Source organism: Symphalangus syndactylus, chromosome 14, assembly GCF_028878055.3.
Source record: "Symphalangus syndactylus isolate Jambi chromosome 14, NHGRI_mSymSyn1-v2.1_pri, whole genome shotgun sequence".
Taxonomy (NCBI): domain Eukaryota; kingdom Metazoa; phylum Chordata; class Mammalia; order Primates; family Hylobatidae; genus Symphalangus; species Symphalangus syndactylus.
This window is the reverse complement of record NC_072436.2, coordinates 5,708,995-5,781,083: the sequence shown is the minus strand read 5'-3', so window position 1 is coordinate 5,781,083 and position 72,089 is coordinate 5,708,995.

The window sequence follows — 72,089 nt, the reverse complement described above, 5'->3', positions numbered from 1 at the left end:
GTAAATTCAGTTAACAGAGACAAAACATATTTTTGATTGAGCAGTTATGAAACACTCTTTTTGTAGAAAATGCAAGTGGAGATTCGGAGCGCTAAGAGGGTAATAGTGGAAAAAGGAATGTCTTCAAATATAAACTACACAGAAGCATTCTGTGAAACTTCTTTCTGATCTGAGCATTCAGCTAACAGAGTTAAACCATACTTTTGATTGAGCAGTTTTGAAACACTCTGTCTGTAGAAAATGCAACTGGACATTCGTAGCGCTAAGTGGGTAATAGTGGAAAAAAGAATATGTTCAAATATAAACTACACAGAAGCATAGTATGAAACTTCTTTCTGTTCTGTGCATTCAACTAACAGAGTTGAACCTTACTTTTGATTGAGCCGTTCTGAAACACTCTTTCTGTAGAAACTGCAATTGGAAATTCTGAGCGCTAGGAGGCCTATATTGGGAAAAAGAATGTCTACAAATAAAAACTACAAAGAAGAATTGTGTGAAACTTCTTTCTGTTCTGTTTGTTCAACTAAAAGAGTTGAACCTTAGTTTTGATTGAGCCGTTCTGAAACACTCTTTCTGTAGAAAATGCAAGTGGAGATTCGGAGCGCTAAGAGGGTAATAGTGGAAAAAGGAATGTCTCCAAATATAAACTACACAGAATCATTCTGTGAAACTTCTTTCTGATCTGTGCATTCAGCTAACAGAGTTAAACCATACTTTTGATTGAGCAGATCTGAACACTCTTTCTGTAGAAAATGCAACTGGACATTTGGAGCGCTAAGAGAGTAGTAGTGGAAAAAGGAATATATTCAAATATAAACTACACAGAAGCATTCTGTGAAACTTCTTTCTGATCTGAGCATTCAGCTAACAGAGTTAAACCATACTTTTGATTGAGCAGTTTTGAAACACTCTGTCTGTAGAAAATGCAACTGGACATTCGTAGCGCTAAGTGGGTAATAGTGGAAAAACGAATATGTTCAAATATAAACTACACAGAAGCATTGTATGAAACTTCTTTCTGTTCTGTGCATTCAACTAACAGAGTTGAAACTTACTTTTGATTGAGCCTTTCTGAAACACTCTTTCTGTAGAAACTGCAATTGGACATTCTGAGCGCTAAGAGGCCTCTATTGGGAAAAATAATATCTTCAAATAATAACTACACAGAAGCATTGTGTGAAACTTATTTCTGATATGTTCATTAAGCTAACAGAGTTAAACCATACTTTTGATTGCGCAGTTCTGAACACTCTTTCTGTAGAAAATGCAAGTGGAGATTCGGAGCGCTAAGAGGGTAATAGTGGAAAAAGGAATATATTCAAATATAAACTACACAGTAGCATTCTGTGAAAATACTTTCTGTTCTGTGCATTCAACTAACAGAGTTGAACCTTACTTTTGATTGAGCCGTTCTGAAACACTCTTTCTGTAGAAACTGCAATTGGACATGCTAAGCGCTAAGAGGCCTACATTGGGAAAAAGAATATCTTCAAATAAAAACTACACAGATGCACTCTGTGAAACTTATTTCTGATCTGTAAATTCAGTTAACAGAGATAAAACATATTTTTGATTGAGCAGTTTTGAAACACTCTTTTTGTTGAAAATGCAAGTGGAGATTCGGAGCGCTAAGAGGGTAATAGTGGAAAAAGGAATGTCTTCAAATATAAACTACACAGAATCATTCGGTGAAACTTCTTTCTGATCTGTGCATTCAGCTAACAGAGTTAAACCATACTTTTGATTGAGCAGATCTGAACACTCTTTCTGTAGAAAATGCAACTGGACATTTGGAGCGCTAAGAGCGTAGTAGTGGAAAAAGGAATATATTCAAATATAAACTACACAGAAGCATTCTGTGAAACTTCTTTCTGATCTGAGCATTCAGCTAACAGAGTTAAACCATACTTTTGATTGAGCAGTTTTGAAACACTCTGTCTGTAGAAAATGCAACTGGACATTCGTAGCGCTAAGTGGGTAATAGTGGAAAAAAGAATATGTTCAAATATAAACTACACAGAAGCATTGTATGAAACTTCTTTCTGTTCTGTGCATTCAACTAACAGAGTTGAAACTTACTTTTGATTGAGCCTTTCTGAAACACTCTTTCTGTAGAAACTGCAATTGGACATTCTGAGCGCTAAGAGGCCTCTATTGGGAAAAATAATATCTTCAAATGAAAACTACACAGAAGCATTGTGTGAAACTTATTTCTGATATGTTCATTAAGCTAACAGAGTTAAACCATACTTTTGATTGCGCAGTTCTGAACACTCTTTCTGTAGAAAATGCAAGTGGACATTCGGAGCGCTAAGAGGGTAATAGTGGAAAAAGGAATATATTCAAATATAAACTACACAGTAGCATTCTGTGAAAATTCTTTCTGTTCTGTGCATTCAAATAACAGAGTTGAACCTTACTTTTGATGGAGCCGTTCTGAAACACTCTTTCTGTAGAAACTGCAATTGGACATGCTAAGCGCTAAGAGTCCTACATTGGGAAAAAGAATATCTTCAAATAAAAACTACACAGATGCATTCTGTGAAACTTATTTCTGATCTGTAAATTCAGTTAACAGAGATAAAACATATTTTTGATTGAGCAGTTATGAAACACTCTTTTTGTAGAAAATGCAAGTGGAGATTCGGAGCGCTAAGAGGGTAATAGTGGAAAAAGGAATGTCTTCAAATATAAACTACACAGAATCATTCGGTGAAAATTCTTTCTGATCTGTGCATTCAGCTAACAGAGTTAAACCATACTTTTGATTGAGCAGATCTGAACACTCTTTCTGTAGAAAATTCAACTGGACATTTGGAGCGCTAAGAGCGTAGTAGTGGAAAAAGGAATATATTCAAATATAAACTACACAGAAGCATTCTGTGAAACTTCTTTCTGATCTGAGCATTCAGCTAACAGAGTTAAACCATACTTTTGATTGAGCAGTTTTGAAACACTCTGTCTGTAGAAAATGCAACTGGACATTCGTAGCGCTAAGTGGGTAATAGTGGACAAAAGAATATGTTCAAATATAAACTACACAGAAGCATTGTATGAAACTTCTTTCTGTTCTGTGCATTCAACTAACAGAGTTGAACCTTACTTTTGATTGAGCCGTTCTGAAACACTCTTTCTGTAGAAACTGCAATAGGAAATTCTGAGCCCTAGGAGGCCCATATTGGGAAAAAGAATGTCTACAAATAAAAACTACAAAGAAGAATTGTGTGAAACTTCTTTCTGTTCTGTTTGTTCAACTAAAAGAGTTGAACCTTAGTTTTGATTGAGCCGTTCTGAGACACTCTTTCTGTAGAAAATGCAAGTGGAGATTCGGAGCGCTAAGAGGGTAATAGTGGAAAAAGGAATGTCTCCAAATATAAACTACACAGAATCATTCTGTGAAACTTCTTTCTGATCTGTGCATTCAGCTAACAGAGTTAAACCATACTTTTGATTGAGCAGATCTGAACACTCTTTCTGTAGAAAATGCAACTGGACATTTGGAGCGCTAAGAGAGTAGTAGTGGAAAAAGGAATATATTCAAATATAAACTACACAGAAGCATTCTGTGAAACTTCTTTCTGATCTGAGCATTCAGCTAACAGAGTTAAACCATACTTTTGATTGAGCAGTTTTGAAACACTCTGTCTGTAGAAAATGCAACTGGACATTTGTAGCGCTAAGTGGGTAATAGTGGAAAAAAGAATATGTTCAAATATAAACTACACAGAAGCATTGTATGAAACTTCTTTCTGTTCTGTGCATTCAACTAACAGAGTTGAACCTTACTTTTGATTGAGCCTTTCTGAAACACTCTTTCTGTAGAAACTGCAATTGGACATTCTGAGCGCTAAGAGGCCTCTATTGGGAAAAATAATATCTTCAAATAAAAACTACACAGAAGCATTGTGTGAAACTTATTTCTGATATGTTCATTAAGCTAACAGAGTTAAACCATACTTTTGATTGCGCAGTTCTGAACACTCCTTCTGTAGAAAATGCAAGTGGACATTCTGAGCGCTAAGAGGGTAATAGTGGAAAAAGGAATATATTCAAATATAAACTACACAGTAGAATTCTGTGAAAATTCTTTCTGTTCTGTGCATTCAACTAACAGAGTTGAACCTTACTTTTGATGGAGCCGTTCTGAAACACTCTTTCTGTAGAAACTGCAATTGGACATGCTAAGCGCTAAGAGGCCTACATTGGGAAAAAGAATATCTTCAAATAAAAACTACACAGATGCATTCTGTGAAACTTATTTCTGATCTGTAAATTCAGTTAACAGAGATAAAACATATTTTTGATTGAGCAGTTATGAAACACTCTTTTTGTAGAAAATGCAAGTGGAGATTCGGAGCGCTAAGAGGGTAATAGTGGAAAAAGGAATGTCTTCAAATATAAACTACACAGAATCATTCGGTGAAACTTCTTTCTGATCTGTGCATTCAGCTAACAGAGTTAAACCATACTTTTGATTGAGCAGATCTGAACACTCTTTCTGTAGAAAATGCAACTGGACATTTGGAGCGCTAAGAGCGTAGTAGTGGAAAAAGGAATATATTCAAATATAAACTACACAGAAGCATTCTGTGAAACTTCTTTCTGATCTGAGCATTCAGCTAACAGAGTTAAACCATACTTTTGATTGAGCAGTTTTGAAACACTCTGTCTGTAGAAAATGCAACTGGACATTCGTAGCGCTAAGTGGGTAATAGTGGAAAAAAGAATATGTTCAAATATAAACTACACAGAAGCATTGTATGAAACTTCTTTCTGTTCTGTGCATTCAACTAACAGAGTTGAACCTTACTTTTGATTGAGCCGTGCTGAAACACTCTTTCTGTAGAAACTGCAATTGGAAATTCTGAGCGCTAGGAGGCCTATATTGGGAAAAAGAATGTCTACAAATAAAAACTACAAAGAAGAATTGTGTGAAACTTCTTTCTGTTCTGTTTGTTCAACTAAAAGAGTTGAACCTTAGTTTTGATTGAGCCGTTCTGAAACACTCTTTCTGTAGAAAATGCAAGTGGAGATTCGGAGCGCTAAGAGGGTAATAGTGGAAAAAGGAATGTCTCCAAATATAAACTACACAGAATCATTCTGTGAAACTTCTTTCTGATCTGTGCATTCAGCTAACAGAGTTAAACCATACTTTTGATTGAGCAGATCTGAACACTCTTTCTGTAGAAAATGCAACTGGACATTTGGAGCGCTAAGAGAGTAGTAGTGGAAAAAGGAATATATTCAAATATAAACTACACAGAAGCATTCTGTGAAACTTCTTTCTGATCTGAGCATTCAGCTAACAGAGTTAAACCATACTTTTGATTGAGCAGTTTTGAAACACTCTGTCTGTAGAAAATGCAACTGGACATTCGTAGCGCTAAGTGGGTAATAGTGGAAAAAAGAATATGTTCAAATATAAACTACACAGAAGCATTGTATGAAACTTCTTTCTGTTCTGTGCATTCAACTAACAGAGTTGAAACTTATTTTGATTGAGCCTTTCTGAAACACTCTTTCTGTAGAAACTGCAATTGGACATTCTGAGCGCTAAGAGGCCTATAATGGGAAAAATAATATCTTCAAATAAAAACTACACAGAAGCATTGTGTGAAACTTATTCCTGATATGTTCATTAAGCTAACAGAGTTAAACCATACTTTTGATTGCGCAGTTCTGAACACTCTTTCTGTAGAAAATGCAAGTGGACATTCGGAGCGCTAAGAGGGTAATAGTGGAAAAAGGAATATATTCAAATATAAACTACACAGTAGCATTCTGTGAAAATTCTTTCTGTTCTGTGCGTTCAACTAACAGAGTTGAACCTTACTTTTGATTGAGCCGTTCTGAAACACTCTTTCTGTAGAAATTGCAATTGGACATGCTAAGCGCTAAGAGGCCTACATTGGGAAAAAGAATATCTTCAAATAAAAACTACACAGATGCATTCTGTGAAAATTATTTCTGATCTGTAAATTCAGTTAACAGAGATAAAACATATTTTTTATTGAGCAGTTATGAAACACTCTTTTTGTAGAAAATGAAAGTGGAGATTCGGAGCGCTAAGAGGGTAATAGTAGAAAAGTCATGTCTTCAAATATAAACTACACAGAATCATTCGGTGAAACTTCTTTCTGATCTGTGCATTCAGCTAACAGAGTTAAACCATATTTTTGATTGAGCAGATCTTAACACTCTTTCTATAGAAAATGCAACTCGACATTTGGAGCGCTAAGAGCGTAGTAATGGAAAAAGGAATATATTCAAATATAAACTACACAGAAGCATTCTGTGAAACTTCTTTCTGATCTGAGCATTCAGCTAACAGAGTTAAACCATACTTTTGATTGAGCAGTTTTGAAACACTCTGTCTGTAGAAAATGCAACTGGACATTCGTAGCGCTAAGTGGGTAATAGTGGAAAAAAGAATATGTTCAAATATAAACTACACAGAAGCATTGTATGAAACTTCTTTCTGTTCTGTACATTCAACTAACAGAGTTGAACCTTACTTTTGATTGAGCCGTTCTGAAACACTCTTTCTGTAGAAACTGCAATTGGACATTCTGAGCGCTAAGAGGCCTATATTGGGAAAAAGAATGTCTACAAATAAAAACTACACAGAAGAATTGTGTGAAACTTCTTTCTGTTCTGTTTGTTCAACTAAAAGAGTTGAACCTTAGTTTTGATTGAGCCGTTCTGAAACACTTTTTCTGTAGAAAATGCAAGTGGAGATTCGGAGCGCTAAGAGGGTAATAGTGGAAAAACGAATGTCTCCAAATATAAACTAAACAGAATCATTCTGTGAAACATCTTTCTGATCTGTGCATTCAGCTAACAGAGTTAAACCATACTTTTGATTGAGCAGATCTGAACACTCTTTCTGTAGAAAATGCAACTGGACATTTGGAGCGCTAAGAGAGTAGTAGTGGAAAAAGGAATATATTCAAATATAAACTACACAGAAGCATTCTGTGAAACTTCTTTCTGATCTGAGCATTCAGCTAACAGAGTTAAACCATACTTTTGATTGAGCAGTTTTGAAACACTCTGTCTGTAGAAAATGCAACTGGACATTCGTAGCGCTAAGTGGGTAATAGTGGAAAAAAGAATATGTTCAAATATAAACTACACAGAAGCATTGTATGAAACTACTTTCTGTTCTGTGCATTCAACTAACAGAGTTGAACCTTACTTATGATTGAGCCTTTCTGAAACACTCTTTCTGTAGAAACTGCAATTGGACATTCTGAGCACTAAGAGGCCTCTATTGGGAAAAATAATATCTTCAAATAAAAACTACAGAGAAGCATTGTGTGAAACTTATTTCTGATATGTTCATTAAGCTAACAGAGTTAAACCATACTTTTGAATGCGCAGTTCTGAACACTCTTTCTGTAGAAAATGCAAGTGGACATTCGGAGCGCTAAGAGGGTAATAGTGGAAAAAGGAATATATTAAAATATAAACTACACAGTAGCATTCTGTGAAAATTCTTTCTGTTCTGTTTGTTCAACTAAAAGAGTTGAACCTTAGTTTTGATTGAGCCGTTCTGAAACACTCTTTCTGTAGAAAATGCAAGTGGAGATTCGGAGCGCTAAGAGGCCTACATTGGGAAAAAGAATATCTTCAAATAAAAACTACACAGATGCATTCTTTGAAACTTATTTCTGATCTGTAAATTCAGTTAACAGAGATAAAACATATTTTTGATTGAGCAGTTATGAAACACTCTTTTTGTAGAAAATGCAAGTGGAGATTCGGAGCGCTAAGAGTGTAATAGTGGAAAAAGGAATGTCTTCAAATATAAACTACACAGAATCATTCGGTGAAACTTCTTTCTGATCTGTGCATTCAGCTAACAGAGTTAAACCATACTTTTGATTGAGCAGATCTGAACACTCTTTCTGTAGAAAATGCAACTGGACATTTGGAGCGCTAAGAGCGTAGTAGTGGAAAAAGGAATATATTCAAATATAAACTACACAGAAGCATTCTGTGAAACTTCTTTTTGATCTGAGCATTCAGCTAACAGAGTTAAACCATACTTTTGATTGAGCAGTTTTGAAACACTCTGTCTGTAGAAAATGCAACTGCACATTCGTAGCGCTAAGTGGGTAATAGTGGAAAAAAGAATATGTTCAAATATAAACTACACAGAAGCATTGTATGAAACTTCTTTCTGTTCTGTGCATTCAACTAACAGAGTTGAACCTTACTTTTGATTGAGCCGTTCTGAAACACTCTTTCTGTAGAAACTGCAATTGGACATTCTGAGCGCTAGGATGCCTATATTGGGAAAAAGAATGTCTACAAATAAAAACTACACAGAAGAATTGTGTGAAACTTCTTTCTGTTCTGTTTGTTCAACTAAAAGAGTTGAACCTTAGTTTTGATTGAGCCGTTCTGAAACACTCTTTCTGTAGAAACTGCAATTGGACATTCTGAGCGATAAGAGGCCTCTATTGGGAAAAATAATATCTTCAAATAAAAACTACACAGAAGCATTGTGTGAAACTTATTTTTGATATGTTCATTAAGCTAACAGAGTTAAACCATACTTTTGATTGCGCAGTTCTGAACACTCTTTCTGTAGAAAATGCAAGTGGACATTCGGAGCGCTAAGAGGGTAATAGTGGAAAAAGGAATATATTCAAATATAAACTACACAGTAGCATTCTGTGAAAATTCTTTCTGTTCTGTGCATTCAACTAACAGAGTTGAACCTTATTTTTGATTGAGCCGTTCTGAAACACTCTTTCTGTAGAAACTGCAATTGGACATGCTAAGCGCTAAGAGGCCTACATTGGGAAAAAAAATATCTTCAAATAAAAACTACACAGACGCATTCTGTGAAACTTATTTCTGATCTGCAAATTCAGTTAACAGAGATAAAACATATTTTTGATTGAGCAGTTATGAAACACTCTTTTTGTAGAAAATGCAAGTGGAGATTCGGAGCGCTAAGAGGATAATAGTGGAAAAAGGAATGTCTTCAAATATAAACTACACAGAATCATTCGGTGAAACTTCTTTCTGATCTGTGCATTCAGCTAACAGAGTTAAACCATACTTTTCATTGAGCAGATCTGAACACTCTTTCTGTAGAAAATGCAACTGGACATTTGGAGCGCTAAGAGCGTAGTAGTGGAAAAAGGAATATATTCAAATATAAACTACACAGAAGCATTCTGGGAAACTTCTTTCTGATCTGAGCATTCAGCTAACAGAGTTAAACCATAATTTTGATTGAGCAGTTTTGAAACACTCTGTCTGTAGAAAATGCAACTGGACATTCGTAGCGCTAAGTGGGTAATAGTGGAAAAAATAATATGTTCAAATATAAACTACACAGAAGCATTGTATGAAACTTCTTTCTGTTCTGTGCATTCAACTAACAGAGTTGAACCTTACTTTTGATTGAGCCGTTCTGAAACACTCTTTCTGTAGAAACTGCAATTGGACATTCTGAGCGCTAGGAGGCCTATATTGGGAAAAAGAATGTATACAAATAAAAACTACACAGAAGAATTGTGTGAAACTTCTTTCTGTTCTGTTTGTTCAACTAAAAGAGTTGAACCTTAGTTTTGATTGAGCCGTTCTGAAACACTCTTTCTGTAGAAAATGCAAGTGGAGATTCGGAGCGCTAAGAGGGTAATAGTGGAAAAAGGAATGTCTCCAAATATAAACTACACAGAATCATTCTGTGAAACTTCTTTCTGATCTGTGCATTCAGCTAACAGAGTTAAAACATACTTTTGATTGAGCAGATCTGAACACTCTTTCTGTAGAAAATGCAACTGGACATTTGGAGCGCTAAGAGAGTAGTAGTGGAAAAAGGAATATATTCAAATATAAACTACACAGAAGAATTCTGTGAAACTTCTTTCTGATCTGAGCATTCAGCTAACAGAGTTAAACCATACTTTTGATTGAGCAGATTTGAAACACTCTGTCTGTAGAAAATGCAACTGGACATTCGTAGCGCTAAGTGGGGAATAGTGGAAAAAAGATTATGTTCAAATATAAACTACACAGAAGCATTGTATGAAACTTATTTCTGTTCTGTGCATTCAACTAACAGAGTTGAACCTTACTTTTGATTGAGCCGTTCTGAAACACTGTTTCTGTAGATACTGCAATTGGACATTCTGAGCGCTAAGAGGCCTCTATTGGGAAAAATAATATCTTCAAATAAAAACTACACAGAAGCATTGTGTGAAACTTATTTCTGATATGTTCATTAAGCTAACAGAGTTAAACCATACTTTTGATTGCGCAGTTCTGAACACTCTTTCTGTAGAAAATGCAAGTGGACATTCGGAGCGCTAAGAGGTAATAGTGGAAAAAGGAATATATTCAAATATAAACTACACAGTAGCATTCTGTGAAAATTCTTTCTGTTCTGTGCATTCAAATAACAGAGTTGAACGTTACTTTTGATTGAGCCGTTCTGAAACACTCTTTCTGTAGAAACTGCAATTGGACATGCTAAGCGCTAAGAGGCCTACATTGGGAAAAAGAATATCTTCAAATAAAAACTACACAGATGCATTCTTTGAAACTTATTTCTGATCTGTAAATTCAGTTAACAGAGATAAAACATATTTTTGATTGAGCAGTTATGAAACACTCTTTTTGTAGAAAATGCAAGTGGAGATTCGGAGCGCTAAGAGTGTAATAGTGGAAAAAGGAATGTCTTCAAATATAAACTACACAGAATCATTCGGTGAAACTTCTTTCTGATCTGTGCATTCAGCTAACAGAGTTAAACCATACTTTTGATTGAGCAGATCTGAACACTCTTTCTGTAGAAAATGCAACTGGACATTTGGAGCGCTAAGAGCGTAGTAGTGGAAAAAGGAATATATTCAAATATAAACTACACAGAAGCATTCTGTGAAACTTCTTTTTGATCTGAGCATTCAGCTAACAGAGTTAAACCATACTTTTGATTGAGCAGTTTTGAAACACTCTGTCTGTAGAAAATGCAACTGCACATTCGTAGCGCTAAGTGGGTAATAGTGGAAAAAAGAATATGTTCAAATATAAACTACACAGAAGCATTGTATGAAACTTCTTTCTGTTCTGTGCATTCAACTAACAGAGTTGAACCTTACTTTTGATTGAGCCGTTCTGAAACACTCTTTCTGTAGAAACTGCAATTGGACATTCTGAGCGCTAGGATGCCTATATTGGGAAAAAGAATGTCTACAAATAAAAACTACACAGAAGAATTGTGTGAAACTTCTTTCTGTTCTGTTTGTTCAACTAAAAGAGTTGAACCTTAGTTTTGATTGAGCCGTTCTGAAACACTCTTTCTGTAGAAACTGCAATTGGACATTCTGAGCGCTAAGAGGCCTCTATTGGGAAAAATAATATCTTCAAATAAAAACTACACAGAAGCATTGTGTGAAACTTATTTTTGATATGTTCATTAAGCTAACAGAGTTAAACCATACTTTTGATTGCGCAGTTCTGAACACTCTTTCTGTAGAAAATGCAAGTGGACATTCGGAGCGCTAAGAGGGTAATAGTGGAAAAAGGAATATATTCAAATATAAACTACACAGTAGCATTCTGTGAAAATTCTTTCTGTTCTGTGCATTCAACTAACAGAGTTGAACCTTACTATTGATTGAGCCGTTCTGAAACACTCTTTCTGTAGAAACTGCAATTGGACATGCTAAGCGCTAAGAGGCCTACATTGGGAAAAAAAATATCTTCAAATAAAAACTACACAGACGCATTCTGTGAAACTTATTTCTGATCTGCAAATTCAGTTAACAGAGATAAAACATATTTTTGATTGAGCAGTTATGAAACACTCTTTTTGTAGAAAATGCAAGTGGAGATTCGGAGCGCTAAGAGGATAATAGTGGAAAAAGGAATGTCTTCAAATATAAACTACACAGAATCATTCGGTGAAACTTCTTTCTGATCTGTGCATTCAGCTAACAGAGTTAAACCATACTTTTGATTGAGCAGATCTGAACACTCTTTCTGTAGAAAATGCAACTGGACATTTGGAGCGCTAAGAGCGTAGTAGTGGAAAAAGGAATATATTCAAATATACACTACACAGAAGCATTCTGGGAAACTTCTTTCTGATCTGAGCATTCAGCTAACAGAGTTAAACCATAATTTTGATTGAGCAGTTTTGAAACACTCTGTCTGTAGAAAATGCAACTGGACATTCGTAGCGCTAAGTGGGTAATAGTGGAAAAAATAATATGTTCAAATATAAACTACACAGAAGCATTGTATGAAACTTCTTTCTGTTCTGTGCATTCAACTAACAGAGTTGAACCTTACTTTTGATTGAGCCGTTCTGAAACACTCTTTCTGTAGAAACTGCAATTGGACATTCTGAGCGCTAGGAGGCCTATATTGGGAAAAAGAATGTATACAAATAAAAACTACACAGAAGAATTGTGTGAAACTTCTTTCTGTTCTGTTTGTTCAACTAAAAGAGTTGAACCTTAGTTTTGATTGAGCCGTTCTGAAACACTCTTTCTGTAGAAAATGCAAGTGGAGATTCGGAGCGCTAAGAGGGTAATAGTGGAAAAAGGAATGTCTCCAAATATAAACTACACAGAATCATTCTGTGAAACTTCTTTCTGATCTGTGCATTCAGCTAACAGAGTTAAAACATACTTTTGATTGAGCAGATCTGAACACTCTTTCTGTAGAAAATGCAACTGGACATTTGGAGCGCTAAGAGAGTAGTAGTTGAAAAAGGAATATATTCAAATATAAACTACACAGAAGAATTCTGTGAAACTTCTTTCTGATCTGAGCATTCAGCTAACAGAGTTAAACCATACTTTTGATTGAGCAGATTTGAAACACTCTGTCTGTAGAAAATGCAACTGGACATTCGTAGCGCTAAGTGGGTAATAGTGGAAAAAAGAATATGTTCAAATATAAACTACACAGAAGCATTGTATGAAACTTATTTCTGTTCTGTGCATTCAACTAACAGAGTTGAACCTTACTTTTGATTGAGCCGTTCTGAAACACTGTTTCTGTAGATACTGCAATTGGACATTCTGAGCGCTAAGAGGCCTCTATTGGGAAAAATAATATCTTCAAATAAAAACTACACAGAAGCATTGTGTGAAACTTATTTCTGATATGTTCATTAAGCTAACAGAGTTAAACCATACTTTTGATTGCGCAGTTCTGAACACTCTTTCTGTAGAAAATGCAAGTGGACATTCGGAGCGCTAAGAGGTAATAGTGGAAAAAGGAATATATTCAAATATAAACTACACAGTAGCATTCTGTGAAAATTCTTTCTGTTCTGTGCATTCAAATAACAGAGTTGAACCTTACTTTTGATTGAGCCGTTCTGAAACACTCTTTCTGTAGAAACTGCAATTGGACATGCTAAGCGCTAAGAGGCCTACATTGGGAAAAAGAATATCTTCAAATAAAAACTACACAGATGCATTCTGTGAAACTTATTTCTGATCTGTAAATTCAGTTAACAGAGATAAAACATATTTTTGATAGAGCAGTTATGAAACACTCTTTTTGTAGAAAATGCAAATGGAGATTCGGAGCGCTAAGAGGGTAATAGTGGAAAAAGGAATGTCTTCAAATATAAACTACACAGAATCATTCGGTGAAACTTCTTTCTGATCTGTGCATTCAGCTAACAGAGTTAAACCATACTTTTGATTGAGCAGATCTGAACACTCTTTCTGTAGAAAATGCAACTGGACATTTGGAGCGCTAAGAGCGTAGTAGTGGAAAAAGGAATATATTCAAATATAAACTACACAGAAGCATTCTGTGAAACTTCTTTTTGATCTGAGCATTCAGCTAACAGAGTTAAACCATACTTTTGATTGAGCAGTTTTGAAACACTCTGTCTGTAGAAAATGCAACTGCACATTCGTAGCGCTAAGTGGGTAATAGTGGAAAAAAGAATATGTTCAAATATAAACTACACAGAAGCATTGTATGAAACTTCTTTCTGTTCTGTGCATTCAACTAACAGAGTTGAACCTTACTTTTGATTGAGCCGTTCTGAAACACTCTTTCTGTAGAAACTGCAATTGGACATTCTGAGCGCTAGGATGCCTATATTGGGAAAAAGAATGTCTACAAATAAAAACTACACAGAAGAATTGTGTGAAACTTCTTTCTGTTCTGTTTGTTCAACTAAAAGAGTTGAACCTTAGTTTTGATTGAGCCGTTCTGAAACACTCTTTCTGTAGAAACTGCAATTGGACATTCTGAGCGCTAAGAGGCCTCTATTGGGAAAAATAATATCTTCAAATAAAAACTACACAGAAGCATTGTGTGAAACTTATTTTTGATATGTTCATTAAGCTAACAGAGTTAAACCATACTTTTGATTGCGCAGTTCTGAACACTCTTTCTGTAGAAAATGCAAGTGGACATTCGGAGCGCTAAGAGGGTAATAGTGGAAAAAGGAATATATTCAAATATAAACTACACAGTAGCATTCTGTGAAAATTCTTTCTGTTCTGTGCATTCAACTAACAGAGTTGAACCTTACTATTGATTGAGCCGTTCTGAAACACTCTTTCTGTAGAAACTGCAATTGGACATGCTAAGCGCTAAGAGGCCTACATTGGGAAAAAAAATATCTTCAAATAAAAACTACACAGACGCATTCTGTGAAACTTATTTCTGATCTGCAAATTCAGTTAACAGAGATAAAACATATTTTTGATTGAGCAGTTATGAAACACTCTTTTTGTAGAAAATGCAAGTGGAGATTCGGAGCGCTAAGAGGATAATAGTGGAAAAAGGAATGTCTTCAAATATAAACTACACAGAATCATTCGGTGAAACTTCTTTCTGATCTGTGCATTCAGCTAACAGAGTTAAACCATACTTTTGATTGAGCAGATCTGAACACTCTTTCTGTAGAAAATGCAACTGGACATTTGGAGCGCTAAGAGCGTAGTAGTGGAAAAAGGAATATATTCAAATATACACTACACAGAAGCATTCTGGGAAACTTCTTTCTGATCTGAGCATTCAGCTAACAGAGTTAAACCATAATTTTGATTGAGCAGTTTTGAAACACTCTGTCTGTAGAAAATGCAACTGGACATTCGTAGCGCTAAGTGGGTAATAGTGGAAAAAATAATATGTTCAAATATAAACTACACAGAAGCATTGTATGAAACTTCTTTCTGTTCTGTGCATTCAACTAACAGAGTTGAACCTTACTTTTGATTGAGCCGTTCTGAAACACTCTTTCTGTAGAAACTGCAATTGGACATTCTGAGCGCTAGGAGGCCTATATTGGGAAAAAGAATGTATACAAATAAAAACTACACAGAAGAATTGTGTGAAACTTCTTTCTGTTCTGTTTGTTCAACTAAAAGAGTTGAACCTTAGTTTTGATTGAGCCGTTCTGAAACACTCTTTCTGTAGAAAATGCAAGTGGAGATTCGGAGCGCTAAGAGGGTAATAGTGGAAAAAGGAATGTCTCCAAATATAAACTACACAGAATCATTCTGTGAAACTTCTTTCTGATCTGTGCATTCAGCTAACAGAGTTAAAACATACTTTTGATTGAGCAGATCTGAACACTCTTTCTGTAGAAAATGCAACTGGACATTTGGAGCGCTAAGAGAGTAGTAGTTGAAAAAGGAATATATTCAAATATAAACTACACAGAAGAATTCTGTGAAACTTCTTTCTGATCTGAGCATTCAGCTAACAGAGTTAAACCATACTTTTGATTGAGCAGATTTGAAACACTCTGTCTGTAGAAAATGCAACTGGACATTCGTAGCGCTAAGTGGGTAATAGTGGAAAAAAGAATATGTTCAAATATAAACTACACAGAAGCATTGTATGAAACTTATTTCTGTTCTGTGCATTCAACTAACAGAGTTGAACCTTACTTTTGATTGAGCCGTTCTGAAACACTGTTTCTGTAGATACTGCAATTGGACATTCTGAGCGCTAAGAGGCCTCTATTGGGAAAAATAATATCTTCAAATAAAAACTACACAGAAGCATTGTGTGAAACTTATTTCTGATATGTTCATTAAGCTAACAGAGTTAAACCATACTTTTGATTGCGCAGTTCTGAACACTCTTTCTGTAGAAAATGCAAGTGGACATTCGGAGCGCTAAGAGGTAATAGTGGAAAAAGGAATATATTCAAATATAAACTACACAGTAGCATTCTGTGAAAATTCTTTCTGTTCTGTGCATTCAAATAACAGAGTTGAACCTTACTTTTGATTGAGCCGTTCTGAAACACTCTTTCTGTAGAAACTGCAATTGGACATGCTAAGCGCTAAGAGGCCTACATTGGGAAAAAGAATATCTTCAAATAAAAACTACACAGATGCATTCTGTGAAACTTATTTCTGATCTGTAAATTCAGTTAACAGAGATAAAACATATTTTTGATAGAGCAGTTATGAAACACTCTTTTTGTAGAAAATGCAAATGGAGATTCGGAGCGCTAAGAGGGTAATAGTGGAAAAAGGAATGTCTTCAAATATAAACTACACAGAATCATTCGGTGAAACTTCTTTCTGATCTGTGCATTCAGCTAACAGAGTTAAACCATACTTTTGATTGAGCAGATCTGAACACTCTTTCTGTAGAAAATGCAACTGGACATTTGGAGCGCTAAGAGCGTAGTAGTGGAAAAAGGAATATATTCAAATATAAACTACACAGAAGCATTCTGTGAAACTTCTTTTTGATCTGAGCATTCAGCTAACAGAGTTAAACCATACTTTTGATTGAGCAGTTTTGAAACACTCTGTCTGTAGAAAATGCAACTGCACATTCGTAGCGCTAAGTGGGTAATAGTGGAAAAAAGAATATGTTCAAATATAAACTACACAGAAGCATTGTATGAAACTTCTTTCTGTTCTGTGCATTCAACTAACAGAGTTGAACCTTACTTTTGATTGAGCCGTTCTGAAACACTCTTTCTGTAGAAACTGCAATTGGACATTCTGAGCGCTAGGATGCCTATATTGGGAAAAAGAATGTCTACAAATAAAAACTACACAGAAGAATTGTGTGAAACTTCTTTCTGTTCTGTTTGTTCAACTAAAAGAGTTGAACCTTAGTTTTGATTGAGCCGTTCTGAAACACTCTTTCTGTAGAAACTGCAATTGGACATTCTGAGCGCTAAGAGGCCTCTATTGGGAAAAATAATATCTTCAAATAAAAACTACACAGAAGCATTGTGTGAAACTTATTTTTGATATGTTCATTAAGCTAACAGAGTTAAACCATACTTTTGATTGCGCAGTTCTGAACACTCTTTCTGTAGAAAATGCAAGTGGACATTCGGAGCGCTAAGAGGGTAATAGTGGAAAAAGGAATATATTCAAATATAAACTACACAGTAGCATTCTGTGAAAATACTTTCTGTTCTGTGCATTCAACTAACAGAGTTGAACCTTACTTTTGATTGAGCCGTTCTGAAACACTCTTTCTGTAGAAACTGCAATTGGACATGCTAAGCGCTAAGAGGCCTACATTGGGAAAAAGAATATCTTCAAATAAAAACTACACAGACGCATTCTGTGAAACTTATTTCTGATCTGCAAATTCAGTTAACAGAGATAAAACATATTTTTGATTGAGCAGTTATGAAACACTCTTTTTGTAGAAAATGCAAGTGGAGATTCGGAGCGCTAAGAGGATAATAGTGGAAAAAGGAATGTCTTCAAATATAAACTACACAGAATCATTCGGTGAAACTTCTTTCTGATCTGTGCATTCAGCTAACAGAGTTAAACCATACTTTTGATTGAGCAGATCTGAACACTCTTTCTGTAGAAAATGCAACTGGACATTTAGAGCGCTAAGAGCGTAGTAGTGGAAAAAGGAATATATTCAAATATACACTACACAGAAGCATTCTGGGAAACTTCTTTCTGATCTGAGCATTCAGCTAACAGAGTTAAACCATAATTTTGATTGAGCAGTTTTGAAACACTCTGTCTGTAGAAAATGCAACTGGACATTCGTAGCGCTAAGTGGGTAATAGTGGAAATAATAATATGTTCAAATATAAACTACACAGAAGCATTGTATGAAACTTCTTTCTGTTCTGTGCATTCAACTAACAGAGTTGAACCTTACTTTTGATTGAGCCGTTCTGAAACACTCTTTCTGTAGAAACTGCAATTGGACATTCTGAGCGCTAGGAGGCCTATATTGGGAAAAAGAATGTATACAAATAAAAACTACACAGAAGAATTGTGTGAAACTTCTTTCTGTTCTGTTTGTTCAACTAAAAGAGTTGAACCTTAGTTTTGATTGAGCCGTTCTGAAACACTCTTTCTGTAGAAAATGCAAGTGGAGATTCGGAGCGCTAAGAGGGTAATAGTGGAAAAAGGAATGTCTCCAAATATAAACTACACAGAATCATTCTGTGAAACTTCTTTCTGATCTGTGCATTCAGCTAACAGAGTTAAAACATACTTTTGATTGAGCAGATCTGAACACTCTTTCTGTAGAAAATGCAACTGGACATTTGGAGCGCTAAGAGAGTAGTAGTGGAAAAAGGAATATATTCAAATATAAACTACACAGAAGAATTCTGTGAAACTTCTTTCTGATCTGAGCATTCAGCTAATAGAGTTAAACCATACTTTTGATTGAGCAGATTTGAAACACTCTGTCTGTAGAAAATGCAACTGGACATTCGTAGCGCTAAGTGGGTAATAGTGGAAAAAAGAATATGTTCAAATATAAACTACACAGAAGCATTGTATGAAACTTATTTCTGTTCTGTGCATTCAACTAACAGAGTTGAACCTTACTTTTGATTGAGCCGTTCTGAAACACTGTTTCTGTAGATACTGCAATTGGACATTCTGAGCGCTAAGAGGCCTCTATTGGGAAAAATAATATCTTCAAATAAAAACTACACAGAAGCATTGTGTGAAACTTATTTCTGATATGTTCATTAAGCTAACAGAGTTAAACCATACTTTTGATTGCGCAGTTCTGAACACTCTTTCTGTAGAAAATGCAAGTGGACATTCGGAGCGCTAAGAGGTAATAGTGGAAAAAGGAATATATTCAAATATAAACTACACAGTAGCATTCTGTGAAAATTCTTTCTGTTCTGTGCATTCAAATAACAGAGTTGAACCTTACTTTTGATTGAGCCGTTCTGAAACACTCTTTCTGTAGAAACTGCAATTGGACATGCTAAGCGCTAAGAGGCCTACATTGGGAAAAAGAATATCTTCAAATAAAAACTACACAGATGCATTCTGTGAAACTTATTTCTGATCTGTAAATTCAGTTAACAGAGATAAAACATATTTTTGATTGAGCAGTTATGAAACACTCTTTTTGTAGAAAATGCAAATGGAGATTCGGAGCGCTAAGAGGGTAATAGTGGAAAAAGGAATGTCTTCAAATATAAACTACACAGAATCATTCGGTGAAACTTCTTTCTGATCTGTGCATTCAGCTAACAGAGTTAAACCATACTTTTGATTGAGCAGATCTGAACACTCTTTCTGTAGAAAATGCAACTGGACATTTGGAGCTCTAAGAGCGTAGTAGTGGAAAAAGGAATATATTCAAATATAAACTACACAGAAGCATTCTGTGAAACTTCTTTCTGATCTGAGCATTCAGCTAACAGAGTTAAACCATACTTTTGATTGAGCAGTTTTGAAACACTCTGTCTGTAGAAAATGCAACTGGACATTCGTAGCGCTAAGTGGGTAATAGTGGAAAAAAGAATATGTTCAAATATAAACTACACAGAAGCATTGTATGAAACTTCTTTCTGTTCTGTGCATTCAACTAACAGAGTTGAACCTTACTTTTGATTGAGCCTTTCTGAAACACTCTTTCTGTAGAAACTGCAATTGGACATTCTGAGCGCTAAGAGGCCTCTATTGGGAAAAATAATATCTTCAAATAAAAACTACACAGTAGCATTGTGTGAAACTTATTTCTGATATGTTCATTAAGCTAACAGAGTTAAACCATACTTTTGATTGCGCAGTTCTGAACACTCTTTCTGTAGAAAATGCAAGTGGACATTCGGAGCGCTAAGAGGGTAATAGTGGAAAAAGGAATATATTCAAATATAAACTACACAGTAGCATTCTGTGAAAATTCTTTCCGTTCTGTGCTTTCAACTAACAGAGTTGAACCTTACTTTTGATTGAGCCGTTCTGAAACACTCTTTCTGTAGAAACTGCAATTGGACATGCTAAGCGCTAAGAGGCCTACATTGGGAAAAAGAATATCTTCAAATAAAAACTACACAGATGCATTCTGTGAAACTTATTTCTGATCTGTAAATTCAGTTAACAGAGATAAAACATATTTTTGATTGAGCAGATAGGAAACACTCTTTCTGTAGAAAATGCAAGTGGAGATTCGGAGCGCTAAGAGGGTAATAGTGGAAAAAGGAATGTCTTCAAATATAAACTACACAGAATCATTCGGTGAAACTTCTTTCTGATCTGTGCATTCAGCTAACAGAGTTAAACCATATTTTTGATTGACCAGATCTGAACACTCTTTCTGTAGAAAATGCAACTGGACATTTGGAGCGCTAAGAGCGTAGTAGTGGAAAAAGGATTATATTCAAATATAAACTACACAGAAGCATTCTGTGAAACTTCTTTCTGATCTGAGCATTCAGCTGACAGAGTTAAACCATACTTTTGATTGAGCAGTTTTGAAACACTCTGTCTGTAGAAAATGCAAATGGACATTCGTAGCGCTAAGTGGGTAATAGTGGAAAAAAGAATATGTTCAAATATAAACTACACAGAAGCATTGTATGAAACTTCTTTCTGTTCTGTGCATTCAAGTAACAGAGTTGAACCTTACTTTTGATTGAGCCTTTCTGAAACACTCTTTCTGTAGAAACTGCAATTGGACATTCTGAGCGCTAAGAGGCCTATATTGGGAAAAAGAATGTCTACAAATAAAAACTACACAGAAGAATTGTGTGAAACTTCTTTCTGTTCTGTTTGTTCAACTAAAAGAGTTGAACCTGAGTTTTGATTGAGCCGTTCTGAAACACTCTTTCTGTAGAAAATGCAAGTGGAGATTCGGAGCGCTAAGAGGGTAATAGTGGAAAAAGGAATGTCTCCAAATATAAACTACACAGAATCATTCTGTGAAACTTCTTTCTGATCTGTGCATTCAGCTAACAGAGTTAAAACATACTTTTGATTGAGCAGATCTGAACACTCTTTCTGTAGAAAATGCAACTGGACATTTGGAGCGCTAAGAGAGTAGTAGTGGAAAAAGGAATATATTCAAATATAAACTACACAGAAGCATTCTGTGAAACTTCTTTCTGATCTGAGCATTCAGCTAACCGAGTTAAACCATACTTTTGATTGAGCAGTTTTGAAACACTCTGTCTGTAGAAAATGCAACTGGACATTCGTAGCGCTAAGTGGGTAATAGTGGAAAAAAGAATATGTTCAAATATAAACTACACAGAAGCATTGTATGAAACTACTTTCTGTTCTGTGCATTCAACTAACAGAGTTGAACCTTACTTATGATTGAGCCTTTCTGAAACACTCTTTCTGTAGAAACTGCAATTGGACATTCTGAGCGCTGAGAGGCCTCTATTGGGAAAAATAATATCTTCAAAGAAAAACTACACAGAAGCATTGTGTGAAACTTATTTCTGATATGTTCATTAAGCTAACAGAGTTAAACCATACATTTGATTGCGCAGTTCTGAACACTCTTTCTGTAGAAAATGCAAGTGGACATTCGGAGCGCTAAGAGGGTAATAGTGGAAAAAGGAATATATTCAAATATAAACTACACAGTAGCATTCTGTGAAAATACTTTCTGTTCTGTTTGTTCAACTAAAAGTGTTGAACCTTAGTTTTGATTGAGCCGTTCTGAAACACTCTTTCTGTAGAAAATGCAAGTGGAGATTCGGAGCGCTAAGAGGCCTACATTGGGAAAAAGAATATCTTCAAATAAAAACTACACAGATGCATTCTTTGAAACTTATTTCTGATCTGTAAATTCAGTTAACAGAGATAAAACATATTTTTGATTGAGCAGTTATGAAACACTCTTTTTGTATAAAATGCAAGTGGAGATTCGGAGCGCTAAGAGGGTAATAGTGGAAAAAGGAATGTCTTCAAATATAAACTACACAGAATCATTCGGTGAAACTTCTTTCTGATCTGTGCATTCAGCTAACAAAGTTAAACCATACTTTTGATTGAGCAGATCTGAACACTCTTTCTGTAGAAAATGCAACTGGACATTTGGAGCGCTAAGAGCGTAGTAGTGGAAAAAGGAATATATTCAAATATAAACTACACAGAAGCATTCTGTGAAACTTCTTTCTGATCTGAGCATTCAGCTAACAGAGTTAAACCATACATTTGATTGAGCAGTTTTGAAACACTCTGTCTGTAGAAAATGCAACTGGACATTCGTAGCGCTAAGTGGGTAATAGTGGAAAAAAGAATATGTTCAAATTTAAACTACACAGAAGCATTGTATGAAACTTCTTTCTGTTCTGTGCATTCAACTAACAGAGTTGAACCTTACTTTTGATTGAGCCGTTCTGAAACACTCTTTCTGTAGAAACTGCAATTGGACATTCTGAGCGCTAGGAGGCCTATATTGGGAAAAAGAATGTCTACAAATAAAAACTACACAGAAGAATTTTGTGAAACTTCTTTCTGTTCTGTTTGTTCAACTAAAAGAGTTGAACCTTAGTTTTGATTGAGCCGTTCTGAAACACTCTTTCTGTAGAAAATGCAAGTGGAGATTCGGAGCGCTAAGAGGGTAATAGTGGAAAAAGGAATGTCTCCAAATATAAACTACACAGAATCATTCTGTGAAACTTCTTTCTGATCTGTGCATTCAGCTAACAGAGTTAAACCATACTTTTGATTGAGCAGATCTGAACACTCTTTCTGTAGAAAATGCAACTGGACATTTGGAGCGCTAAGAGAGTAGTAGTGGAAAAAGGAATATATTCAAATATAAACTACACAGAAGCATTCTGTGAAACTTCTTTCTGATCTGAGCATTCAGCTAACAGAGTTAAACCATACTTTTGATTGAGTAGTTTTGAAACACTCTGTCTGTAGAAAATGCAACTGGACATTCGTAGCGCTAAGTGGGTAATAGTGGAAAAAAGAATATGTTCAAATATAAACTACACAGAAGCATTGTATGAAACTTCTTTCTGTTCTGTGCATTCAACTAACAGAGTTGAACCTTACTTATGATTGAGCCTTTCTGAAACACTCTTTCTGTAGAAACTGCAATTGGACATTCTGAGCGCTAAGAGGCCTCTATTGGGAAAAATAATATCTTCAAATAAAAACTACACAGAAGCATTGTGTGAAACTTATTTCTGATATGTTCATTAAGCTAACAGAGTTAAACCATACATTTGATTGCGCAGTTCTGAACACTCTTTCTGTAGAAAATGCAAGTGGACATTCGGAGCGCTAAGAGGGTAATAGTGGAAAAAGGAATATATTCAAATATAAACTACACAGTAGCATTCTGTGAAAATTCTTTCTGTTCTGTGCATTCAACTAACAGAGTTGAACCTTACTTTTGATTGAGCCGTTCTGAAACACTCTTTCTGTAATAACTGCAATTGGACATGCTAAGCGCTAAGAGGCCTACATTGGGAAAAAGAATATCTTCAAATAAAAACTACACAGATGCATTCTGTGAAACTTATTTCTGATCTGTAAATTCAGTTAACAGAGATAAAACATATTTTTGATTGAGCAGTTATGAAACACTCTTTTTGTAGAAAATGCAAGTGGAGATTCGGAGCGCTAAGAGGGTAATAGTGGAAAAAGGAATGTTTCCAAATATAAACTACACAGAATCATTCGGTGAAACTTCTTTCTGATCTGTGCATTCAGCTAACAGAGTTAAACCATACTTTTGATTGAGCAGATCTGAACACTCTTTCTGTAGAAAATGCAACTGGACATTTGGAGCGCTAAGAGCGTAGTAGTGGAAAAAGGAATATATTCAAATATAAACTACACAGAAGCATTCTGTGAAACTTCTTTCTGATCTGAGCATTCAGCTAACAGAGTTAAACCATACTTTTGATTGAGCAGTTTTGAAACACTCTGTCTGTAGAAAATGCAACTGGACATTCGTAGCGCTAAGTGGGTAATAGTGGAAAAAATAATATGTTCAAATATAAACTACACAGAAGCATTGTATGAAACTTCTTTCTGTTCTGTGCATTCAACTAACAGAATTGAACCTTACTTTTGATTGAGCCGTTCTGAAACACTCTTTCTGTAGAAACTGCAATTGGACATTCTGAACGCTAGGAGGCCTATATTGGGAAAAAGAAAGTCTACAAATAAAAACTACACAGAAGAATTTTGTGAAACTTCTTTCTGTTCTGTTTGTTCAACTAAAAGAGTTGAACCTTAGTTTTGATTGAGCCGTTCTGAAACACTCTTTCTGTAGAAAATGCAAGTGGAGATTCGGAGTGCTAAGAGGGTAATAGTGGAAAAAGGAATGTCTCCAAATATAAACTACACAGAATCATTCTGTGAAACTTCTTTCTGATCTGTGCATTCAGCTAACAGAGTTAAACCATACTTTTGATTGAGCAGATCTGAACACTCTTTCTGTAGAAAATGCAACTGGACATTTGGAGCGCTAAAGGAGTAGTAGTGGAAAAAGTAATATATTCAAATATAAACTACACAGAAGCATTCTGTGAAACTTCTTTCTGATCTGAGCATTCAGCTAACAGATTTAAACCATACTTTTGATTGAGCAGTTTTGAAACACTCTGTCTGTAGAAAATGCAACTGGACATTCGTAGCGCTAAGTGGGTAATAGTGGAAAAAAGAATATGTTCAAATATAAACTACACAGAAGCATTGTATGAAACTTCTTTCTCTTCTGTGCATTCAACTAACAGAGTTGAACCTTACTTTTGATTGAGCCTTTCTGAAACACTGTTTCTGTAGAAACTGCAATTGGACATTCTGAGCGCTAAGAGGCCTCTATTGGGAAATATAATATCTTCAAATAAAAACTACACAGAAGCATTGTGTGAAACTTATTTCTGATATGTTCATTAAGCTAACAGAGTTAAACCATACATTTGATTGCGCAGTTCTGAACACTCTTTCTGTAGAAAATGCAAGTGGACATTCGGAGCGCTAAGAGGGTAATAGTGGAAAAAGGAATATATTCAAATATAAACTACACAGTAGCATTCTGTGAAAATTCTTTCTGTTCTGTGCATTCAACTAACAGAGTTGAACCTTACTTTTGATTGAGCCGTTCTGAAACACTCTTTCTGTAATAACTGCAATTGGACATGCTAGGCGCTAAGAGGCCTACATTGGGAAAAAGAATATCTTCAAATAAAAACTACACAGATGCATTCTGTGAAACTTATTTCTGATCTGTAAATTCAGTTAACAGAGATAAAACATATTTTTGATTGAGCAGTTATGAAACACTCTTTTTGTAGAAAATGCAAGTGGAGATTCGGAGCGCTAAGAGGGTAATAGTGGAAAAAGGAATGTTTCCAAATATAAACTACACAGAATCATTCGGTGAAACTTCTTTCTGATCTGTGCATTCAGCTAACAGAGTTAAACCATACTTTTGATTGAGCAGATCTGAACACTCTTTCTGTAGAAAATGCAACTGGACATTTGGAGCGCTAAGAGCGTAGTAGTGGAAAAAGGAATATATTCAAATATAAACTACACAGAAGCATTCTGTGAAACTTCTTTCTGATCTGAGCATTCAGCTAACAGAGTTAAACCATACTTTTGATTGAGCGGTTTTGAAACACTCTGTCTTTAGAAAATGCAACTGGACATTCGTAGCGCTAAGTGGGTAATAGTGGAAAAAATAATATGTTCAAATATAAACTACACAGAAGCATTGTATGAAACTTCTTTCTGTTCTGTGCATTCAACTAACAGAATTGAACCTTACTTTTGATTGAGCCGTTCTGAAACACTCTTTCTGTAGAAACTGCAATTGGACATTCTGAGCGCTAGGAGGCCTATATTGGGAAAAAGAATGTCTACAAATAAAAACTACACAGAAGAATTTTGTGAAACTTCTTTCTGTTCTGTTTGTTCAACTAAAAGAGTTGAACCTTAGTTTTGATTGAGCCGTTCTGAAACACTCTTTCTGTAGAAAATGCAAGTGGAGATTCGGAGTGCTAAGAGGGTATTAGTGGAAAAAGGAATGTCTCCAAATATAAACTACACAGAATCATTCTGTGAAACTTCTTTCTGATCTGTGCATTCAGCTAACAGAGTTAAACCATACTTTTGATTGAGCAGATCTGAACACTCTTTCTGTAGAAAATGCAACTGCACATTTGGAGCGCTAAAGGAGTAGTAGTGGAAAAAGTAATATATTCAAATATAAACTACACAGAAGCATTCTGTGAAACTTCTTTCTGATCTGAGCATTCAGCTAACAGATTTAAACCATACTTTTTATTGAGCAGTTTTGAAACACTCTGTCTGTAGAAAATGCAACTGGACATTCGTAGCGCTAAGTGGGTAATAGTGGAAAAAAGAATATGTTCAAATATAAACTACACAGAAGCATTGTATGAAACTTCTTTCTCTTCTGTGCATTCAACTAACAGAGTTGAACCTTACTTTTGATTGAGCCTTTCTGAAACACTGTTTCTGTAGAAACTGCAATTGGACATTCTGAGCGCTAAGAGGCCTCTATTGGGAAATATAATATCTTCAAATAAAAACTACACAGAAGCATTGTGTGAAACTTATTTCTGATATGTTCATTAAGCTAACAGAGTTAAACCATACTTTTGATTGCGCAGTTCTGAACACTCTTTCTGTAGAAAATGTAAGTGGACATTCGGAGCGCTAAGAGGGTAATAGTGGAAAAAGGAATATATTCAAATATAAACTACACAGTAGCATTCTGTGAAAATTCTTTCTGTTCTGTGCATTCAACTAACAGATTTGAACCTTACTTTTGATTGAGCCGTTCTGAAACACTCTTTCTGTAGAAACTGCAATTGGACTTCCTAAGCGCTAAGAGGCCTACATTGGGAAAAAGTATATCTTCAAATAAAAACTACACAGATGCATTCTGTGAAACTTATTTCTGATCTGTAAATTCAGTTAACAGAGATAAAACATATTTTTGATTGAGCAGTTATGAAACACTCTTTTTGTAGAAAATGCAAGTGGAGATTCGGAGCGCTAAGAGGGTAACAGTGGTAAAAGGAATGTCTTCAAATATAAACTACACGGAATCATTCGGTGAAACTTCTTTCTGATCTGTGCATTCAGCTAACAGAGTTAAACCATACTTTTGATTGAGCAGATCTGAACACTCTTTCTGTAGAAAATGCAACTGGACATTTGGAGCGCTAAGAGCGTAGTAGTGGAAAAAGGAATATATTCAAATATAAACTACACAGAAGCATTCTGTGAAACTTATTTCTGATCTGAGCATTCAGCTAACAGAGTTAAACCATACTTTTGATTGAGCAGTTTTGAAACACTCTGTCTGTAGAAAATGCAACTGGACATTCGTAGCGCTAAGTGGGTAATAGTGGAAAAAAGAATATGTTCATATATAAACTACACAGAAGCATTGTATGAAACTTCTTTCTGTTCTGTGCATTCAACTAACAGAGTTGAACCTTACTTTTGATTGAGCCGTTATGAAACACTCTTTCTGTAGAAACTGCAATTGGACATGCTAAGCGCTAAGAGGCCTACATTGGGAAAAAGAATATCTTCAAATAAAAACTACACAGATGCATTCTGTGAAACTTGTTTCTGATCTGTATATTCAGTTAACAGAGATAAAACATATTTTTGATTGAGCAGTTATGAAACACTCTTTTTGTAGAAAATGCAAGTGGAGATTCGGAGCGCTAAGAGGGTAATAGTGGAAAAAGGAATGTCTTCAAATATAAACTACACAGAATCATTCTGTGAAACTTCTTTCTGATCTGTACATTCAGCTAACAGAGTTAAAACATACTTTTGATTGAGCAGATCTGAACACTCTTTCTGTAGAAAATGCAACTGGACATTTGGAGCGCTAAGAGCGTAGTAGTGGAAAAAGGAATATATTCAAATATACACTACACAGAAGCATTCTGTGAAACTTCTTTCTGATCTGAGCATTCAGCTAACAGAGTTAAACCATACTTTTGATTGAGCAGTTTTGAAACACTCTGTCTGTAGAAAATGCAACTGGACATTCGTAGCGCTAAGTGGGTAATAGTGGAAAAAAGAATATGTTCAAATATAAACTACACAGAAGCATTGTATGAAACTTCTTTCTGTTCTGTGCATTCAACTAACAGAGTTGAACCTTACTTATGATTGAGCCTTTCTGAAACACTCTTTCTGTAGAAACTGCAACTGGACATTCTGAGCGCTAAGAGGCCTCTATTGGGAAAAATAATATCTTCAAATAAAAACTACACAGAAGCATTGTGTGAAACTTATTTCTGATATGTTCATTAAGCTAACAGAGTTAAACCATACTTTTAATTGCGCAGTTCTGAACACTCTTTCTGTAGAAAATGCAAGTGGACATTCGGAGCGCTAAGAGGGTAATAGTGGAAAAAGGAATATATTCAAATATAAACTACACAGTAGCATTCTGTGAAAATTCTTTCTGTTCTGTGCATTCAACTAACAGAGTTGAACCTTACTTTTGATTGAGCCGTTCTGAAACACTCTTTCTGTAGAAACTGCAATTGGACATGCTAAGCGCTAAGAGGCCTACATTGGGAAAAAGAATATCTTCAAATAAAAACTACACAGATGCATTCTGTGAAACTTATTTCTGATCTGTAAATTCAGTTAACAGAGATAAAACATATTTTTGATTGAGCAGTTATGAAACACTCTTTTTGTAGAAAATGCAAGTGGAGATTCGGAGCGCTAAGAGGGTAATAGTGGAAAAAGGAATGTCTTCAAATATAAACTACACAGAATCATTCGGTGAAAATTCTTTCTGATCTGTACATTTAGCTAACAGAGTTAAACCATACTTTTGATTGAGCAGATCTGAACACTCTTTCTGTAGAAAATGCAACTGGACATTTGGAGCGCTAAGAGCGTAGTAGTGGAAAAAGGAATATTTTCAAATATACACTACACAGAAGCATTCGGTGAAACTTATTTCTGATCTGAGCATTCAGCTAACAGAGTTAAACCATACTTTTGATTGAGCAGTTTTGAAACACTCTGTCTGTAGAAAATGCAACTGGACATTCGTAGCGCTAAGTGGGTAATAGTGGAAAAAAGAATATGTTCAAATATAAACTACACAGAAGCATTGTATGAAACTTCTTTCTGTTCTGTGCATTCAACTAACAGAGTTGAACCTTACTTTTGATTGAGCCGTTCTGAAACACTCTTTCTGTAGAAACTGCAATTGGACATTCTGAGCGCTAGGAGGCCTATATTGGGAAAAAGAATGTCTACAAATAAATACTACACAGAAGAATTGTGTGAAACTACTTTCTGTTCTGTTTGTTCAACTAAAAGAGTTGATCCTTAGTTTTGATTGAACCGTTCTGAAACACTCTTTCTGTAGAAAATGCAAGTGGAGATTCGGAGCGCTAAGAGGGTAATAGTGGAAAAAGGAATGTCTCCAAATATAAACTACACAGAATCATTCTGTGAAACTTCTTTCTGATCTGTGCATTCAGCTAACAGAGTTAAACCATACTTTTGATTGAGCAGATCTGAACACTCTTTCTGTAGAAAATGCAACTGGACATTTTGTGCGCTAAGAGAGTAGTAGTGGAAAAAGGAATATATTCAAATATAAACTACACAGAAGCATTCTGTGAAACTTCTTTCTGATCTGAGCATTCAGCTAACAGAGTTAAACCATACTTTTGATTGAGCAGTTTTGAAACACTCTGTCTGTAGAAAATGCAACTGGACATTCGTAGCGCTAAGTGGGTAATAGTGGAAAAAAGAATATGTTCAAATATAAACTACACAGAAGCATTGTATGAAACTTCTTTCTGTTCTGTGCATTCAACTAACAGAGTTGAACCTTACTTTTGATTGAGCCTTTCTGAAACACTGTTTCTGTAGAAACTGCAATTGGACATTCTGAGCGCTAAGAGGCCTCTATTGGGAAAAATAATATCTTCAAATAAAAACTACACAGAAGCATTGTGTGAAACTTATTTCTGATATGTTCATTAAGCTAACAGAGTTAAACCATACTTTTGATTGCGCAGTTCTGAACAATATTTCTGTAGAAAATGCAAGTGGACATTCGGAGCGCTAAGAGGGTAATAGTGGAAAAAGGAATATATTCAAATATAAACTACACAGTAGCATTCTGTGAAAATTCTTTCTGTTCTGTGCATTCAACTAACAGAGTTGAACCTTACTTTTGATTGAGCCGTTCTGAAACACTCTTTCTGTAGAAACTGCAATTGGACATGCTAAGCGCTAAGAGGCCTACATTGGGAAAAAGAATATCTTCAAATAAAAACTACACAGATGCATTCTGTGAAACTTATTTCTGATCTGTAAATTCAGTTAACAGAGATAAAACATATTTTTGATTGAGCAGTTATGAAACACTCTTTTTGTAGAAAATGCAAGTGGAGATTCGGAGCGCTAAGAGGGTAATTGTGGAAAAAGGAATGTCTTCAAATATAAACTACACAGAATCATTCGGTGAAACTTCTTTCTGATCTGTGCATTCAGCTAACAGAGTTAAACCATACTTTTGATTGAGCAGATCTGAACACTCTTTCTGTAGAAAATGCAACTGGACATTTGGAGCGCTAAGAGTGTAGTAGTGCAAAAAGGAATATATTCAAATATAAACTACACAGAAGCATTCTGTGAAACTTCTTTCTGATCTGAGCATTCAGCTAACAGAGTTAAACCATACTTTTGATTGAGCAGTTTTGAAACACTCTGTCTGTAGAAAATGCAACTGGACATTCTTAGCGCTAAGTGGGTAATAGTGGAAAAAAGAATATGTTCAAATATAAACTACACAGAAGCATTGTATGAAACTACTTTCTGTTCTGTGCATTCAACTAACAGAGTTGAACCTTACATTTGATTGAGCCTTTCTGAAACACTCTTTCTGTAGAAACTGCAATTGGACATTCTGAGCGCTAAGAGGCCTATATTGGGAAAAAGAATGTCTACAAATAAAAACTACACAGAAGAATTGTGTGAAACTTCTTTCTGTTCTGTTTGTTCAACTAAAAGAGTTGAACCTTAGTTTTGATTGAGCCGTTCTGAAACACTCTTTCTGTAGAAAATGCAAGTGGAGATTCGGAGCGCTAAGAGGGTAATAGTGGAAAAAGGAATGTCTCCAAATATAAACTACACAGAATCATTCTGTGAAACTTCTTTCTGATCTGTGCATTCAGCTAACAGAGTTAAACCATACTTTTGATTGAGCAGATCTGAACACTCTTTCTGTAGAAAATGCAACTGGACATTTGGAGCGCTAAGTGCGTAGTAGTGGAAAAAGGAATATATTCAAATATACACTACACAGAAGCATTCTGTGAAACTTCTTTCTGATCTGAGCATTCAGCTAACAGAGTTAAACCATACTTTTGATTGAGCAGTTTTGAAACACTCTGTCTGTAGAAAATGCAACTGGACATTCGTAGCGCTAAGTGGGTAATAGTGGAAAAAATTATATGTTCAAATATAAACTACACAGAAGCATTGTATGAAACTTCTTTCTGTTCTGTGCATTCAACTAACAGAGTTGAACCTTACTTTTCATTGAGCCTTTCTGAAACACTCTTTCTGTAGAAACTGCAATTGGACATTCTGAGCGCTAAGAGGCCTCTATTGGGAAAAATAATATCTTCAAATAAAAACTACACAGAAGCATTGTGTGAAACTTATTCCTGATATGTTCATTAAGCTAACAGAGTTAAACCATACTTTTGATTGCGCAGTTCTGAACACTCTTTCTGTAGAAAATGCAAGTGGACATTCGGAGCGCTAAGAGGGTAATAGTGGAAAAAGGAATATATTCAAATATAAACTACACAGTAGCATTCTGTGAAAATTCTTTCTGTTCTGTGCATTCAACTAACAGAGTTGAACCTTACTTTTGATTGAGCCGTTCTGAAACACTCTTTCTGTAGAAACTGCAATTGGACATGCTAAGCGCTAAGAGGCCTACATTGGGAAAAAAGAATATCTTCAAATAAAAACTACACAGATGCATTCTGTGAAACTTATTTCTGATCTGTAAATTCAGTTAACAGAGATAAAACTTATTTTTGATTGAGCAGTTATGAAACACTCTTTTTGTAGAAAATGCAAGTGGAGATTCGGAGCGCTAAGAGGGTAATAGTGGAGAAAGGAATGTCTTCAAATATAAACTACACAGAATCATTCGGTGAAACTTCTTTCTGATCTGTGCATTCAGCTAACAGAGTTAAACCATACTTTTGATTGAGCAGATCTGAACACTCTTTCTGTAGAAAATGCAACTGGACATTTGGAGCGCTAAGAGCGTAGTAGTGGAAAAAGGAATATATTCAAATATAAACTACACAGAAGCATTCTGTGAAACTTCTTTCTGATCTGAGCATTCAGCTAACAGAGTTAAACCATACTTTTGATTGAGCAGTTTTGAAACACTCTGTCTGTAGAAAATGCAACTGGACATTCGTAGCGCTAAGTGGGTAATAGTGGAAAAAAGAATATGTTCAAATATAAACTACACAGAAGCATTGTATGAAACTTCTTTCTGTTCTGTGCATTCAACTAACAGAGTTGAACCTTACTTATGATTGAGCCTTTCTGAAACACTCTTTGTGTAGAAACTGCAATTGGACATTCTGAGCGCTGAGAGGCCTCTATTGGGAAAAATAATATCTTCAAAGAAAAACTACACAGAAGCATTGTGTGAAACTTATTTCTGATATGTTCATTAAGCTAACAGAGTTAAACCATACTTTTGATTGCGCAGTTCTGAACACTCTTTCTGTAGAAAATGCAAGTGGACATTCGGAGCGCTAAGAGGGTAATAGTGGAAAAAGGAATATATTCAAATATAAACTACACAGTAGCATTCTGTGAAAATACTTTCTGTTCTGTTTGTTCAACTAAAAGTGTTGAACCTTAGTTTTGATTGAGCCGTTCTGAAACACTCTTTCTGTAGAAAATGCAAGTGGAGATTCGGAGCGCTAAGAGGCCTACATTGGGAAAAAGAATATCTTCAAATAAAAACTACACAGATGCATTCTTTGAAACTTATTTCTGATCTGTAAATTCAGTTAACAGAGATAAAACATATTTTTGATTGAGCAGTTATGAAACACTCTTTTTGTAGAAAATGCAAGTGGAGATTCGGAGCGCTAAGTGGGTAATAGTGGAAAAAGGAATGTCTTCAAATATAAACTACACAGAATCATTCGGTGAAACTTCTTTCTGATCTGCGCATTCAGCTAACAAAGTTAAACCATACTTTTGATTGAGCAGATCTGAACACTCTTTCTGTAGAAAATGCAACTGGACATTTGGAGCGCTAAGAGCGTAGTAGTCGAAAAAGGAATATATTCAAATATAAACTACACAGAAGCATTCTGTGAAACTTCTTTCTGATCTGAGCATTCAGCTAACAGAGTTAAACCATACTTTTGATTGAGCAGTTTTGAAACACTCTGTCTGTAGAAAATGCAACTGGACATTCGTAGCGCTAAGTGGGTAATAGTGGAAAAAAGAATATGTTCAAATATAAACTACACAGAAGCATTGTATGAAACTTCTTTCTGTTCTGTGCATTCAACTAACAGAGTTGAACCTTACTTATGATTGAGCCTTTCTGAAACACTCTTTCTGTAGAAACTGCAATTGGACATTCTGAGCGCTAAGAGGCCTCTATTGGGAAAAATAATATCTTCAAATAAAAACTACACAGAAGCATTGTGTGAAACTTTTTTCTGATATGTTCATTAAGCTAACAGAGTTAAACCATACTTTTGATTGAGCAGTTTTGAAACACTCTGTCTGTAGATAATGCAACTGGACATTCGTAGCGCTAAGTGGGTAATAGTGGAAAAAAGAATATGTTCAAATAGAAACTACACAGAAGCATTGTATGAAACTTCTTTCTTTTCTGTGCGTTCAACTAACAGAGTTGAACCTTACTTTTGATTGAGCCGTTGTGAAACACTCTTTCTGTAGAAACTGCAATTGGACATGCTAAGCGCTAAGAGGCCTACATTGGGAAAAAGAATATCTTCAAATAAAAACTACACAGATGCATTCTGTGAAACTTATTTCTGATCTGTAAATTCAGTTAACAGAGATAAAACATATTTTTGATTGAGCAGTTATGAAACACTCTTTTTGTAGAAAATGCAAGTGGAGATTCGGAGCGCTAAGAGGGTAATAGTGGAAAAAGGAATGTTTCCAAATATAAACTACACAGAATCATTCGGTGAAACTTCTTTCTGATCTGTGCATTCAGCTAACAGGGTTAAACCATACTTTTGATTGAGCAGATCTGAACACTCTTTCTGTAGAAAATGCAACTGGACATTTGGAGCGCTAAGAGAGTAGTAGTGGAAAAAGGAATATATTCAAATATAAACTACACAGAAGCATTCTGTGAAACTTCTTTCTGATCTGAGCATTCAGCTAACAGAGTTAAACCATACTTTTGATTGAGCAGTTTTGAAACACTCTGTCTGTAGAAAATGCAACTGGACATTCGTAGCGCTAAGTGGGTAATAGTGGAAAAAAGAATATGTTCAAATAGAAACTACACAGAAGCATTGTATGAAACTTCTTTCTGTTCTGTGCATTCAACTAACAGAGTTGAACCTTACTTTTGATTCAGCCTTTCTGAAACACTCTTTCTGTAGAAACTGCAATGGACATTCTGAGCGCTAAGAGGCCTCTATTGGGAAAAATAATATCTTCAAATAAAAACAACACAGAAGCATTGTGTGAAACTTATTTCTGATATGTTCATTAAGCTAACAGAGTTAAACCATATTTTTAATTGCGCAGTTCTGAACACTCTTTCTGTAGAAAATGCAAGTGGACATTCGGAGCGCTAAGAGGGTAATAGTGGAAAAAGGAATATATTCAAATATAAACTACACAGTAGCATTCTGTGAAAATTCTTTCTGTTCTGTGCATTCAACTAACAGAGTTGAACCTTACTTTTGATTGAGCCGTTCTGAAACACTCTTTCTGTAGAAACTGCAATTGGACATGCTAAGCGCTAAGAGGCCTACATTGGGAAAAAGAATATCTTCAAATAAAAACTACACAGATGCATTCTGTGAAACATATTTCTGATCTGTAAATTCAGTTAACAGAGATAAAACATATTTTTGATTGAGCAGTTATGAAACACTCTTTTTGTAGAAAATGCAAGTGGAAATTCGGAGCGCTAAGAGGGTAATAGTGGAAAAAGGAATGTCTTCAAATATAAACTACACAGAATCATTCGGTGAAACTTCTTTCTGATCTGTACATTTAGCTAACAGAGTTAAACCATACTTTTGATTGAGCAGATCTGAACACTCTTTCTGTAGAAAATGCAACTGGACATTTGGAGCGCTAAGAGCGTAGTAGTGGAAAAAGGAATATTTTCAAATATACACTACACAGAAGCATTCGGTGAAACTTATTTCTGATCTGAGCATTCAGCTAACAGAGTTAAACCATACTTTTGATTGAGCAGTTTTGAAACACTCTGTCTGTAGAAAATGCAACTGGACATTCGTAGCGCTAAGTGGGTAATAGTGGAAAAAAGAATATGTTCAAATATAAATTACACAGAAGCATTGTATGAAACTTCTTTCTGTTCTGTGCATTCAACTAACAGAGTTGAACCTTACTTTTGATTGAGCCGTTCTGAAACACTCTTCCTGTAGAAACTGCAATTGGACATTCTGAGCGCTAGGAGGCCTATATTGGGAAAAGAATGTCTACAAATAAAAACTACACAGAAGAATTGTGTGAAACTTCTTTCTGTTCTGTTTGTTCAACTAAAAGAGTTGATCCTTAGTTTTGATTGAGCCGTTCTGAAACACTCTTTCTGTAGAAAATGCAAGTGGAGATTCGGAGCGCTAAGAGGGTAATAGTGGAAAAAGGAATGTCTCCAAATATAAACTACACAGAATCATTCTGTGAAACTTCTTTCTGATCTGTGCATTCAGCTAACAGAGTTAAACCATACTTTTGATTGAGCAGATCTGAACACTCTTTCTGTAGAAAATGCAACTGGACATTTTGTGCGCTAAGAGAGTAGTAGTGGAAAAAGGAATATATTCAAATATAAACTACACAGAAGCATTCTGTGAAACTTCTTTCTGATCTGAGCATTCAGCTAACAGAGTTAAACCATACTTTTGATTGAGCAGTTTTGAAACACTCTGTCTGTAGAAAATGCAACTGGACATTCGTAGTGCTAAGTGGGTAATAGTGGAAAAAAGAATATGTTCAAATATAAACTACACAGAAGCATTGTATGAAACTTCTTTCTGTTCTGTGCATTCAACTAACAGAGTTGAACCTTACTTTTGATTGAGCCTTTCTGAAACACTGTTTCTGTAGAAACTGCAATTGGACATTCTGAGCGCTAAGAGGCCTCTATTGGGAAAAATAATATCTTCAAATAAAAACTACACAGAAGCATTGTGTGAAACTTATTTCTGATATGTTCATTAAGCTAACAGAGTTAAACCATACTTTTGATTGCGCAGTTCTGAACAATATTTCTGTAGAAAATGCAAGTGGACATTCGGAGCGCTAAGAGGGTAATAGTGGAAAAAGGAATATATTCAAATATAAACTACACAGTAGCATTCTGTGAAAATTCTTTCTGTTCTGTGCATTCAACTAACAGAGTTGAACCTTACTTTTGATTGAGCCGTTCTGAAACACTCTTTCTGTAGAAACTGCAATTGGACATGCTAAGCGCTAAGAGGCCTACATTGGGAAAAAGAATATCTTCAAATAAAAACTACACAGATGCATTCTGTGAAACTTATTTCTGATCTGTAAATTCAGTTAACAGAGATAAAACATATTTTTGATTGAGCAGTTATGAAACACTCTTTTTGTAGAAAATGCAAGTGGAGATTCGGAGCGCTAAGAGGGTAATTGTGGAAAAAGGAATGTCTTCAAATATAAACTACACAGAATCATTCGGTGAAACTTCTTTCTGATCTGTGCATTCAGCTAACAGAGTTAAACCATACTTTTGATTGAGCAGATCTGAACACTCTTTCTGTAGAAAATGCAACTGGACATTTGGAGCGCTAAGAGTGTAGTAGTGCAAAAAGGAATATATTCAAATATAAACTACACAGAAGCATTCTGTGAAACTTCTTTCTGATCTGAGCATTCAGCTAACAGAGTTAAACCATACTTTTGATTGAGCAGTTTTGAAACACTCTGTCTGTAGAAAATGCAACTGGACATTCTTAGCGCTAAGTGGGTAATAGTGGAAAAAAGAATATGTTCAAATATAAACTACACAGAAGCATTGTATGAAACTACTTTCTGTTCTGTGCATTCAACTAACAGAGTTGAACCTTACATTTGATTGAGCCTTTCTGAAACACTCTTTCTGTAGAAACTGCAATTGGACATTCTGAGCGCTAAGAGGCCTATATTGGGAAAAAGAATGTCTACAAATAAAAATACACAGAAGAATTGTGTGAAACTTCTTTCTGTTCTGTTTGTTCAACTAAAAGAGTTGAACCTTAGTTTTGATTGAGCCGTTCTGAAACACTCCTTCTGTAGAAAATGCAAGTGGAGATTCGGAGCGCTAAGAGGGTAATAGTGGAAAAAGGAATGTCTCCAAATATAAACTACACAGAATCATTCTGTGAAACTTCTTTCTGATCTGTGCATTCAGCTAACAGAGTTAAACCATACTTTTGATTGAGCAGATCTGAACACTCTTTCTGTAGAAAATGCAACTGGACATTTGGAGCGCTAAGTGCGTAGTAGTGGAAAAAGGAATATATTCAAATATACACTACACAGAAGCATTCTGTGAAACTTCTTTCTGATCTGAGCATTCAGCTAACAGAGTTAAACCATACTTTTGATTGAGCAGTTTTGAAACACTCTGTCTGTAGAAAATGCAACTGGACATTCGTAGCGCTAAGTGGGTAATAGTGGAAAAAATTATATGTTCAAATATAAACTACACAGAAGCATTGTATGAAACTTCTTTCTGTTCTGTGCATTCAACTAACAGAGTTGAACCTTACTTTTGATTGAGCCTTTCTGAAACACTCTTTCTGTAGAAACTGCAATTGGACATTCTGAGCGCTAAGAGGCCTCTATTAGGAAATATAATATCTTCAAATAAAAAATACACAGAAGCATTGTGTGAAACTTATTTCTGATATGTTCATTAAGCTAACAGAGTTAAACCATACTTTTGATTGCGCAGTTCTGAACACTCTTTCTGTAGAAAATGCAAGTGGACATTCGGAGCGCTAAGAGGGTAATAGTGGAAAAAGGAATATATTCAAATATAAACTACACAGTAGCATTCTGTGAAAATTCTTTCTGTTCTGTGCATTCAACTAACAGATTTGAACCTTACTTTTGATTGAGCCGTTCTGAAACACTCTTTCTGTAGAAACTGCAATTGGACTTGCTAAGCGCTAAGAGGCCTACATTGGGAAAAAGTATATCTTCAAATAAAAACTACACAGATGCATTCTGTGAAACTTATTTCTGATCTGTAAATTCAGTTAAAAGAGATAAAACATATTTTTGATTGAGCAGTTATGAAACACTCTTTTTGTAGAAAATGCAAGTGGAGATTCGGAGCGCTAAGTGGGTAACAGTGGAAAAAGGAATGTCTTCAAATATAAACTACACGGAATCATTCGGTGAAACTTCTTTCTGATCTGTGCATTCAGCTAACAGAGTTAAACCATACTTTTGATTGAGCAGATCTGAACACTCTTTCTGTAGAAAATGCAACTGGACATTTGGAGGGCTAAGAGCGTAGTAGTGGAAAAAGGAATATATTCAAATATAAACTACACAGTAACATTCTGTGAAAATTCTTTCTGTTCTGTGCATTCAACTAACAGAGTTGAACCTTACTTTTGATTGAGCCGTTCTGAAACACTCTTTCTGTAGAAACTGCAATTGGACATGCTAAGCGCTAAGAGGCCTACATTGGGAAAAAGAATATCTTCAAATAAAAACTACACAGATGCATTCTGTGAAACTTATTTCTGATCTGTATATTCAGTTAACAGAGATAAAACATATTTTTGATTGAGCAGTTATGAAACACTCTTTTTGTAGAAAATGCAAGTGGAGATTCGGAGCGCTAAGAGGGTAATAGTGGAAAAAGGAATGTCTTCAAATATAAACTACACAGAATCATTCGGTGAAACTTTTTTCTGATCTGTACATTCAGCTAACAGAGTTAAACCATACTTTTGATTGAGCAGATCTGAACACTCTTTCTGTAGAAAATGCAACTGGACATTTGGAGCGCTAAGAGCGTAGTAGTGGAAAAAGGAATATATTCAAATATACACTACACAGAAGCATTCTGTGAAACTTCTTTCTGATCTGAGCATTCAGCTAACAGAGTTAAACCATACTTTTGATTGAGCAGTTTTGAAACACTCTGTCTGTAGAAAATGCAACTGGACATTCGTAGCGCTAAGTGGGTAATAGTGGAAAAAAGAATATGTTCAAATATAAACTACGCAGAAGCATTGTATGAAACTTCTTTCTGTTCTGTGCATTCAACTAACAGAGTTGAACCTTACTTTTCATTGAGCCGTTCTGAAACACTCTTTCTGTAGAAACTGCAATTGGACATTCTGAGCGCTAGGAGGCCTATATTGGGAAAAAGAATGTCTACAAATAAAAACTACACAGAAGAATTGTGTGAAACTTCTTTCTGTTCTGTTTGTTCAACTAAAAGAGTTGATCCTTAGTTTTGATTGAGCCGTTCTGAAACACTCTTTCTGTAGAAAATGCAAGTGGAGATTCGGAGCGCTAAGAGGGTAATAGTGGAAAAAGGAATGTCTCCAAATATAAACTACACAGAATCATTCTGTGAAACTTCTTTCTGATCTGTGCATTCAGCTAACAGAGTTAAACCATACTTTTGATTGAGCAGATCTGAACACTCTTTCTGTAGAAAATGCAACTGGACATTTTGTGCGCTAAGAGATTAGTAGTGGAAAAAGGAATATATTCAAATATAAACTACACAGAAGCATTCTGTGAAACTTCTTTCTGATCTGAGCATTCAGCTAACAGAGTTAAACCATACTTTTGATTGAGCAGTTTTGAAACACTCTGTCTGTAGAAAATGCAACTGGACATTCGTAGCGCTAAGTGGGTAATAGTGGAAAAAAGAATATGTTCAAATATAAACTACACAGAAGCATTGTATGAAACTTCTTTCTGTTCTGTGCATTCAACTAACAGAGTTGAACCTTACTTTTGATTGAGCCTTTCTGAAACACTGTTTCTGTAGAAACTGCAATTGGACATTCTGAGCGCTAAGAGGCCTCTATTGGGAAAAATAATATCTTCAAATAAAAACTACACAGAAGCATTGTGTGAAACTTATTTCTGATATGTTCATTAAGCTAACAGAGTTAAACCATACTTTTGATTGCGCAGTTCTGAACAATATTTCTGTAGAAAATGCAAGTGGACATTCGGAGCGCTAAGAGGGTAATAGTGGAAAAAGGAATATATTCAAATATAAACTACACAGTAGCATTCTGTGAAAATTCTTTCTGTTCTGTGCATTCAACTAACAGAGTTGAACCTTACTTTTGATTGAGCCGTTCTGAAACACTCTTTCTGTAGAAACTGCAATTGGACATGCTAAGCGCTAAGAGGCCTACATTGGGAAAAAGAATATCTTCAAATAAAAACTACACAGATGCATTCTGTGAAACTTATTTCTGATCTGTAAATTCAGTTAACAGAGATAAAACATATTTTTGATTGAGCAGTTATGAAACACTCTTTTTGTAGAAAATGCAAGTGGAGATTAGGAGTGCTAAGAGGGTAATTGTGGAAAAAGGAATGTCTTCAAATATAAACTACACAGAATCATTCGGTGAAACTTCTTTCTGATCTGTGCATTCAGCTAACAGAGTTAAACCATACTTTTGATTGAGCAGATCTGAACACTCTTTCTGTAGAAAATGCAACTGGACATTTGGAGCGCTAAGAGTCTAGTAGTGCAAAAAGGAATATATTCAAATATAAACTACACAGAAGCATTCTGTGAAACTCCTTTCTTATCTGAGCATTCAGCTAACAGAGTTAAACCATACTTTTGATTGAGCAGTTTTGAAACACTCTGTCTGTAGAAAATGCAACTGGACATTCTTAGCGCTAAGTGGTTAATAGTGGAAAAAAGAATATGTTCAAATATAAACTACACAGAAGCATTGTATGAAACTACTTTCTGTTCTGTGCATTCAACTAACAGAGTTGAACCTTACTTTTGATTGAGCCTTTCTGAAACACTCTTTCTGTAGAAACTGCAATTGGACATTCTGAGCGCTAAGAGGCCTATATTGGGAAAAAGAATGTCTACAAATAAAAACTACACAGAAGAATTGTGTGAAACTTCTTTCTGTTCTGTTTGTTCAACTAAAAGAGTTGAACCTTAGTTTTGATTGAGCCGTTCTGAAACACTCTTTCTGTAGAAAATGCAAGTGGAGATTCGGAGCGCTAAGAGGGTAATAGTGGAAAAAGGAATGTCTCCAAATATAAACTACACAGAATCATTCTGTGAAACTTCTTTCTGATCTGTGCATTCAGCTAACAGAGTTAAACCATACTTTTGATTGAGCAGATCTGAACACTCTTTCTGTAGAAAATGCAACTGGACATTTGGAGCGCTAAGAGCGTAGTAGTGGAAAAAGGAATATATTCAAATATACACTACACAGAAGCATTCTGTGAAACTTCTTTCTGATCTGAGCATTCAGCTAACAGAGTTAAACCATACTTTTGATTGAGCAGTTTTGAAACACTCTGTCTGTAGAAAATGCAACTGGACATTCGTAGCGCTAAGTGGGTAATAGTGGAAAAAAGAATATGTTCAAATATAAACTACACAGAATCATTGTATGAAACTTCTTTATGTTCTGTGCATTCAACTAACAGAGTTGAACCTTACTTTTCATTGAGCCTTTCTGAAACACTCTTTCTGTAGAAACTGCAATTGGACATTCTGAGCGCTAAGAGGCCTCTATTGGGAAATATAATATCTTCAAATAAAAACTACACAGAAGCATTGTGTGAAACTTATTTCTGATATGTTCATTAAGCTAACAGAGTTAAACCATACTTTTGATTGCGCAGTTCTGAACACTCTTTTTGTAGAAAATGTAAGTGGACATTCGGAGCGCTAAGAGGGTAATAGTGCAAAAAGGAATATATTCAAATATAAACTACACAGTAGCATTCTGTGAAAATTCTTTCTGTTCTGTGCATTCAACTAACAGATTTGAACCTTACTTTTGATTGAGCCGTTCTGAAACACTCTTTCTGTAGAAACTGCAATTGGACATGCTAAGCGCTAAGAGGCCTACATTGGGAAAAAGTATATCTTCAAATAAAAACTACACAGATGCATTCTGTGAAACTTATTTCTGATCTGTAAATTCAGTTAACAGAGATAAAACATATTTTTGATTGAGCAGTTATGAAACACTCTTTTTGTAGAAAATGCAAGTGGAGATTCGGAGCGCTAAGAGGGTAACAGTGGAAAAAGGAATGTCTTCAAATATAAACTACACGGAATCATTCGGTGAAACTTCTTTCTGATCTGTGCATTCAGCTAACAGATTTAAACCATACTTTGGATTGAGCAGATCTGAACACTCTTTCTGTAGAAAATGCAACTGGACATTTGGAGCGCTAAGAGCGTAGTAGTGGAAAAAGGAATATATTCAAATATAAACTACACAGAAGCATTCTGTGAAACTTCTTTCTGATCTGAGCATTCAGCTAACAGAGTTAAACCATACTTTTGATTGAGCAGTTTTGAAACACTCTGTCTGTAGAAAATGCAACTGGACATTCGTAGCGCTAAGTGGGTAATAGTGGAAAAAAGAATAGGTTCATATATAAACTACACAGAAGCATTGTATGAAACTTCTTTCTGTTCTGTGCATTCAACTAACAGAGTTGAACCTTACTTTTGATTGAGCCGTTCTGAAACACTCTTTCTGTAGAAACTGCAATTGGACATGCTAAGCGCTAAGAGGCCTACATTGGGAAAAAGAATATCTTCAAATAAAAACTACACAGATGCATTCTGTGAAACTTATTTCTGATCTGTATATTCAGTTAACAGAGATAAAACATATTTTTGATTGAGCAGTTATGAAACACTCTTTTTGTAGAAAATGCAAGTGGAGATTCGGAGCGCTAAGGGGGTAATAGTGGAAAAAGGAATGTCTTCAAATATAAACTACACAGAATCATTCGGTGAAACTTTTTTCTGATCTGTACATTCAGCTAACAGAGTTAAACCATACTTTTGATTGAGGAGATCTGAACACTCTTTCTGTAGAAAATGCAACTGGACATTTGGAGCGCTAAGAGCGTAGTAGTGGAAAAAGGAATATATTCAAATATACACTACACAGAAGCATTCTGTGAAACTACTTTCTGATCTGAGCATTCAGCTAACAGAGTTAAACCATACTTTTGATTGAGCAGTTTTGAAACACTCTGTCTGTAGAAAATGCAACGGGACATTCGTAGCGCTAAGTGGGTAATAGTGGAAAAAAGAATATGTTCAAATATAAACTACACAGAAGCATTGTATGAAACTTCTTTCTGTTCTGTGCATTCAACTAACAGAGTTGAACCTTACTTTTGATTGAGCCGTTCTGAAACACTCTTTCTGTAGAAACTGCAATTGGACATTCTGAGCGCTAGGAGGCCCATATTGGGAAAAAGAATGTCTACAAATAAAAACTACACAGAAGAATTGTGTGAAACTTCTTTCTGTTCTGTTTGTTCAACTAAAAGAGTTGATCCTTAGTTTTGATTGAGCCGTTCTGAAACACTCTTTCTGTAGAAAATGCAAGTGGAGATTCGGAGCGCTAAGAGGGTAATAGTGGAAAAAGGAATGTCTCCAAATATAAACTACACAGAATCTTTCTGTGAAACTTCTTTCTGATCTGTGCATTCAGCTAACAGAGTTAAACCATACTTTTGATTGAGCAGAACTGAACACTCTTTCTGTAGAAAATGCAACTGGACATTTGGAGCGCTAAGAGCGTAGTAGTGGAAAAAGGAATATATTCAAATATACACTACACAGAATCATTCTGTGAAACTTCATTCTGATCTGAGCATTCAGCTATCAGAGTTAAACCATACTTTTGATTGAGCAGTTTTGAAACTCTCTGTCTGTAGAAAATGCAACTGGACATTCGTAGCGCTAAGTGGGTAATAGTGGAAAAAAGTATATGTTCAAATATAAACTACACAGAAGCATTGTATGAAACTTCTTTCTGTTCTGTGCATTCAACTAACAGAGTTGAACCTTACTTTTGATTGAGCCTTTCTGAAACACTCTTTCTGTAGAAACTGCAATTGGACATTCTGAGCGCTAAGAGGCCTATATTGGGAAAAAGAATGTCTACAAATAAAAACTACACAGAAGAATTGTGTGAAACTACTTTCTGTTCTGTTTGTTCAACTAAAAGAGTTGAACTTTAGTTTTGATTGAGCCGTTCTGAAACACTCTTTCTGTAGAAAATGCAAGTGGAGATTCGGAGCGCTAAGAGGGTAATAGTGGAAAAAGGAATGTCTCCAAATATAAACTACACAGAATCATTCTGTGAAACTTCTTTCTGATCTGTGCATTCAGCTAACAGTGTTAAACCATACTTTTGATTGAGCAGATCTGAACACTCTTTCTGTAGAAAATGCAACTGGACATTTGTAGCGCTAAGAGCGTAGTAGTGGATAAAGGAATATATTCAAATATACACTACACAGAAGCATTCTGTGAAACTTCTTTCTGATCTGAGCATTCAGCTAACAGAGTTAAACCATACTTTTGATTGAGCAGTTTTGAAACACTCTGTCTGTAGAAAATGCAACTGGACATTCGTAGCGCTAAGTGGGTAATAGTGGAAAAAAGTATATGTTCAAATAGAAACTACACAGAAGCATTGTATGAAACTTCTTTCTGTTCTGTGCATTCAACTAACAGAGTTGAACCTTACTTTTGATTGAGCCGTTCTGAAACACTCTTTCTGTAGAAACTGCAATTGGACATTCTGAGCGCTAGGAGGCCTATATTGGGAAAAAGAATGTCTACAAATAAAAACTACACAGAAGAATTGTGTGAAACTTCTTTCTGTTCTGTTTGTTCAACTAAAAGAGTTGAACCTTAGTTTTGATTGAGCCGTTCTGAAACACTCTTTCTGTAGAAAATGCAAGTGGAGATTCGGAGCGCTAAGAGGGTAATAGTGGAAAAAGGAATGTCTCCAAATATAAACTACACAGAATCATTCGGTGAAACTTATTTCTGATCTGTGCATTCAGCTAACAGAGTTAAACCATACTTTTGATTGAGCAGATCTGAACACTCTTTCTGTAGAAAATGCAACTGGACATTTGGAGCGCTAAGAGAGTAGTAGTGGAAAAAGGAATATATTCAAATATAAACTACACAGAAGCATTCTGTGAAACTTCTTTCTGATCTGAGCATTCAGCTAACAGAGTTAAACCACACTTTTGATTGAGCAGTTTTGAAACACTCTGTCTGTAGAAAATGCAACTGGACATTCGTAGCGCTAAGTGGGTAATAGTGGAAAAAAGAATATGTTCAAATATAAACTACACAGAAGCATTGTATGAAACTTCTTTCTGTTCTGTGCATTCAACTAACAGAGTTGAACCTTACTTTTGATTGAGCCTTTCTGAAACACTCTTTCTGTAGCAACTGCAATTGGACATTCTGAGCGCTAAGAGTCCTCTATTGGGAAAAATAATATCTTCAAATAAAAACAACACAGAAGCATTGTGTGAAACTTATTTCTGATATGTTCATTAAGCTAACAGAGATAAACCATACTTTTGATTGCGCAGTTCTGAACACTCTTTCTGTAGAAAATGCAAGTGGACATTCGGAGCGCTAAGAGGGTAATAGTGGAAAAAGGAATATATTCAAATATAAACTACACAGTAGCATTCTGTGAAAGTTCTTTCTGTTCTGTGCATTCAACTAACAGAGTTGAACCTTACTTTTGATTGCGCCGTTCTGAAACACTCTTTCTGTAGAAACTGCAATTGGACATGCTAAGCGCTAAGAGGCCTACATTGGGAAAAAGAATGTCTTCAAATAAAAACTACACAGATGCATTCTGTGAAACTTATTTCAGATCTGTAAATTCAGTTAACAGAGATAAAACATATTTTTGATTGAGCAGTTATGAAACACTCTTTTTGTAGAAAATGCAAGTGGAGATTCGGAGCGCTAAGAGGGTAATAGTGGAAAAAGGAATGTCTTCAAATATAAACTACACAGAATCATTCAGTGAAACTACTTTCTGATCTGTGCATTCAGCTAACAGAGTTAAACCATACTTTTGATTGAGCAGTTTTGAAACACTCCGTCTGTAGAAAATGCAACTGGACATTCGTAGCGCTAAGTGGGTAATAGTGGAAAAAAGAATATGTTCAAATATAAACTACACAGAAGCATTGTATGAAACTTCTTTCTGTTCTGTGCATTCAACTAACAGAGTTGAACCTTACTTTAGATTGAGCCTTTCTGAAACACTCTTTCTGTAGAAACTGCAATTGGACATTCTGAGCGCTAAGAGGCCTCTACTGGGAAAAATAATATCTTCAAATAAAAACTACACAGAAGCATTGTGTGAAACTTATTTCTGATATGTTCATTAAGCTAACAGAGTTAAACCATACTTTTGATTGCGCAGTTCTGAACACTCTTTCTGTAGAAAATGCAAGTGGACATTCGGAGCGCTAAGAGGGTAATAGTGGAAAAAGGAATATATTCAAATATAAACTACAGAGTAGCATTCTGTGATAATTCTTTTTGTTCTGTGCATTCAACTAACAGAGTTGAACCTTACTTTTGATTGAGCCGTTCTGAAACACTCTTTCTGTAGAAACTGCAATTAGACATGCTAAGCGCTAAGAGGCCTACATTGGGAAAAAGAATATCTTCAAATAAAAACTACACAGATGCATTCTGTGAAACTTATTTCTGATCTGTAAATTCAGTTAACAGAGATAAAACATATTTTTGATTGAGCAGTTATGAAACACTCTTTTTGTAGAAAATGCAAGTGGAGATTCGGAGCGCTAAGAGGGTAATAGTGGAAAAAGGAATGTCTTCAAATATAAACTACACAGAATCATTCGGTGAAACTTCTTTCTGATCTGTGCATTCAGCTAACAGAGTTAAACCATACTTTTGATTGAGCAGATCTGAACACTCTTTCTGTAGAAAATGCAACTGGACATTTGGAGCGCTAAGAGCGTAGTAGTGGAAAAAGGAATATATTCAAATATAAACTACACAGAAGCATTCTGTGAAACTTCTTTCTGATCTGAGCATTCAGCTAACAGAGTTAAACCATACTTTTGATTGAGCAGTTTTGAAACACTCTGTCTGTAGAAAATGCAACTGGACATTCGTAGCGCTAAGTGGGTAATAGTGGAAAAAAGAATATGTTCAAATAGTAACTACACAGAAGCATTGTATGAAACTTCTTTCTGTTCTGTGCATTCAACTAACAGAGTTGAACCTTACTTTTGATTGAGCCGTTCTGAAACACTCTTTCTGTAGAAACTGCAATTGGACATTCTGAGCGCTAAGAGGCCTATATTGGGAAAAAGAATGTCTACAAATAAAAACTACACAGAAGAATTGTGTGAAACTTCTTTCTGTTCTGTTTGTTCAACTAAAAGAGTTGAACCTTAGTTTTGATTGAGCCGTTCTGAAACACTCTTTCTGTAGAAAATGCAAGTGGAGACTCGGAGCGCTAAGAGGGTAATAGTGGAAAAAGGAATGTCTCCAAATATAAACTACACAGAATCATTCTGTGAAACTTATTTCTGATCTGTGCATTCAGCTATCAGTGTTAAACCACACTTTTGATTGAGCAGATCTGAACACTCTTTCTGTAGAAAATGCAACTGGACATTTGGAGCGCTAAGAGAGTAGTAGTGGAAAAAGGAATATATTCAAATATAAACTACACAGAAGCATTCTGTGAAACTTCTTTCTGATCTGAGCATTCAGCTAACAGAGTTAAACCATACTTTTGATTGAGCAGTTTTGAAACACTCTGTCTGTAGAAAATGCAACTGGACATTCGTAGCGCTAAGTGGGTAATAGTGGAAAAAAGAATATGTTCAAATATAAACTACACAGAAGCATTGTATGAAACTTCTTTCTGTTCTGTGCATTCAACTAACAGAGTTGAACCCTACTTTTGATTGAGCCTTTCTGAAACACTCTTTCTGTAGAAACTGCAATTGGACATTCTGAGCGCTAAGGGGCCTCTATTGGGAAAAATAATATCTTCAAATAAAAACTACACAGAAGCATTGTGTGAAACTTATTTCTGATATGTTCATTAAGCTAACAGAGTTAAACCATACTTTTGATTGCGCAGTTCTGAACAATATTTCTGTAGAAAATGCAAGTGGACATTCGGAGCGCTAAGAGGGTAATAGTGGAAAAAGGAATATATTCAAATATAAACTACACAGTAGCATTCTGTGAAAATTCTTTCTGTTCTGTGCATTCAACTAACAGAGTTGAACCTTACTTTTGATTGAGCCGTTCTGAAACACTCTTTCTGTAGAAACTGCAATTGGACATGCTAAGCGCTAAGAGGCATACATTGGGAAAAAGAATATCTTCAAATAAAAACTACACAGATGCATTCTGTGAAACTTATTTCTGATCTGTAAATTCAGTTAACAGAGACAAAACATATTTTTGATTGAGCAGTTATGAAACACTCTTTTTGTAGAAAATGCAAGTGGAGATTCGGAGCGCTAAGAGGGTAATAGTGGAAAAAGGAATGTCTCCAAATATAAACTACACAGAATCTTTCTGTGAAACTTCTTTCTGATCTGTGCATTCAGCTAACAGAGTTAAACCATACTTTTGATTGAGCAGAACTGAACACTCTTTCTGTAGAAAATGCAACTGGACATTTGGAGCGCTAAGAGCGTAGTAGTGGAAAAAGGAATATATTCAAATATACACTACACAGAATCATTCTGTGAAACTTCATTCTGATCTGAGCATTCAGCTATCAGAGTTAAACCATACTTTTGATTGAGCAGTTTTGAAACTCTCTGTCTGTAGAAAATGCAACTGGACATTCGTAGCGCTAAGTGGGTAATAGTGGAAAAAAGTATATGTTCAAATATAAACTACACAGAAGCATTGTATGAAACTTCTTTCTGTTCTGTGCATTCAACTAACAGAGTTGAACCTTACTTTTGATTGAGCCTTTCTGAAACACTCTTTCTGTAGAAACTGCAATTGGACATTCTGAGCGCTAAGAGGCCTATATTGGGAAAAAGAATGTCTACAAATAAAAACTACACAGAAGAATTGTGTGAAACTACTTTCTGTTCTGTTTGTTCAACTAAAAGAGTTGAACTTTAGTTTTGATTGAGCCGTTCTGAAACACTCTTTCTGTAGAAAATGCAAGTGGAGATTCGGAGCGCTAAGAGGGTAATAGTGGAAAAAGGAATGTCTCCAAATATAAACTACACAGAATCATTCTGTGAAACTTCTTTCTGATCTGTGCATTCAGCTAACAGTGTTAAACCATACTTTTGATTGAGCAGATCTGAACACTCTTTCTGTAGAAAATGCAACTGGACATTTGTAGCGCTAAGAGCGTAGTAGTGGATAAAGGAATATATTCAAATATACACTACACAGAAGCATTCTGTGAAACTTCTTTCTGATCTGAGCATTCAGCTAACAGAGTTAAACCATACTTTTGATTGAGCAGTTTTGAAACACTCTGTCTGTAGAAAATGCAACTGGACATTCGTAGCGCTAAGTGGGTAATAGTGGAAAAAAGTATATGTTCAAATAGAAACTACACAGAAGCATTGTATGAAACTTCTTTCTGTTCTGTGCATTCAACTAACAGAGTTGAACCTTACTTTTGATTGAGCCGTTCTGAAACACTCTTTCTGTAGAAACTGCAATTGGACATTCTGAGCGCTAGGAGGCCTATATTGGGAAAAAGAATGTCTACAAATAAAAACTACACAGAAGAATTGTGTGAAACTTCTTTCTGTTCTGTTTGTTCAACTAAAAGAGTTGAACCTTAGTTTTGATTGAGCCGTTCTGAAACACTCTTTCTGTAGAAAATGCAAGTGGAGATTCGGAGCGCTAAGAGGGTAATAGTGGAAAAAGGAATGTCTCCAAATATAAACTACACAGAATCATTCGGTGAAACTTCTTTCTGATCTGTGCATTCAGCTAACAGAGTTAAACCATACTTTTGATTGAGCAGATCTGAACACTCTTTCTGTAGAAAATGCAACTGGACATTTGGAGCGCTAAGAGAGTAGTAGTGGAAAAAGGAATATATTCAAATATAAACTACACAGAAGCATTCTGTGAAACTTCTTTCTGATCTGAGCATTCCGCTAACAGAGTTAAACCATACTTTTGATTGAGCAGTTTTGAAACACTCTGTCTGTAGAAAATGCAACTGGACATTCGTAGCGCTAAGTGGGTAATAGTGGAAAAAAGAATATGTTCAAATATAAACTACACAGAAGCATTGTATGAAACTTCTTTCTGTTCTGTGCATTCAACTAACAGAGTTGAACCTTACTTTTGATTGAGCCTTTCTGAAACACTCTTTCTGTAGCAACTGCAATTGGACATTCTGAGCGCTAAGAGTCCTCTATTGGGAAAAATAATATCTTCAAATAAAAACAACACAGAAGCATTGTGTGAAACTTATTTCTGATATGTTCATTAAGCTAACAGAGATAAACCATACTTTTGATTGCGCAGTTCTGAACACTCTTTCTGTAGAAAATGCAAGTGGACATTCGGAGCGCTAAGAGGGTAATAGTGGAAAAAGGAATATATTCAAATATAAACTACACAGTAGCATTCTGTGAAAGTTCTTTCTGTTCTGTGCATTCAACTAACAGAGTTGAACCTTACTTTTGATTGCGCCGTTCTGAAACACTCTTTCTGTAGAAACTGCAATTGGACATGCTAAGCGCTAAGAGGCCTACATTGGGAAAAAAAATGTCTTCAAATAAAAACTACACAGATGCATTCTGTGAAACTTATTTCAGATCTGTAAATTCAGTTAACAGAGATAAAACATATTTTTGATTGAGCAGTTATGAAACACTCTTTTTGTAGAAAATGCAAGTGGAGATTCGGAGCGCTAAGAGGGTAATAGTGGAAAAAGGAATGTCTTCAAATATAAACTACACAGAATCATTCGGTGAAACTACTTTCTGATCTGTGCATTCAGCTAACAGAGTTAAACCATACTTTTGATTGAGCAGTTTTGAAACACTCCGTCTGTAGAAAATGCAACTGGACATTCGTAGCGCTAAGTGGGTAATAGTGGAAAAAAGAATATGTTCAAATATAAACTACACAGAAGCATTGTATGAAACTTCTTTCTGTTCTGTGCATTCAACTAACAGAGTTGAACCTTACTTTAGATTGAGCCTTTCTGAAACACTCTTTCTGTAGAAACTGCAATTGGACATTCTGAGCGCTAAGAGGCCTCTACTGGGAAAAATAATATCTTCAAATAAAAACTACACAGAAGCATTGTGTGAAACTTATTTCTGATATGTTCATTAAGCTAACAGAGTTAAACCATACCTTTGATTGCGCAGTTCTGAACACTCTTTCTGTAGAAAATGCAAGTGGACATTCGGAGCGCTAAGAGGGTAATAGTGGAAAAAGGAATATATTCAAATATAAACTACACAGTAGCATTCTGTGATAATTCTTTTTGTTCTGTGCATTCAACTAACAGAGTTGAACCTTACTTTTGATTGAGCCGTTCTGAAACACTCTTTCTGTAGAAACTGCAATTAGACATGCTAAGCGCTAAGAGGCCTACATTGGGAAAAAGAATATCTTCAAATAAAAACTACACAGATGCATTCTGTGAAACTTATTTCTGATCTGTAAATTCAGTTAACAGAGATAAAACATATTTTTGATTGAGCAGTTATGAAACACTCTTTTTGTAGAAAATGCAAGTGGAGATTCGGAGCGCTAAGAGGGTAATAGTGGAAAAAGGAATGTCTTCAAATATAAACTACACAGAATCATTCGGTGAAACTTCTTTCTGATCTGTGCATTCAGCTAACAGAGTTAAACCATACTTTTGATTGAGCAGATCTGAACACTCTTTCTGTAGAAAATGCAACTGGACATTTGGAGCGCTAAGAGCGTAGTAGTGGAAAAAGGAATATATTCAAATATAAACTACACAGAAGCATTCTGTGAAACTTCTTTCTGATCTGAGCATTCAGCTAACAGAGTTAAACCATACTTTTGATTGAGCAGTTTTGAAACACTCTGTCTGTAGAAAATGCAACTGGACATTCGTAGCGCTAAGTGGGTAATAGTGGAAAAAAGAATATGTTCAAATAGAAACTACACAGAAGCATTGTATGAAACTTCTTTCTGTTCTGTGCATTCAACTAACAGAGTTGAACCTTACTTTTGATTGAGCCGTTCTGAAACACTCTTTCTGTAGAAACTGCAATTGGACATTCTGAGCGCTAAGAGGCCTATATTGGGAAAAAGAATGTCTACAAATAAAAACTACACAGAAGAATTGTGTGAAACTTCTTTCTGTTCTGTTTGTTCAACTAAAAGAGTTGAACCTTAGTTTTGATTGAGCCGTTCTGAAACACTCTTTCTGTAGAAAATGCAAGTGGAGACTCGGAGCGCTAAGAGGGTAATAGTGGAAAAAGGAATGTCTCCAAATATAAACTACACAGAAGCATTCTGTGAAACTTATTTCTGATCTGTGCATTCAGCTATCAGTGTTAAACCACACTTTTGATTGAGCAGATCTGAACACTCTTTCTGTAGAAAATGCAACTGGACATTTGGAGCGCTAAGAGAGTAGTAGTGGAAAAAGGAATATATTCAAATATAAACTACACAGAAGCATTCTGTGAAACTTCTTTCTGATCTGAGCATTCAGCTAACAGAGTTAAACCATACTTTTGATTGAGCAGTTTTGAAACACTCTGTCTGTAGAAAATGCAACTGGACATTCGTAGCGCTAAGTGGGTAATAGTGGAAAAAAGAATATGTTCAAATATAAACTACACAGAAGCATTGTATGAAACTTCTTTCTGTTCTGTGCATTCAACTAACAGAGTTGAACCATACTTTTGATTGAGCCTTTCTGAAACACTCTTTCTGTAGAAACTGCAATTGGACATTCAGAGCGCTAAGAGGCCTCTATTGGGAAAAATAATATCTTCAAATAAAAACTACACAGAAGCATTGTGTGAAACTTATTTCTGATATGTTCATTAAGCTAACAGAGTTAAACCATACTTTTGATTGCGCAGTTCTGAACAATATTTCTGTAGAAAATGCAAGTGGACATTCGGAGCGCTAAGAGGGTAATAGTGGAAAAAGGAATATATTCAAATATAAACTACACAGTAGCATTCTGTGAAAATTCTTTCTGTTCTGTGCATTCAACTAACAGAATTGAACCTTACTTTTGATTGAGCCGTTCTGAAACACTCTTTCTGTAGAAACTGCAATTGGACATGCTAAGCGCTAAGAGGCATACATTGGGAAAAAGAATATCTTCAAATAAAAACTACACAGATGCATTCTGTGAAACTTATTTCTGATCTGTAAATTCAGTTAACAGAGACAAAACATATTTTTGATTGAGCAGTTATGAAACACTCTTTTTGTAGAAAATGCAAGTGGAGATTCGGAGCGCTAAGAGGGTAATAGTGGAAAAAGGAATGTCTCCAAATATAAACTACACAGAATCTTTCTGTGAAACTTCTTTCTGATCTGTGCATTCAGCTAACAGAGTTAAATCATACTTTTGATTGAGCAGAACTGAACACTCTTTCTGTAGAAAATGCAACTGGACATTTGGAGCGCTAAGAGCGTAGTAGTGGAAAAAGGAATATATTCAAATATACACTACACAGAATCATTCTGTGAAACTTCATTCTGATCTGAGCATTCAGCTATCAGAGTTAAACCATACTTTTGATTGAGCAGTTTTTAAACTCTCTGTCTGTAGAAAATGCAACTGGACATTCGTAGCGCTAAGTGGGTAATAGTGGAAAAAAGTATATGTTCAAATATAAACTACACAGAAGCATTGTATGAAACTTCTTTCTGTTCTGTGCATTCAACTAACAGAGTTGAACCTTACTTTTGATTGAGCCTTTCTGAAACACTCTTTCTGTAGAAACTGCAATTGGACATTCTGAGCGCTAAGAGGCCTATATTGGGAAAAAGAATGTCTACAAATAAAAACTACACAGAAGAATTGTGTGAAACTACTTTCTGTTCTGTTTGTTCAACTAAAAGAGTTGAACTTTAGTTTTGATTGAGCCGTTCTGAAACACTCTTTCTGTAGAAAATGCAAGTGGAGATTCGGAGCGCTAAGAGGGTAATAGTGGAAAAAGGAATGTCTCCAAATATAAACTACACAGAATCATTCTGTGAAACTTCTTTCTGATCTGTGCATTCAGCTAACAGTGTTAAACCATACTTTTGATTGAGCAGATCTGAACACTCTTTCTGTAGAAAATGCAACTGGACATTTGTAGCGCTAAGAGCGTAGTAGTGGATAAAGGAATATATTCAAATATACACTACACAGAAGCATTCTGTGAAACTTCTTTCTGATCTGAGCATTCAGCTAACAGAGTTAAACCATACTTTTGATTGAGCAGTTTTGAAACACTCTGTCTGTAGAAAATGCAACTGGACATTCGTAGCGCTAAGTGGGTAATAGTGGAAAAAAGTATATGTTCAAATAGAAACTACACAGAAGCATTGTATGAAACTTCTTTCTGTTCTGTGCATTCAACTAACAGAGTTGAACCTTACTTTTGATTGAGCCGTTCTGAAACACTCTTTCTGTAGAAACTGCAATTGGACATTCTGAGCGCTAGGAGGCCTATATTGGGAAAAAGAATGTCTACAAATAAAAACTACACAGAAGAATTGTGTGAAACTTCTTTCTGTTCTGTTTGTTCAACTAAAAGAGTTGAACCTTAGTTTTGATTGAGCCGTTCTGAAACACTCTTTCTGTAGAAAATGCAAGTGGAGATTCGGAGCGCTAAGAGGGTAATAGTGGAAAAAGGAATGTCTCCAAATATAAACTACACAGAATCATTCGGTGAAACTTCTTTCTGATCTGTGCATTCAGCTAACAGAGTTAAACCATACTTTTGATTGAGCAGATCTGAACACTCTTTCTGTAGAAAATGCAACTGGACATTTGGAGCGCTAAGAGAGTAGTAGTGGAAAAAGGAATATATTCAAATATAAACTACACAGAAGCATTCTGTGAAACTTCTTTCTGATCTGAGCATTCAGGTAACAGAGTTAAACCATACTTTTGATTGAGCAGTTTTGAAACACTCTGTCTGTAGAAAATGCAACTGGACATTCGTAGCGCTAAGTGGGTAATAGTGGAAAAAAGAATATGTTCAAATATAAACTACACAGAAGCATTGTATGAAACTTCTTTCTGTTCTGTGCATTCAACTAACAGAGTTGAACCTTACTTTTGATTGAGCCTTTCTGAAACACTCTTTCTGTAGCAACTGCAATTGGACATTCTGAGCGCTAAGAGTCCTCTATTGGGAAAAATAATATCTTCAAATAAAAACAACACAGAAGCATTGTGTGAAACTTATTTCTGATATGTTCATTAAGCTAACAGAGATAAACCATACTTTTGATTGCGCAGTTCTGAACACTCTTTCTGTAGAAAATGCAAGTGGACATTCGGAGCGCTAAGAGGGTAATAGTGGAAAAAGGAATATATTCAAATATAAACTACACAGTAGCATTCTGTGAAAGTTCTTTCTGTTCTGTGCATTCAACTAACAGAGTTGAACCTTACTTTTGATTGCGCCGTTCTGAAACACTCTTTCTGTAGAAACTGCAATTGGACATGCTAAGCGCTAAGAGGCCTACATTGGGAAAAAGAATGTCTTCAAATAAAAACTACACAGATGCATTCTGTGAAACTTATTTCAGATCTGTAAATTCAGTTAACAGAGATAAAACATATTTTTGATTGAGCAGTTATGAAACACTCTTTTTGTAGAAAATGCAAGTGGAGATTCGGAGCGCTAAGAGGGTAATAGTGGAAAAAGGAATGTCTTCAAATATAAACTACACAGAATCATTCGGTGAAACTACTTTCTGATCTGTGCATTCAGCTAACAGAGTTAAACCATACTTTTGATTGAGCAGTTTTGAAACACTCCGTCTGTAGAAAATGCAACTGGACATTCGTAGCGCTAAGTGGGTAATAGTGGAAAAAAGAATATGTTCAAATATAAACTACACAGAAGCATTGTATGAAACTTCTTTCTGTTCTGTGCATTCAACTAACAGAGTTGAACCTTACTTTAGATTGAGCCTTTCTGAAACACTCTTTCTGTAGAAACTGCAATTGGACATTCTGAGCACTAAGAGGCCTCTACTGGGAAAAATAATATCTTCAAATAAAAACTACACAGAAGCATTGTGTGAAACTTATTTCTGATATGTTCATTAAGCTAACAGAGTTAAACCATACTTTTGATTGCGCAGTTCTGAACACTCTTTCTGTAGAAAATGCAAGTGGACATTCGGAGCGCTAAGAGGGTAATAGTGGAAAAAGGAATATATTCAAATATAAACTACACAGTAGCATTCTGTGAAAATTCTTTTTGTTCTGTGCATTCAACTAACAGAGTTGAACCTTACTTTTGATTGAGCCGTTCTGAAACACTCTTTCTGTAGAAACTGCAATTAGACATGCTAAGCGCTAAGAGGCCTACATTGGGAAAAAGAATATCTTCAAATAAAAACTACACAGATGCATTCTGTGAAACTTATTTCTGATCTGTAAATTCAGTTAACAGAGATAAAACATATTTTTGATTGAGCAGTTATGAAACACTCTTTTTGTAGAAAATGCAAGTGGAGATTCGGAGCGCTAAGAGGGTAATAGTGGAAAAAGGAATGTCTTCAAATATAAACTACACAGAATCATTCGGTGAAACTTCTTTCTGATCTGTGCATTCAGCTAACAGAGTTAAACCATACTTTTGATTGAGCAGATCTGAACACTCTTTCTGTAGAAAATGCAACTGGACATTTGGAGCGCTAAGAGAGTAGTAGTGGAAAAAGGAATATATTCAAATATAAACTACACAGAAGCATTCTGTGAAACTTCTTTCTGATCTGAGCATTCAGCTAACAGAGTTAAACCATACTTTTGATTGAGCAGTTTTGAAACACTCTGTCTGTAGAAAATGCAACTGGACATTCGTAGCGCTAAGTGGGTAATAGTGGAAAAAAGAATATGTTCAAATAGAAACTACACAGAAGCATTGTATGAAACTTCTTTCTGTTCTGTGCATTCAACTAACAGAGTTGAACCTTACTTTTGATTGAGCCGTTCTGAAACACTCTTTCTGTAGAAACTGCAATTGGACATTCTGAGCGCTAAGAGGCCTATATTGGGAAAAAGAATGTCTACAAATAAAAACTACACAGAAGAATTGTGTGAAACTTCTTTCTGTTCTGTTTGTTCAACTAAAAGAGTTGAACCTTAGTTTTGATTGAGCCGTTCTGAAACACTCTTTCTGTAGAAAATGCAAGTGGAGACTCGGAGCGCTAAGAGGGTAATAGTGGAAAAAGGAATGTCTCCAAATATAAACTACACAGAATCATTCTGTGAAACTTATTTCTGATCTGTGCATTCAGCTATCAGTGTTAAACCACACTTTTGATTGAGCAGATCTGAACACTCTTTCTGTAGAAAATGCAACTGGACATTTGGAGCGCTAAGAGAGTAGTAGTGGAAAAAGGAATATATTCAAATATAAACTACACAGAAGCATTCTGTGAAACTTCTTTCTGATCTGAGCATTCAGCTAACAGAGTTAAACCATACTTTTGATTGAGCAGTTTTGAAACACTCTGTCTGTAGAAAATGCAACTGGACATTCGTAGCGCTAAGTGGGTAATAGTGGAAAAAAGAATATGTTCAAATATAAACTACACAGAAGCATTGTATGAAACTTCTTTCTGTTCTGTGCATTCAACTAACAGAGTTGAACCATACTTTTGATTGAGCCTTTCTGAAACACTCTTTCTGTAGAAACTGCAATTGGACATTCTGAGCGCTAAGAGGCCTCTATTGGGAAAAATAATATCTTCAAATAAAAACTACACAGAAGCATTGTGTGAAACTTATTTCTGATATGTTCATTAAGCTAACAGAGTTAAACCATACTTTTGATTGCACAGTTCTGAACACTCTTTCTGTAGAAAATGCAAGTGGATATTCGGAGCGCTAAGAGGGTAATAGTGGAAAAAGGAATATATTCAAATATAAACTACACAGTAGCATTCTGTGAAAATTCTTTCTGTTCTGTGCATTCAACTAACAGAGTTGAACCTCACATTTAATTGAGCCGTTCTGAAACACTCTTTCTGTAGAAACTGCAATTGGACATTCTGAGCGCTAAGAGGCCTATATTGGGAAAAAGAATGTCTACAAATAAAAACTACACAGAAGAATTGTGTGAAACTTCTTTCTGTTCTGTTTGTTCAACTAAAAGAGTTGAACCTTAGTTTTGATTGAGCCGTTCTGAAACACTCTTTCTGTAGAAAATGCAAGTGGAGATTCGGAGCGCTAAGAGGGTAATAGTGGAAAAAGGAATGTCTCCAAATATAAACTACACAGAATCATTCGGTGAAACTTCTTTCTGATCTGTGCATTCAGCTAACAGAGTTAAACCATACTTTTGATTGAGCAGATCTGAACACTCTTTCTGTAGAAAATGCAACTGGACATTTGGAGCGCTAAGAGAGTAGTAGTGGAAAAAGGAATATGTTCAAATATAAACTACACAGAAGAATTCTGTGAAACTTCTTTCTGATCTGAGCATTCAGCTAACAGAGTTAAACCATACTTTTGATTGAGCAGTTTTGAAACACTCTGTCTGTAGAAAATGCAACTGGACATTCGTAGCGCTAAGTGGGTAATAGTGGAAAAAGAATATGTTCAAATATAAACTACACAGAAGCATTGTATGAAACTTCTTTCTGTTCTGTGCATTCAACTAACAGAGTTGAACCTTACTTTTGATTGAGCCTTTCTGAAACACTCTTTCTGTAGCAACTGCAATTGGACATTCTGAGCGCTAAGAGTCCTCTATTGGGAAAAATAATATCTTCAAATAAAAACAACACAGAAGCATTGTGTGAAACTTATTTCTGATATGTTCATTAAGCTAACAGAGATAAACCATACTTTTGATTGCGCAGTTCTGAACACTCTTTCTGTAGAAAATGCAAGTGGACATTCGGAGCGCTAAGAGGGTAATAGTGGAAAAAGGAATATATTCAAATATAAACTACACAGTAGCATTCTGTGAAAATTCTTTCTGTTCTGTGCATTCAACTAACAGAGTTGAACCTTACTTTTGATTGCGCCGTTCTGAAACACTCTTTCTGTAGAAACTGCAATTGGACATGCTAAGCGCTAAGAGGCCTACATTGGGAAAAAGAATGTCTTCAAATAAAAACTACACAGATGCATTCTGTGAAACTTATTTCAGATCTGTAAATTCAGTTAACAGAGATAAAACATATTTTTGATTGAGCAGTTATGAAACACTCTTTTTGTAGAAAATGCAAGTGGAGATTCGGAGCGCTAAGAGGGTAATAGTGGAAAAAGGAATGTCTTCAAATATAAACTACACAGAACCATTCGGTGAAACTACTTTCTGATCTGTGCATTCAGCTAACAGAGTTAAACCATACTTTTGATTGAGCAGTTTTGAAACACTCTGTCTGTAGAAAATGCAACTGGACATTCGTAGCGCTAAGTGGGTAATAGTGGAAAAAAGAATATGTCCAAATATAAACTACACAGAAGCATTGTATGAAACTTCTTTCTGTTCTGTGCATTCAACTAACAGAGTTGAACCTTACTTTTGATTGAGCCTTTCTGAAACACTCTTTCTGTAGAAACTGCAATTGGACATTCTGAGCGCTAAGAGGCCTCTATTGGGAAAAATAATATCTTCAAATAAAAACTACACAGAAGCATTGTGTGAAACTTATTTCTCATATGTTCATTAAGCTAACAGAGTTAAACCATACTTTTGATTGCGCAGTTCTGAACACTCTTTCTGTAGAAAATGCAAGTGGACATTCGGAGCGCTAAGAGGGTAATAGTGGAAAAAGGAGTATATTCAAATATAAACTACACAGTAGCATTCTGTGAAAATTCTTTTTGTTCTGTGCATTCAACTAACAGAGTTGAACCTTACTTTTGATTGAGCCGTTCCGAAACACTCTTTCTGTAGAAACTGCAATTGGACATGCTAAGCGCTAAGAGGCCTACATTGGGAAAAAGAATATCTTCAAATAAAAACTACACAGATGCATTCTGTGAAACTTATTTCTGATCTGTAAATTCAGTTAACAGAGATAAAACATATTTTTGATTGAGCAGTTATGAAACACTCTTTTTGTAGAAAATGCAAGTGGAGATTCGGAGCGCTAAGAGGGTAATAGTGGAAAAAGGAATGTCTTCAAATATAAACTACACAGAATCATTCGGTGAAACTTCTTTCTGATCTGTGCATTCAGCTAACAGAGTTAAACCATACTTTTGATTGAGCAGATCTGAACACTCTTTCTGTAGAAATTGCAACTGGACATTTGGAGCGCTAAGAGCGTAGTAGTGGAAAAAGGAATATATTCAAATATAAACTACACAGAAGCATTCTGTGAAACTTCTTTCTGATCTGAGCATTCAGCTAACAGAGTTAAACCATACTTTTGATTGCACAGTTCTGAACACTCTTTCTGTAGAAAATGCAAGTGGATATTCGGAGCGCTAAGAGGGTAATAGTGGAAAAAGTAATATATTCAAATATAAACTACACAGTAGCATTCTGTGAAAATTCTTTCTGTTCTGTGAATTCAACTAACAGAGTTGAACCTCACATTTAATTGAGCCGTTCTGAAACACTCTTTCTGTAGAAACTGCAATTGGACATGCTAAGCGCTAAGAGGCCTACATTGGGAAAAAGAATATCTTCAAATAAAAACTACACAGATGCATTCTGTGAAACTTATTTCTGATCTGTAAATTCATTTAACAGAGATAAAACATATTTTTGATTGAGCCGTTCTGAAACACTCTTTCTGTAGAAACTGCAATTGGACATTCTGAGCGCTAAGAGGCCTATATTGGGAAAAAGAATGTCTACAAATAAAAACTACACAGAAGAATTGTGTGAAACTTCTTTCTGTTCTGTTTGTTCAACTAAAAGAGTTGAACCTTAGTTTTGATTGAGCCGTTCTGAAACACTCTTTCTGTAGAAAATGCAAGTGGAGATTCGGAGCGCTAAGAGGGTAATAGTGGAAAAAGGAATGTCTCCAAATATAAACTACACAGAATCATTCGGTGAAACTTCTTTCTGATCTGTGCATTCAGCTAACAGAGTTAAACCATACTTTTGATTGAGCAGATCTGAACACTCTTTCTGTAGAAAATGCAACTGGACATTTGGAGCGCTAAGAGAGTAGTAGTGGAAAAAGGAATATATTCAAATATAAACTACACAGAAGCATTCTGTGAAACTTCTTTCTGATCTGAGCATTCAGCTAACAGAGTTAAACCATACTTTTGATTGAGCAGTTTTGAAACACTCTGTCTGTAGAAAATGCAACTGGACATTCGTAGCGCTAAGTGGGTAATAGTGGAAAAAAGAATATGTTCAAATATAAACTACACAGAAGCATTGTATGAAACTTCTTTCTGTTCTGTGCATTCAACTAACAGAGTTGAACCTTACTTTTGATTGAGCCTTTCTGAAACACTCTTTCTGTAGCAACTGCAATTGGACATTCTGAGCGCTAAGAGTCCTCTATTGGGAAAAATAATATCTTCAAATAAAAACAACACAGAAGCATTGTGTGAAACTTATTTCTGATATGTTCATTAAGCTAACAGAGATAAACCATACTTTTGATTGCGCAGTTCTGAACACTCTTTCTGTAGAAAATGCAAGTGGACATTCGGAGCGCTAAGAGGGTAATAGTTAAAAAAGGAATATATTCAAATATAAACTACACAGTAGCATTCTGTGAAAATTCTTTTTGTTCTGTGCATTCAACTAACAGAGTTGAACCTTACTTTTGATTGAGCCGTTCTGAAACACTCTTTCTGTAGAAACTGCAATTGGACATGCTAAGCGCTAAGAGGCCTACATTGGGAAAAAGAATATCTTCAAATAAAAACTACACAGATGCATTCTGTGAAACTTATTTCTGATCTGTAAATTCAGTTAACAGAGATAAAACATATTTTTGATTGAGCAGTTATGAAACACTCTTTTTGTAGAAAATGCAAGTGGAGATTCGGAGCGCTAAGAGGGTAATAGTGGAAAAAGGAATGTCTTCAAATATAAACTACACAGAATCATTCGGTGAAACTTCTTTCTGATCTGTGCATTCAGCTAACAGAGTTAAACCATACTTTTGATTGAGCAGATCTGAACACTCTTTCTGTAGAAAATGCAACTGGACATTTGGAGCGCTAAGAGCGTAGTAGTGGAAAAAGGAATATATTCAAATATAAACTACACAGAAGCATTCTGTGAAACTTCTTTCTGATCTGAGCATTCAGCTAACAGAGTTAAACCATACTTTTGATTGAGCAGTTTTGAAACACTCTGTCTGTTGAAAATGCAACTGGACATTCGTAGCGCTAAGTGGGTAATAGTGGAAAAAAATATGTTCAAATATAAACTACACAGAAGCATTGTATGAAACTTCTTTCTGTTCTGTGCATTCAACTAACAGAGTTGAACCTTACTTTTGATTGAGCCGTTCTGAAACACTCTTTCTGTAGAAACTGCAATTGGACATTCTGAGCGCTAAGAGGCCTATATTGGGAAAAAGAATGTCTACAAATAAAAACTACACAGAAGAATTGTGTGAAACTTCTTTCTGTTCTGTTTGTTCAACTAAAAGAGTTGAACCTTAGTTTTGATTGAGCCGTTCTGAAACACTCTTTCTGTAGAAAATGCAAGTGGAGATTCGGAGCGCTAAGAGGGTAATAGTGGAAAAAGCAATGTCTCCAAATATAAACTACACAGAATCATTCTGTGAAACTTATTTCTGATCTGTGCATTCAGCTAACAGAGTTAAACCATACTTTTGATTGAGCTGATCTGAACACTCTTTCTGTAGAAAATGCAACTGGACATTTGGAGCGCTAAGAGAGTAGTAGTGGAAAAAGGAATATATTCAAATATAAACTACACAGAAGCATTCTGTGAAACTTCTTTCTGATCTGAGCATTCAGCTAACAGAGTTAAACCAAACTTTTGATTGCGCAGTTCTGAACACTCTTTTTGTAGAAAATGCAAGTGGACATTCAGAGCGCTAAGAGGGTAATAGTGGAAAAAGGAATATATTCAAATATAAACTACACAGTAGCATTCTGTGAAAATTCTTTCTGTTCTGTGCATTCAACTAACAGAGTTGAACCTTACTTTTGATTGAGCCGTTCTGAAACACTCTTTCTGTAGAAACTGCAATTGGACATGCTAAGCGCTAAGAGGCCTACATTGGGAAAAATAATATCTTCAAATAAAAATTACACAGATGCATTCTGTGAAACTTATTTCTGATCTGTAAATTCAGTTAACAGAGATAAAACATATTTTTGATTCAGCAGTTATGAAACACTCTTTTTGTAGAAAATGCAAGTGGAGATTCGGAGCGCTAAGAGGGTAATAGTGGAAAAAGGAATATCTTCAAATATAAACTACACAGAATCATTCGGTGAAACTTCTTTCTGATCTGTGCATTCAGCTAACAGAGTTAAACCATACTTTTGATTGAGCAGATCTGAACACTCTTTTTGTAGAAAATGCAACTGGACATTTGGAGCGCTAAGAGCGTAGTAGTGGAAAAAGGAATATATTCAAATATAAACTACACAGAAGCATTCTGTGAAACTTCTTTCTGATCTGAGCATTCAGCTAACAGAGTTAAACCATACTTTTGATTGAGCAGTTTTGAAACACTCTGTCTGTAGAAAATGCAACTGGACATTCGTAGCGCTAAGTGGGTAATATTGGAAAAAAGAATATGTTCAAATGGAAACTACACAGAAGCATTGTATGAAACTTCTTTCTGTTCTGTGCATTCAACTAACAGAGTTGAACCTTACTTTTGATTAAGCCGTTCTAAAACACTCTTTCTGTAGAAACTGCAATTGGACATTCTGAGCGCTAAGAGGCCTTTATTGGGAAAAAGAATGTCTACAAATAAAAACTACACAGAAGAATTGTGTGAAACTTCTTTCTGTTCTGTTTGTTCAACTAAAAGAGTTGAACCTTAGTTTTGATTGAGCCGTTCTGAAACACTCTTTCTGTAGGAAATGCAACTGGAGATTCGGAGCGCTAAGAGGGTAATAGTGGAAAAAGGAATGTCTCCAAATATAAACTACACAGAATCATTCTGTGAAACTTCTTTCTGATCTGTGCATTCAGCTAACAGAGTTAAACCATACTTTTGATTGAGCAGATCTGAACACTCTTTCTGTAGAAAATGCAACTGGACATTTGGAGCGCTAAGAGAGTAGTAGTGGAAAAAGGAATATATTCAAATATAAACTACACATAAGCATTCTGTGAAACTTCTTTCTGATGTGAGCATTCAGCTAACAGATTTAAACCATACTTTTGATTGAGCAGTTTTGAAACACTCTGTCTGTAGAAAATGCAACTGGACATTCGTAGCGCTAAGTGGGTAATAGTGGTAAAAAGAATATGTTCAAATAGAAACTACACAGAAGCATTGTATGAAACTTCTTTCTGTTCTGTGCATTCAACTAAGAGAGTTGAACCTTACTTTTGATTGAGCCTTTCTGAAACACTCTTTCTGTAGAAACTGCAATTGGACATTCTGAGCGCTAAGAGGCCTATATTGGGAAAAATAATATCTTCAAATAAAAACTGCACAGAAGCATTGTGTGAAACTTATTACTGATATGTTCATTAAGCTAACAGAGTTAAACCATACTTTTGATTGCGCAGTTCTGAACACTCTTTCTGTAGAAAATGCAAGTGGACATTCGGAGCGCTAAGAGGGTAATAGTGGAAAAAGGAATATATTCAAATATAAACTACACAGTAGCATTCTGTGAAAATTCTTTCTGTTCTGTGCATTCAACTAACAGAGTTGAACCTTACTTTTGATTGAGCCGTTCTGAAACACGCTTTCTGTAGAAACTGCAATTGGACATGCTAAGCGCTAAGAGGCCTACATTGGGAAAAAGAATATCTTCAAATAAAAACTACACAGATGCATTCTGTGAAACTTATTTCTGATCTGTAAATACAGTTAACAGAGATAAAACATATTTTTGATTGAGCAGTTATGAAACACTCTTTTTGTAGAAAATGCAAGTGGAGATTCGGAGCGCTAAGAGGGTAATAGTGGAAAAAGGAATGTCTTCAAATATAAACTACACAGAATCATTCGGTGAAACTTCTTTCTGATCTGTGCATTCAGCTAACAGAGTTAAACCATACTTTTGATTGAGCAGATCTGAACACTCTTTCTGTAGAAAATGCAACTGGACATTGGGAGCGCTAAGAGCGTAGTAGTGGAAAAAGGAATATATTCAAATATAAACTACACAGAAGCATTCTGTGAAACTTCTTTCTGATCTGAGCATTCAGCTAACAGAGTTAAACCATACTTTTGATTGAGCAGTTTTGAAACACTCTGTCTGTAGAAAATGCAACTGGACATTCGTAGCGCTAAGTGGGTAATAGTGGAAAAAAGAATATGTTCAAATATAAACTACACAGAAGCATTGTATGAAACTTCTTTCTGTTCTGTGCATTCAACTAACAGAGTTGAACCTTACTTTTGATTGAGCCGTTCTGAAACACTCTTTCTGTAGAAACTGCAATTGGACATTCTGAGCGCTAAGAGGCCTATATTGGGAAAAAGAATGTCTACAAATAAAAACTACACAGAAGAATTGTGTGAAACTTCTTTCTGTTCTGTTTGTTCAACTAAAAGAGTTGAACCTTAGTTTTGATTGAGCCGTTCTGAAACACTCTTTCTGTAGAAAATGCAAGTGGAGATTCGGAGCGCTAAGAGGGTAATAGTGGAAAAAGGAATGTCTCCAAATATAAACTACACAGAATCATTCTGTGAAACTTCTTTCTGATCTGTGCATTCAGCTAACAGAGTTAAACCAAACTTTTGATTGAGCAGATCTGAACACTCTTTCTGTAGAAAATGCAACTGGACATTTTGAGCGCTAAGAGAGTAGTAGTGGAAAAAGGAATATATTCAAATATAAACTACACAGAAGCATTCTGTGAAACTTCTTTCTGATCTGAGCATTCAGCTAACAGAGTAAAACCTTACTTTTGATTGAGCCTTTCTGAAACACTCTTTCTGTAGAAACTGCAATTGGACATTCTGAGCTCTAAGAGGCCTATATTGGGAAAAAAAAAATCTTCAAATAAAAACTTCACAGAAGCATTGTGTGAAACTTATTTCTGATATGTTCATTAAGCTAACAGAGTTAAACCATACTTTTGATTGCGCAGTTCTGAACACTCTTTCTGTAGAAAATGCAAGTGGACATTCGGAGCGCTAAGAAGGTAATAGTGGAAAAAGGAATATATTCAAATATAAACTACACAGTAGCATTCTGTGAAAATTCTTTCTGTTCTGTGCATTCAACTAACAGAGTTGAACCTTACTTTTGATTGAGCCGTTCTGAAACACTCTTTCTGTGGAAACTGCAATTGGACATGCTAAGCGCTAAGAGGCCTACATTGGGAAAAAGAATATCTTCAAATAAAAACTACACAGATGCATTCTGTGAAACTTATTTCTGATCTGTAAATTCAGTTAACAGAGATAAAACATATTTTTGATTGAGCAGTTATGAAACACTCTTTTTGTAGAAAATTCAAGTGGAGATTCGGAGCGCTAAGAGGGTAATAGTGGAAAAAGGAATGTCTCCAAATATAAACTACACAGAATCATTCGGTGAAACTTCTTTCTGATCTGTGCATTCAGCTAACAGAGTTAAACCATACTTTTGATTGAGCAGATCTGAACACTCTTTCTGTAGAAAATGCAACTAGACATTTGGAGCGCTAAGAGAGTAGTAGTGGAAAAAGGAATATATTCAAATATAAACTACACAGAAGCATTCTGTGAAACTTCTTTCTGATCTGAGCATTCAGCTAACAGCGTTAAACCATACTTTTGATTGAGCAGTTTTGAAACACTCTGTCTGTAGAAAATGCAACTGGACATTCGTAGCGCTAAGTGGGTAATAGTGGAAAAAAGAATATGTTCAAATATAAACTACACAGAAGCATTGTATGAAACTTCTTTCTGTTCTGTGCATTCAACTAAGAGAGTTGAACCTGACTTTTGATTGAGCCTTTCTGAAACACTCTTTCTGTAGAAACCGCAATTGGACATTCTGAGCGCTAAGAGGCCTATATTGGGAAAAATAATATCTTCAAATAAAAACTACACAGAAGCATTGTGTGAAACTTATTACTGATATGTTCATTAAGCTAACAGAGTTAAACCATACTTTTGATTGCGCAGTTCTGAACACTCTTTCTGTAGAAAATGCAAGTGGACATTCGGAGCGCTAAGAGGATAATAGTGGAAAAAGGAATATATTCAAATATAAACTACACAGTAGCATTCTGTGAAAATTCTTTCTGTTCTGTGCATTCAACTAACAGAGTTGAACCTTACTTTGATTGAGCCGTTCTGAAACACTCTTTCTGTAGAAACAGCAATTGGACATTCTGAGCGCTAAGAGGCCTATATTGGGAAAAAGAATTTCTACAAATAAAAACTACACAGAAGAATTGTGTGAAACTTCTTTCTGTTCTGTTTGTTCAACTAAAAGAGTTGAACCTTAGTTTTGATTGAGCCGTTCTGAAACACTCTTTCTGTAGAAAATGCAAGTGGAGATTCGGAGCGCTAAGAGGGTAATAGTGGAAAAAGGAATGTCTCCAAATATAAACTACACAGAATCATTCTGTGAAACTTCTTTCTGATCTGTGCATTCAGCTAACAGAGTTAAACCATACTTTTGATTGAGCAGATCTGAACACTCTTTCTGTAGAAAATGCAACTGGACATTTGGAGCGCTAAGAGAGTAGTAGTGGAAAAAGGAATATATTCAAATATAAACTACACAGAAGCATTCTGTGAAACTTCTTTCTGATCTGAGCATTCAGCTAACAGAGTTAAACCATACTTTTGATTGAGCAGTTTTGAAACACTCTGTCTGTAGAAAATGCAACTGGACATTCGTAGCGCTAAGTGGGTAATAGTGGAAAAAAGAATATGTTCAAATATAAACTACACAGAAGCATTGTATGAAACTACTTTCTGTTCTGTGCATTCAACTAACAGAGTTGAACCTTACTTTTGATTGAGCCTTTCTGAAACACTCTTTCTGTAGAAACTGCAATTGGACATTCTGAGCGCTAAGAGGCCTCTATTGGGAAAAATAATATCTTCAAATAAAAACTACACAGAAGCATTGTGTGAAACTTATTTCTGATATGTTCATTAAGCTAACAGAGTTAAACCATACTTTTGATTGCGCAGTTCTGAACACTCTTTCTGTAGAAAATGGAAGTGGACATTAGGAGCGCTAAGAGGGTAATAGTGGAAAAAGGAATATATTCAAATATAAACTACACAGTAGCATTCTGTGAAAATTCTTTCTGTTCTGTGCATTCAACTAACAGAGTTGAACCTTACTTTTGATTGAGCCGTTCTGAAACACTCTTTCTGTAGAAACTGCAATTGGACATTCTGAGCGCTAAGAGGCCTATATTGGGAAAAAGAATGTCTACAAATAAAAACTACACAGAAGAATTGTGTGAAACTTCTTTCTGTTCTGTTTGTTCAACTAAAAGAGTTGAACCTTAGTTTTGATTGAGCCGTTCTGAAACACTCTTTCTGTAGAAAATGCAAGTGGAGATTCGGAGCGCTAAGAGGGTTATAGTGGAAAAAGGAATGTCTCCAAATATAAACTACACAGAATCATTCTGTGAAACTTCTTTCTGATCTGTGCATTCAGCTAACAGAGTTAAACCAAACTTTTGATTGAGCAGATCTGAACACTCTTTCTGTAGAAAATGCAACTGGACATTTTGAGCGCTAAGAGAGTAGTAGTGGAAAAAGGAATATATTCAAATATAAACTACACAGAAGCATTCTGTGAAACTTCTTTCTGATCTGAGCATTCAGCTAACAGAGTAAAACCTTACTTTTGATTGAGCCTTTCTGAAACACTCTTTCTGTAGAAACTGCAATTGGACATTCTGAGCTCTAAGAGGCCTATATTGGGAAAAAAAAAATCTTCAAATAAAAACTTCACAGAAGCATTGTGTGAAACTTATTTCTGATATGTTCATTAAGCTAACAGAGTTAAACCATACTTTTGATTGCGCAGTTCTGAACACTCTTTCTGTAGAAAATGCAAGTGGACATTCGGAGCGCTAAGAAGGTAATAGTGGAAAAAGGAATATATTCAAATATAAACTACACAGTAGCATTCTGTGAAAATTCTTTCTGTTCTGTGCATTCAACTAACAGAGTTGAACCTTACTTTTGATTGAGCCGTTCTGAAACACTCTTTCTGTGGAAACTGCAATTGGACATGCTAAGCGCTAAGAGGCCTACATTGGGAAAAAGAATATCTTCAAATAAAAACTACACAGATGCATTCTGTGAAACTTATTTCTGATCTGTAAATTCAGTTAACAGAGATAAAACATATTTTTGATTGAGCAGTTATGAAACACTCTTTTTGTAGAAAATTCAAGTGGAGATTCGGAGCGCTAAGAGGGTAATAGTGGAAAAAGGAATGTCTCCAAATATAAACTACACAGAATCATTCGGTGAAACTTCTTTCTGATCTGTGCATTCAGCTAACAGAGTTAAACCATACTTTTGATTGAGCAGATCTGAACACTCTTTCTGTAGAAAATGCAACTAGACATTTGGAGCGCTAAGAGAGTAGTAGTGGAAAAAGGAATATATTCAAATATAAACTACACAGAAGCATTCTGTGAAACTTCTTTCTGATCTGAGCATTCAGCTAACAGCGTTAAACCATACTTTTGATTGAGCAGTTTTGAAACACTCTGTCTGTAGAAAATGCAACTGGACATTCGTAGCGCTAAGTGGGTAATAGTGGAAAAAAGAATATGTTCAAATATAAACTACACAGAAGCATTGTATGAAACTTCTTTCTGTTCTGTGCATTCAACTAAGAGAGTTGAACCTGACTTTTGATTGAGCCTTTCTGAAACACTCTTTCTGTAGAAACCGCAATTGGACATTCTGAGCGCTAAGAGGCCTATATTGGGAAAAATAATATCTTCAAATAAAAACTACACAGAAGCATTGTGTGAAACTTATTACTGATATGTTCATTAAGCTAACAGAGTTAAACCATACTTTTGATTGCGCAGTTCTGAACACTCTTTCTGTAGAAAATGCAAGTGGACATTCGGAGCGCTAAGAGGATAATAGTGGAAAAAGGAATATATTCAAATATAAACTACACAGTAGCATTCTGTGAAAATTCTTTCTGTTCTGTGCATTCAACTAACAGAGTTGAACCTTACTTTGATTGAGCCGTTCTGAAACACTCTTTCTGTAGAAACAGCAATTGGACATTCTGAGCGCTAAGAGGCCTATATTGGGAAAAAGAATTTCTACAAATAAAAACTACACAGAAGAATTGTGTGAAACTTCTTTCTGTTCTGTTTGTTCAACTAAAAGAGTTGAACCTTAGTTTTGATTGAGCCGTTCTGAAACACTCTTTCTGTAGAAAATGCAAGTGGAGATTCGGAGCGCTAAGAGGGTAATAGTGGAAAAAGGAATGTCTCCAAATATAAACTACACAGAATCATTCTGTGAAACTTCTTTCTGATCTGTGCATTCAGCTAACAGAGTTAAACCATACTTTTGATTGAGCAGATCTGAACACTCTTTCTGTAGAAAATGCAACTGGACATTTGGAGCGCTAAGAGAGTAGTAGTGGAAAAAGGAATATATTCAAATATAAACTACACAGAAGCATTCTGTGAAACTTCTTTCTGATCTGAGCATTCAGCTAACAGAGTTAAACCATACTTTTGATTGAGCAGTTTTGAAACACTCTGTCTGTAGAAAATGCAACTGGACATTCGTAGCGCTAAGTGGGTAATAGTGGAAAAAAGAATATGTTCAAATATAAACTACACAGAAGCATTGTATGAAACTACTTTCTGTTCTGTGCATTCAACTAACAGAGTTGAACCTTACTTTTGATTGAGCCTTTCTGAAACACTCTTTCTGTAGAAACTGCAATTGGACATTCTGAGCGCTAAGAGGCCTCTATTGGGAAAAATAATATCTTCAAATAAAAACTACACAGAAGCATTGTGTGAAACTTATTTCTGATATGTTCATTAAGCTAACAGAGTTAAACCATACTTTTGATTGCGCAGTTCTGAACACTCTTTCTGTAGAAAATGGAAGTGGACATTAGGAGCGCTAAGAGGGTAATAGTGGAAAAAGGAATATATTCAAATATAAACTACACAGTAGCATTCTGTGAAAATTCTTTCTGTTCTGTGCATTCAACTAACAGAGTTGAACCTTACTTTTGATTGAGCCGTTCTGAAACACTCTTTCTGTAG